General features: G+C 39.2%; 2 protein-coding genes across 12 annotated transcripts; one reads left to right on the top strand and one right to left on the bottom strand.

The window, feature by feature from the left end:
* The first annotated feature begins 3,601 nt into the window (after positions 1 to 3,601).
* On the top strand, positions 3,602 to 13,448 carry LOC131985469 (homocysteine-responsive endoplasmic reticulum-resident ubiquitin-like domain member 2 protein). The gene is made up of 9 exons (XM_059350597.1): positions 3,602 to 3,668; positions 4,865 to 5,216; positions 6,495 to 6,572; positions 7,503 to 7,616; positions 7,790 to 7,920; positions 8,854 to 8,967; positions 9,073 to 9,360; positions 9,554 to 9,668; positions 12,420 to 13,448. The coding sequence occupies exons 2-9, from the start codon at positions 5,070 to 5,072 to the stop codon at positions 12,585 to 12,587; spliced, it is 1,155 nt and encodes a 384-aa protein (XP_059206580.1). The 5' UTR covers positions 3,602 to 3,668; positions 4,865 to 5,069; the 3' UTR covers positions 12,588 to 13,448.
* Positions 13,449 to 17,662: 4,214 nt separating this feature from the next.
* Positions 17,663 to 66,566, bottom strand: LOC131985505 (sodium bicarbonate cotransporter 3-like). Of its 11 annotated transcripts, none has more exons than XM_059350647.1 (26): positions 66,432 to 66,566; positions 48,285 to 48,366; positions 46,311 to 46,460; positions 44,372 to 44,510; positions 43,879 to 44,039; positions 43,041 to 43,229; positions 41,631 to 41,996; positions 36,577 to 36,692; positions 35,702 to 35,859; positions 34,843 to 34,930; positions 34,521 to 34,667; positions 34,070 to 34,176; positions 31,733 to 31,907; positions 30,568 to 30,701; positions 29,518 to 29,763; positions 28,686 to 28,791; positions 28,251 to 28,412; positions 27,657 to 27,770; positions 26,825 to 26,986; positions 26,001 to 26,252; positions 25,012 to 25,080; positions 24,562 to 24,735; positions 24,148 to 24,285; positions 23,422 to 23,546; positions 21,682 to 21,798; positions 17,663 to 20,000 (listed from the first exon to the last, which is right to left on the bottom strand). In XM_059350647.1, the coding sequence occupies exons 1-26, from the start codon at positions 66,471 to 66,473 to the stop codon at positions 19,919 to 19,921; spliced, it is 3,801 nt and encodes a 1,266-aa protein (XP_059206630.1). In that variant the 5' UTR covers positions 66,474 to 66,566; the 3' UTR covers positions 17,663 to 19,918. The 11 variants fall into 11 exon arrangements, with proteins under 11 accessions (XP_059206630.1, XP_059206632.1, XP_059206633.1 ...); XM_059350649.1 differs by having other exon boundaries at positions 23,422 to 23,522; XM_059350650.1 differs by having other exon boundaries at positions 36,613 to 36,692.
* Between the last annotated feature and the right edge of the window lie 5,523 nt (positions 66,567 to 72,089).

Genomic DNA, 72,089 nt, shown 5'->3' with positions numbered 1-72,089 from the left:
TCCTCGTATGAAGCATCTGCCACATTATTGATAACACAGTTTATCAGTTGTGATATTAATCCCAACCACAATTCAAGTGTATTTTAAAGCTCATTAACTGTTTATACACATGTACACATATATCCCAGATTTCAGGCTCCACTCACTAGTTTAATTCTGCATCTTTTAACCAGCCTTCATCAGTTCATAGGGTTTGCTCAGTTGACAGTTAAGAGTGAAAAAGAAATATCTGAGAATATTGGGTCATAATGGTTGCTGTGAATCATTTAAATAAAAAAAAAGAAATAATCATATTGCATGAAATATAAGGACATATTATATTATTTCAACTTATTTTTTAATCATTAATTAATTAAATGTTTATACGACCGTTACAGATTCTCCACAGTAAGAGTTGTAAATAAATATATTTTTAAAAAAGCAGTTGGAAAAAAATAGTGGAATGACCTTACACTTGTATTTAAATATCTTTTTTTTATTGTTATTATTTACTCCCTATGAATCCTAAATGTAGGGATCAGTTGAAAAGTTATCATTCATTTGTTCAGAGTAAATAACTACACACTTTTCATAATATCAATTTTAAATCAGGTGCAACCATCATCAAGGAGTCACTTTTTCTGCATGTTAAACAACAGTTACATGAGGAACAATCACTGAAACTCATTGATCTGCAATCTCTTTACTCATGTACTTTGCATGAACCATCTCCTGCCCAGTGTATCACATAATGCTTGTTACGTTATTATTATTATTATTATTATTATTAGATGGAGAATTACATCTAAATGTAGGTTAATTCTGACCTATTTTCAACCCTTTCCACTTCTAACATCTCACAAACGCTGGCAGCATGTTGGAAGTGTCCCATATTACAATATCGCCCACTGCTTAACTGAAGCAAAGTGTGAAAAACAGTCCTTTGTGAAGCAGTGTAGTGGACAGATACACACAAAGAGGGAAACTGGACTTGGCTGTCATGAAAAAAAGACATGCATTACACTGCTATACTACACATCACTCTGTCAACATGTTGCATACTCATGTAAAAGTGAAACAATCATGGTGGACGGCACAAGGAAAGTGCTTCACCGTCCTGATGAGGGATTTTTTTAATGTAATAAGTCATCACATGGTTTTGTAACTCATGAAGAAGCATGTTATTCATTGTGGATTTGAAAAACAAATTAAGAGTTATTAAGTTAAGCTAATTAAGAGTAATTAAGTAATTAAGAAAATATTTAAGAGAATGCACTTCCAAAAAAGACAGTTATTTAAAAGAAGAGCATAAAAGAAACAAGACATTACCCCAAATAGAGAAAGCCTTTAATTCATCTGCTTCTATTCAGGGTCATGTGAGGTCACAATCAATCACAGCACCCACTGGGTGAGGGACAGCTTGCTGTGGATTTTCCAATTCACCTCACATGCCTGTGTTTGGACTCTTAGTGGAAACTGGAACACCTGGAGGAAATCTGGGTCAGGAAGTGGTCTATTGAGGTCAAATCATATGAAACGGAGGTCCAATCCAGCGAGGCAGGAATCACATAGTGGATTTAGTGGTACAATTATCTGCTGTTTGGTGCAGTTATGAATGAATTCCAAACAATTACATTCTTGTGTTTGTGTCTTACATCGCAGCCTATCTGTGTTTGAAGGGGACACAACCCTGGATGACAGGATAAGTAATGTCATGTTCTTGTCTACTCAGGAAATAGTAACCTGGAAGTTTTGTTCTGAACAAGAGCCTGCAAGGTCTCTGGAGTTTTATGAATGGAGTGGAAGTAGGTTAACCCATTTTCAGAGCAGATTGCACACATTTATTTTCAGTTTTCTTTTCATTTAAGGTCATACCAGGCCAACTGATGTAATGATTTTTTAAAAATTCAGAACTTCATGTTCTCCCAGGGCTCAATCATTGTAATTTGCCACAGCATGACGTAATTATGAGAATTAGATCAGAATCTGAGATATTATCATGCATATTTAAAAAAAAAAAAAAAAAATCCTCCCTTTACAATAAATAGTGTTATAAGATTGAAGATTATAAATTTAGATCCAATTTTTTAAAATTTTTTTGCATTACCATGTCAATTATTTTCACTACATACCACCAATGAACTGTATCATCTTTGTTTTATATGTGTGGGGAAAAAAATAGTATTTATTTTATGAATAGAAAGTAATTTATTGTAATAATTGATCTGTGAGTTTTTTCACTGCTGCAGTATTGACCTTGATTCTTACATTGATGAGTAATACTTATCATTTTTTATAGGCAAATACATAAACTACAGATATATCTGCTGAATACCAAAGGTTTTGTGTTTTTATAAACTGATGGGTGTTACTCTGGGCCTCCACAAGATGGCAGTCAAATTCAGTCCTTTCAACTGCATTTGTCCTTAGCTCATCTTATGATTTATCATTATAGCACATCCCAACACTAATCAAGTTCTCATTTGGTCAGTGATTCGATCTTAATATAGGCCAGTTGATTAATATGCTTGTATTTTATTGTTTGCAATCTTTGTCCTGATTAAAGGTAATAATAATGAGAATGGATTTAGGAAAAGTTTCTATTAATTTAATTTATTCATTTTTATTCAATCAATTTAATCATGGCCATAGACTGTAAATAGTGGTGGGATGTTTCCATGTACATTCACACAAGCACTGCAGTACAAAATTGTACTGCAGTGCTTGTTTTATTTGATACTTTTTTGACAATTTAATTTCTTTAAAAAAAAAGAAAACTAAAAATGTCGTTTCAATTTCAACTATCAGAGAAAAAGCAGGATCGAGAACAATGTGAAAATGTGAATAACCTGTTGATCTTAAGGAATCAAGACTCCAAAGTCGGCAAAGCCTTCAGTTTTGAAAATTGAATCAGACTGTGACCTTAAAATAGAAAGTCTAATTGAATTGCGGATTTAGAAGAACATGACACCCCGAATATATAAAAAGATATCTTAATGGATTTCATCATCATGCCTCTGTTGTAACTCACAAGTCTATATATATATATATATATATATATATATATATGTATAAACAAGATCATGTGATTTTACTCTTTACTCTTTAAGATAATGGCCTATGTCAAGTGTGTGACATAAGCAGATTTATTATGCCTAAGTCAAAATAAAATGTGACATAGGCAATTTTATGAACATGCCTTTGTGACTTAAGCAAGATATGGTAACACTTTATTTTGAACCATATCTTGCTTTAGTCACAAAGGCATGTTCAAAAAATTGCATTTATTTCTCTTAAGTTACATAATTTACACACAGTGTTATTACTATGCCAATAGCCATCCTTTGTTACATCTTTTTTGAGTGAAATGATCAATACATTTCATACTATGATACACTTTTGATTAAGTTTTTTGTATTTCTTGCAAAACTCGAAAAAATTAGTTATGAGAGAGACGATTATTTTAACAGGGTGACGATATAAAATATATTTTATGGTTACTGTCCACACTGGATTTTATCATGTCTGTGTTGTAACTCACATGTCTACCAGCGGGTGGCGGTAATGTACCATAAACATTGAATGTCAACAACATTATGAAAACCAACGAAGAAGACACACACCCAGGTTCAGTCAGGGTTGGAGTTACAAGTAGGCTGTGTATATTTCGGTCACTGGGAGTAAACAAGGTAGGCAAACAAGACGTGTTACTTCTCTGTCTGAGACGAACACCTTCATAAAACTGTATCGTTTTGATTTGGCTAGCTAAGTTTGCTAGTTAACAACTTTTTCCGGTTTTGTTGATTGACATTAGTAGCAGAAAACCCACTGAGGCTAACGTTAGCTTAGCCAGTTAAAAACCCCTAACCAGCGCTAACGGTAGCCTATGACAAACATTATTTTCTATTATTCTTCTCAAACAAGGCGTTACACATCTATAAAACCGTACGAGCTTGTTATAACAGTGTAACGCTAGTTGTCATTAAGCGTTTTTGTTTTAAAATGTGTCTAGGAGTAACTGTATGTATCTCATAACGTTCACATGTAACGGTTAATCTTTTGTAAGATATTATTGTAACGGATAAGTGTTGACAGTTTTCTGTTTTACTGTAGCGCAATTTACTGTGATATCGACACACTGTTAAAATAATCGCCTAAGTCATTTTTTGTCAAAATTGTTTTTTTTTGCCTAAATCATCTCCTCATGACGCCGGCCACCTATGGTAAAATCGCCTACATCCTCAGTTGATCTGATCATGTGATTTTACCCCTTTAAGATCATCACTTCTTTGACAATTTGCCACATTCATAGGCATCAGATAAGAACCCAGCAAAGAAGAGCTAGAGGGAGATTGTTTAGTTATCAGTTTAGTTTATCAGTGTTTTATTGTTGACACTAATATTGGTAACACTTTACTCTAAGGTGTCTACATAAGAGTGACATGAGCGTGTCATAAACATGACATGCGATGTGTCATGAACAATAATGACACTTTGAAGTAACATTAATGCTCATGATACTTGTCATGTCATGTTTCTGACAGGCTTGTGTGACTCTTATGTAGACACCTTCAAAATAAAGTGTTACCATATCTTGCTTAAGTCACAAAGGCATGTGCAAAAAATTGCCTAAGTCATTTATTTCTCTTAAGTTACATAATTTACACACAGTGTTATCACTATGCCAATAGCCATCCTTTGTTACATCCTTTTTGAGTGAAATGATCAATAAATGTCATATGTTACACTTTTGGTAAAGTTTTTTGTGTTTCCTGCAAAACTTGAAAAAAAATGAGTTTAGGCGATTATTTTTACAGGGTGATGATATGCCCAACAAATATGTTATGGGATCATGCTCACTTCTTGTTTTCCTTTCTCTCCCCAGGTTCCAGCTGTGTGCCGTCTGTACTAAATCACAGGAAACACCTAGCAGCTGCAGATTAGGAACACCAGACAATAACATTAAAGCTTCACTCCGATGTCAGGAAGAAACTCTAACAAACAATTAGGGGGACTGTAGCCAGTACCCCCTGACGAGGCAGTGCATATCTTTGTTTTTGATTTCTACTGGAGACAAATGGTTTTGAGACATGGATCAAGGTGTTGTGGACAGTCCTGTTATCCTGGTTATCAGGGCACCAAACCAGAAGTACGATGACCAGACCATAAACTGCTGCCAGAACTGGACTGTGGAGAAACTCAAAGCACATCTGTCAGATGTATACCCAAGCAAACCAGTGAGTATTTTGCTCCAGGCTACTAAAAGCCATTGAGATGAGGTTATGAGCGATATATTACTGCCACTCTTCATACTTTTTTGCTTCTCTGGTCAATCCTACTTTCCTCTGTCATCCAAGTCAGCTGATTCTATTTGTTGAATAACAAGAAAGAGTTATATAATGTAGATTTTTTTGGGCCTGTTTTTAGGCATTTTGACAGCATAGTGTAGCAAGAAACGTGACGTGAGAGAGAAGCCGGTGACATAAATATGAAAAAATAAAGATGTTCCAATCTCGATTACAACCGTTTAACATCATTACCTGGTATGGTAGACCCCCTGTCTAGTGATGGCATGCATGGTATAAGTAGAATTTAAACCCAAGAAGTGATTTGGGTAAAGTAACAGACATTGTTACCTTTTATTGAATTTTATATTTCATTTCTGTTCAAAAACAGTGTAGAAGAAATGGATTTGGCTGATATTGTAGAATTTAACTGTATTTAACTCCAGAATTTGCACAGCCAACATTTTCAGATTGCTGTTTGAATTCTTCTTCACTTCCTCTTTTATTCGAATGACCGTTGAATTATAATTAAACTGTCACAGACCCTTAGCCTTGATCTATCCTCTGAATTGAAGGATGTTATGTTTCCAGAGTCACAGTAGCTCAAAGAGCCTGAATCTGTTGATTTGACGTCACAATGAAAGGAAAGCATTTAGATTCCTGCTGTATTGTGCTTCTAATCTGACTTTGCTCCCTCTCCTTTCTGATGCAATCATTGTAAACACACAGGAAAAAACTGCTCCACAGCTTTACAAGGGCGCAATCTTTGTAAGGGCTGCACTTTTGTTAGTGTAATTTAGCGGGCATTAACTGTGGCAGATTTACCAATGAGGTATCTTGAACCCAGACCAAATGGTTTTCCAAATCGGCCAAGATTTGAAATTGGCTATTTAAATTCCTGAATGGTTGCACAGTGAATGTAGGCTTTATTAGGACACACTCTGACCTTGTTGCGCTGCCAGGTTAATCCACTGTTTAAACTACTTATTCTCGATTGAGGTTACTATAATCTCATCCTCATTACTCAGTCACTCAAAAGCCCTGCCTTTTGATGTTGTGGTCTACATTTTTGAGTTTGCCATTTCCCTGTTTCTTGTTGAAATATTGCCAATATTTACTAGAAATGTTTTAGAAATTGAACAAAATTAAATGAATTTATTCTGTTTGTACATTTTTGGTAATATGTATTATCTCCTATGACCCCATATCCTTGTAATTTTGGATTTCCAGAGCTCCAAGGACCAGAGGCTGGTATATTCTGGGAAGTTGCTTTTGGATCACTTTACCTTAAAAGATGTGCTCAGAAGGGTAGGTTCTCTCTCTGGTGGATTTCGAATTCATTAGAGTGATTAGTAGTTTAATAATTTTATTGTCAACAAGAATATCCCATAGTTTCTTTAAAATTCAATGCAAAACTGCAACACAGACTGTGAGCCCGGTTTATCCCCCAACATCACTGGCTGACCTCAGGAATGCTCTTGGCTGAATGGCTCTGCAGCATTGTTGTGACAAGCATTCCCAGAAGGGTGGAGTCTGTCATATAGGGATGTACTTTATCATATTAGTACATATTAGTACAATATTCCCACATGTTGATGTAATGATATCATACAATTGAAAAACAAATTGCTACACCTCCACCGGTTTAAAGTCAGTTATTGTCCTGAGTTTATGTAAGGGTGAAATGGAGGAAGATCCTGGAGTGGGTCTATTCAGAGGTTCAGTTTCAGGAGAGCAGATGTGGAACAGACAATATTATCCGCAAAATATGCCACAAAACTGGTTTTCGCAGTACATGTATACTAGGCATTATGGTACGGACATGTAAGAACTCACTTCAAAATAAAAGCAACTGTGCTATAAGTGCAGCTGTCTATAATAATATTATTATTATTATTATTATTATTATGGTCTTTGTATTTAACGGAAGTTATTATCAAGTATGATGAGCAATATTCACTATTAAAGTCCTGTATTGTGTCAGGTTTTCCTGTAATTTGGTATATTTAAAAAAATCATATGCATATTTTATTAGACTCATCAATAGAGCATTGACCAGTAGGACAGTTATAATACCATTATAAATGTTATTTTTAACTTGAGTCCCTAAAGATTTTATATATCTGTTCTGAATTCCTTAAATGATGCATTGTACATCCATAAAGTTCAGAAGTTGATCTTGTTCTCCTTTGAACATGCAGTATTAGGTTTAATAATGAGCTGTATTTGCTTCTACAGCAGGATGAGTACCATATGCTCCATCTGGTGTGCGCATCAAGAACCCCTCCCAGCTCCCCGAAGCTGCCCCGCAGCCGCAGTAACAAGCCTCAGGAGGACTCGGCCGGTCCCACAGTGGGTTGGCCATGCACCTTTTACACCTTTCCATTCATTTCATCATCAGTTAATTTTCTTTCATCATCCAGCTCACTGCTGTAATCTACATCTCCCAGTAGACTGAAATTAATGTCACTTGCTTTTTTCTTTCAAGATGAACTGTTGACCTGGAACTTCTTTTTTTATCACAGCCACTTCAAAACTCCACTAGTCCTTCCACTGGTCAACAGACGGCATCATCAACAGGAGAGAGCAGTAATGGGCTCAGACAGCGAGCTGGACCCTTCCCCTACCACCAGATGTATCCACAATTTATGCACAGGTAAGCTTTAGGACTGATGAAACTTTAATAACTGCTGTCGTGCAGAGTTGGAGGCTATTTTAGTTAGGCTATTTAAGCTGACTCACTGCAGCAACTAAAGATTTTTTGAAGAGGAAGAAAAAATAAACCTGTAAGGGGATAATAGTAATAGTACCACAGGAGTAAGAACGAGAAGTCAAGAAGCAATCACTTTTACCGGTTTGTAAAGCTAACAATTCTGTATCCCATGTTTGAAAATGGCTACTGAGCTGCGATCAGCTTTAAATCATAAGTTTGCCATTGACTGTTTAAAAGAAGTGGGTGTAGCCACAGTGAGATCAGTCATTGCTTCAGGACTACTGTTTTCAAGCCTTGGCATTTTGGCTGTTCACTGTGATACTTATTGTGATGCTGTATCTTTTAGTACAACTGGACACTGAACAAAATAATTTTAGGTAACCAAAATGTTACATGTAACCTTTATGAACTGAAAACACTGCGAAATGTTCAGAGCTCTAAGACAAAAACAGAGATAACACTCTAAACAAGTTCACGGTTATTTAAATGTATACAGGTTGCCAATCACCAAATAGCCACGCCCTAAATGCCTAATTTCCTAAACTTGTTAGGAAAATGTTTACTGAGGTAATAAATCAAGTGAGAAGTAGGGGCATTTTCTCTTAGATTTCTATACAATGAGTCTTTTTTCTCCACTCCAGTGGACACTGCTGGCCATGAGAAAAAAAAATGCAGCTTTAAGACACCTCTGCATTAGCTTCACTTTTCAGATACAGAGGTTGGTGCGGTGCAAAATTAGAGTTTCTGTATGTCTCAGCTTCTTTGACACTTGTGGTTCATGTTAAGTAACTTTTTGGCCTGTTTCTCGGTTATTAAATTATCTTGGCTGTGTGTTGCAGTTAAAGTGTTTTTGTAACGTATTGTCTCCATTTCCAGCTGGAACCAGTACCCCCCACAGTCAACTCCTCCCACAAACATGCCTGCCTATTACAACCCCATGACACTAATGTGGTGGCAGCAGTTGTACGCCCGGCAGTACTACATGCATTAGTAAGTCCCGCCATGTTTTTGAATGTTTACAGAGCCTCTATCCAAACACAAATAAAGGTGTTAACATAAACCGACTGTGCTCTGATCCTCTCTGTGCCTCTGCAGTCAGTTACTGGCTGCCTCCTCTCAGAACCTCAGGCCAGACCAGCCCTCCATTCACTTGAACCAGCCCGACCCACTGAGCCAGCGACCTCAGGCGGATCGCCGTGGTAACCCAGAAGTCCAGATGAATGCCCAGGGAGGGGAGATCCTGAACGAGGAGGATCTGAACCGGGATTGGCTGGACTGGGTGTACACATTTTCCCGGGCTGCGATCCTTCTCAGTATAGTCTATTTCTACTCGTCCTTCAGCCGGTTCGTCATGGTGATGATGGCCATGCTGGTGCTGTACCTGTGAGTGCTCTTTAATTCTGCTGCTGTGTACAGATTTTTTAAAAATTATTATCATAAATCATTCTCTCCTTCTCCCATAATGATGGAGATTCTTGTCTGACTGTGACTATACAAAAACATTCTGTAAAACAAGTAAAGTAAATTGGTATTTTTTGCAGAAAATAATAGAAATCATGCATCACCCACCCTACAGGCATCAGGCCGGCTGGTTTCCCTTCAACCTGGAGAATGAACTCCAGCTTCCTGGAGACAGAGCCAACCAGGACGATATGGAGGCAGAGCTACAAAACCACGACTTACAGGAAATGGTAAGTGTCTCTTATCCGTCTCAGCTCTATAAAGAAATATTACCCAGGGCTGATGGGGTTTTTCTGCTGTAACGAAGATTGTATCTGCAGTGCAAGTCGTTCTAAAGTAGCGGTTTCCAGATATTTACAGGATTTTAACAGAATCTAATTCCAAACACAATAAAACGAGAAAAATCCTCCTCATATTTGTTCCAGAAGCAAATGAGATGCATTGTATAGCTGAGTAAAAGTGACAAGTAGGGCTAAAATATCATCCACTATTAAGCTACGAGCTTCTCAAGGCCAAGATTGTACCATTGTTAATTTAATAGCTAAGTGTTATAGAATTTTTAAGACATTTTAAAGATTGCATCATAGGCAATGAGAGGCTGCTTTTTAATTTTTTTTTAATTTAATAGCCTCAAAGATTAATTGATTCTCTGAAAAGTCACACGAATCAATTGCTATATGCAGCTGAAGCTATATTTTAGGTAGAGATGGAAGAATATTGTACTCGAGTAAAAAAACTAAAATGTCAGTTAAAATATACTCGTAATAAACTTAACTGCCATACAATTTTAAAATGGAAATAAAAAAAATTTTTACAACAAAAATAAATTGCATTAGATGTCAACATTCACACTAGTGGAACAACACAAACCAACATGACCACTTATGTGTATGACCACAGTTTTTATAACTGCTTCACATCTGTGTGGCATGGAGTCAACCAACTTGTGGCACCTTTCAGCTGTTATTCCACTCCAAGATTCTTGAACAACATCCCACAATTAATTTACATTTCTTGGTTTTGCTTCAGAAACAGCATTTTTGATGTCAGCCCACAAGTTCTCAATTGGATTAAGGTCCGGGGATTGGGCTGGCCACTCCATAACATCAATGTTGTTGGTTTGGAACAAAGATTTTGCTGGTTTACTGGTGTGTTTTTGCGGTCATTGTCTTGTTGAAACACCTATTTCAAGGGCATGTCCTCTTCAGCATAAGGCAACATGACCTCTTCAAGCAGGCCCAACAGCATAGTAGGAGAAACATGCCCATATCATGATGCTTGCACCACCATGCTTCAGTGCCTTCACTGTACTGTGGCTTGAATTCAGAGTTTGGGGGTCGTCTCACAAACTGGACCCAAAAAGAACAACTTTACTCTCATCAGTCCACAAAATGTTCCTCCATTTCTCTTTAGGCCAGTTGATGTGTCAAAACTGATTAAATGTCACACTGCTATATTTTTGAACACACCCCTTTCAACTAATTGCCCAATTGCACAGCCTTAAAGGAACACTCCACCGTTTTTTCATATTAAAACATGTTATTCGGGTAAGTAAGACGAGTTGATACAGACCTCTTGCGTCTCAATGCGTGCACTCAATCGCCCTGGTGCGCGGAGCTACTTGGCTAGCACTTAGCTTAGCCCCGTTCATTCATTAGGATCCACACAGATGGACAGTTAGAAGCGACCAAACTCCTCCACGTTTTCCCTATTTAAATACAGCTACACGAGTAGTTAAACGACCAAGTATGGCGACACAAAATAAAACGTGGCGCTTTTCGAAGCGGATAAAAAGGATAACTATAATGTATGGCGGAATAGCACTTGGGAGCACTTCGACTCGGCGCAGTAATATCATCACTCCTGACGGAAGTGAGAGGGAGCTGAAGTGATGATATTACTGCGCCGAGTCGAAGTTATCCTTTTTATCCGCTCGGAAAGCGCCACGTTTTATTTTGTGTCGCCATACTTGGTCGTTTAACTACTCGTGTAGCTGTATTTAAATAGGGAAAACGTGGAGGAGTTTGGTCGCTGCTGAATGCTGGGTCTTGTTGGTTTTCTGAGAATCTACTGCACCTACTGGTACCTTGTTTGCCATGTAGCAATAAAAAATATACTAAAAACCTGGATTAATCTGGTTGGTCACATTGGACTGCTATTATGTTGAACGCTACTGTAAAACATTCAGGTCAGTAGCTCTCCAGGAGCAAGGTTGGACAGATGTACATGATAAAAAAGTAAAATTTCTATTTAAAAAAAAAGGACACGAAACAGACTTTTGTTACAGCAACAACACATGTAATTTTTTACTTTCATCCCTGATTTTTTGTTCCATGGTAAATGGACAGTGACTCTTTTGCAATAGCTTATTTTCACATTCATCCTTCGTTCATTATCCTTAACCGAATATCCGCACTCGGGTTGCGGGGGGCTGGATCTGATCCCAGCTTTATTTTCACGTGATAAGGCTATATTAGGGGCTTCACGGTGGTGTAGTGGTTAGCACTTTTGCCTCACAGCGCTAACCACTCAGTCGCCGGTTCGGCTCTTCTGTGTGGAGTTTGCATGTTCTCCCTGTGTCAGCGTGGGTTCTCTCCAGATACTGCGGCTTCCTCCCACAGTCCAAAAACATGCACTTAGGTTTAATCAGTGACTCTAAATTGTCCATAGGTGTGAATGAGAACATGACTGTCTGTCTCTATGTGTCAGCCCTGTGATAGTCTGGTGACCTGTCCAGGGTCTACCCCGCCTATCGGCCAATGTCAGCTGGGATCGGCTCCAGCCCCCTGCGACCCGAGTGCAGATAATCGATTAGGAGAATGAATGAATGAATGAATGAATGAAGAGTAACTTTGCTTTAGGGATTTTTTGTTAAAGATTACATAGTGAATATCACATTTCCTCGTCAAATATGTACAATCTGGTGCGCTGCATGTGTTGGAGTGTTTCTCTCTCATAATTTTTTACTTCATCCTGTGTAGGAAGGAGTGCTGGATGACGGCTCTGACGATGATGGGGACAGTGGGGAGGAAGGAGTAGAGGATCCAAACAGCGGTCCCAACGCAGGCTTCCTGTCCTCCACGTGGTCGTTCATCATCACCTTCTTCATGTCACTGATCCCAGAGGGACCGCCAAACGCTGCTAACTGAACCACGAGCCGCCACAGCTCTCCACAAGGGCACATGCTTTTCTTTAAGAGGAGGAATCATACCTGCGTAGGGAAACTGTTTCTGTTGCAGTACAGTGTTCTAGTTTCCCGGTAGTGTACTTTACTACATATCTAAGACTTTGAGCCAAGACACAAATGACTGATTTAACCTGAAAAGGGTCACTTTTTTTTTCCATTGTCTGCAAAAAGACAAACGTTTTAAGCTGTCAGATGACATGAACATTAGTTTAACCTCTATATACAAGGATTGCTAGTGATGCCTTGTAAACATAGTCAAAATAATAATAGTGTCTGCCAATGCATTGTTTCTGCAATTAATTATATAGGGATCTGCAGGCACGTTTATAAAGAAAAATAATTACAGCACTTGTTGTGTTTAATAACCTGAATCTCTTTTTGTTTGCCAGAAACGGCAATATTTGTTGAAATAGTTTTGTTTGAATTGTAATGATTTTGTAATGGTGGTTGTATCTAAAAAAAAAAGCTATTTTATTTTGAAAGAGTGGTTTTGGCCTGAGAGTTGATAAAATGTGTATGAACACATTGTGTACTGTGTTGAAGTGTATCTCAAGAGTGATGATGGCTGCAAAAGTGTGATTTTTACTAAAAAAAGAACCAATATGACAGACTGAAAGAACTGAGTGAGATAGAAGAAGAAATTTTCCATTACGAGTGGAATATATAACCGAACGATCAAACAAGACACTACTGTTAAACAAAGCACTGCCACAGTTAAGAGTCGATGTAGGACAAAACTTACACCTCTCGAGTGTGTGAAAATGGCTGCTGCTGTTACCTTAACATGTTGTGTACCAGTAATAAAATGTTTATTAAACCTTCATTCATGATGTTGTAGTCATGTGCATTTAGGTGATAATACTGTGTTATTTTCTGCAGATCACTTAAGCCACTGGTTCCCTACCCCTGCACCCCAACCAGTTCTATTCACATTTTCAATACTTTTTCATTGTCTATGCAACATTTTACTATATTGTTGCAGCCTTTCTTATATCCCACTGACAGAAGCTAGACTTTTGGCTATTTCTACCATTCACCAGCTCTATACTAATTCGTTTATAGCTACTTCTTAAGCATTTGCACATTATTTTTAGCCAACAGCTTTCGAGCTTTCTCTACTCACTTGCTGTCTATTTTTCATGCAGTATCAAATTCACCAAGCAAGCACGAGGCTGAAGCCAGTGCTGCATCTAGATTAGAGCACATGCTGCTTAAAATAATAAGCAATCAAGCACATCAAACACATTAGCTAGGTATAATTATAACAGCCATAATCAACAGTGCTTAAGTAAAATAAACATTTAAGGACTTTTAGAGGTGGAAGCAGTGATTCTGATCCAATACATTTTGTAAAATTCAGCAAATATCTCCTTTTGGTCTGCCAGTCATCAGCCCTGGCACTTGCTTGTATAAGACAGCATTGTCAGCTCAGTGGTGTTGGTGGGTCAAAGGTCTGGACCCAGGCAACCCTTGCTCTGTAAATGGGAAGAAAACAAAGTGGCTCAGATCAATCACACAACACTATTCCAGCCAAACAGCAATAGAGCAGGGGAAACCATGAATGTATGAAGGGAGAGTAGCTGAAAAGAGAGTAAAGGCTAATACATACTCCGCAAGGACAGAGAATTTGTTCTCCCAGGGCTGCAAGAACAGGATGATGTCATTTTGTTCTTGCAGCCCTGGAGAGAGAACACATTTCTCTGTTTTTGACACATTATGTGGGCAGAACTTAGTTCTTGTGTGGTGTCCAAGAACTATTGTTTGATTGGTCGGAAATTTGTATCAGAAGGAGATGTGCGCTGCAGTGGGAGGGTCCTATGAGGGCTTCCCAGGAGTTCTGCACAGGAGTTTCTCGTGAAGTATGAATGTCCTGGTTAGAAAGAACTTTTTTCTTGTTCTTGCCACCTTGAGAACAAGAACAAATGTCTCTGTTCTCTGTGAAAAGAAGAGCACTGACAGCAAGGGGTGTTCGTTCATCAATCTTTTTCCAGAATCCCTGACTTCACCTTTAACATATACATTCATGGAAAAAATTATAACACTTCCCTTTTTCTTCAATTTCGTGTTCATTTTAATGCATGGTAAAACTAAAGGTACATATGTTTGGACAAATATAATGATAACAACTAGGACTGCAAGCAGTACTGAACGGGCCCTCGCAGTACACGCATGTCAGGGCATGCTGCCGTCGGGGTGTGTGTTACAGGGGCCAGTCTATACCACCCCTATGAATTTCATTGCCTTAAGTGTTATAGTGTGGCCACGGTACCAAATATGAAATTAGACTGCCACCACAGTGCCACCTAGGGGCCGATCAATAAAACCTTAAAGGGTTATCCTCAGGAGGGCATTGACAATAATTGTACCAAGTTTTGTATAATAATGCACAAACTATCCCTTTAATCCTCATACAGTGTCTGAAGGAGGACTCTTAACTGATATGTATAAGTTAGAAGAGGCAGGTAGCAATGGTGGAAAGTAACTATGTGCATTTACTCAAGTACTGGACTTAAAGTCCAATTTTGAGGTACTTTTATGTACATTTTATGTAACTTTATACTTCTACTCCAATAAATTTTGAGGCATATATTGTACTTTTTACTTCTCTACATTTAGTTGACAGCTTCAGTTACTTTTCAGGTCAAGATTTAAAATGAAAAACATGATACATTTAAAATGATTACCCATTTTTATAAATTAAACCACTTAAAAGTTTATTAGGTAGTTTAAATGAGCGGAGTGGAGTCATTTCACAGTGTGGTATTAGTACTTTTACTGAAGTAAAGGATGTGAATTTTTCCACCACTGTCCTTTTTACTTCTTTACTTTGTTTTAAAACTTTTTTTTTAACACATTTTTAAAAAACTTTTTTTTAACTTTAAAAAAAAAAAAATTTTAAACTTTTTTTTTAACTTTTCTTTTTTTCTTTTAATTATTTTATTATTTATTTATTTATTTTTTCTGCTCTTCTGCGCATGCGCGGCCCTTCTGGGCTTTCTGCGCAGAAGCGCACCGATGCCGCGCCTGCGCAGAAGAAAATAATTAAAAGAAAAAATGAAAAGTTTAAAAAAAGTTTAAAAAAAAAGATTAACAAAAAAAGTTTTAAGACAAAGTAAAGAAGTAAAAAGGACAGTGGTGGAAAAAGTATTCACATCCTTTACTTCAGTAAAAGTACTAATACCACACTGTGAAATGACTCCACTCCACTCATTTTAACTACCTAATAAACTTTTAAGTGGTTTAATTTATAAAAATGAGTAATCATTTTAAATGTATCATGTTTTTCATTTTAAATATTGACCTGAAAAGTAACTGAAGCTGTCAACTAAATGTAGAGGAGTTAAAAGTACAATATATGCCTCAAAATGTAGTGGAGTAGAAGTATAAAGTTACATAAAATGTACATAAAAGTACCTCAGAATTGGACTTTAAGTCCAGTACTTGAGTAAATGCACATAGTTACTTTCCACCATTGCTACCTGCCTCTTCTAACTTATACATATCACATTTCTTTATAATGTTTTGGTTTTTATCAAGAACATTTTTTTCCTTGACTGTTTATCAATAAAGATAAATGTTCTATATATTTGACCTTAAAGTGGAATCATTTTCATGCAGGAATTCTTAAAGAAATGACAATATTGCCTATTCTTCTTCTACATGAACAGTTTTAAACCAATGCATCCCTTGTACCTACACTGATACATTTGCATTCACACTAATTCTATGCAGTGATTTAACGTCTGTAACACGTTATGTTTAAGACCCTGCACCTCCACACAGGTGTTATCGTTTGATTAGACTCTGCTCAGCTGCAGGTTTCCCGCCCCAACGGGTTCCCCACTAATCTAAAAGAACAGTGAGGGGAATGTCAATTAAACACAACATACACACAGAGACCTGAGAGGAGGTCTAATTAATCAAATAAGTGAAAACACCTGTCTGTGTCAATGACTGTCACCATGGTTACACAGAGACTTAAAGTGCCAGCAGAACTGAGCCTTGCCGAGACAGATCTCTGTTGCCACCTCCTGGCCTATGAAAATATTACAGTCAAGAACCTCTCAATGATATTTACACACATACTTGATATTGTGATATTTTCCCCATGAGGAACCAATCTGTATATTTTGACCATATTTCAATCACCTCTAGATTGTGTAGGACCAATACCAATATTAATATTAAGGGATTTAAGTGATCCAAAGATGAAATAAGTAGTTTGTATTTTCCATAAACACACAATAACCAAACATCATAAACATTTTTTGTCAAGGATCCTTCAAGTTGGGTATTTTGATTATATTGGGTGGACAGTGGTGGAGGAAGTTTACACATCTTTGATCTAAGGAAAATTAATTAATCAATTAAAATCCTTGAAAATATTACTTACTACAGTCATGGGAGAAATGATTAGACCAGGGTGGTCTCATCATTTTTTCCATGTATAATTCAATTTCTTGTTCATTTTAATGCCTGGTACAACTAAAGCCATTTCCATGGTTTCCTTGAAAACAACTAAAATCAGTATCAAGCAAACCATGGAAAATGGCTACATATCAGCTCTTAAATTCAACTCTTATGAACTATTTTTGTTATTAAATTTGCCCAAACAAATGTAACTTTAGTTTTACCAGGCATTAAAATGAGCAAGAATATGAAGAAAACAAGGGTGGTCTAATCATTTTTTTCATGACTGTATAATTAGTAATTATAATCAGCAAAATAAACTTAGGTAAATGTTAAATAATACAATGAAAATACAGAATTATTAAATATTTAGATAAGGTGGAGGCTCATTTAACTTTCTGTAACAGGACTGCATCTGAAGAATATTATATATATTAATATCACTAAATTCTGAACATCTCCTAATATGCCTGTTGTTGGGTGTTATTTATTCTTTTATCCCCTTTCCTGTCATTGTTGTACCTGTAAGGCCACTATTGTTTTCTTCTTGCACTTCAAAATAATAATAAAAAAGAGATCAAAACTAGCAAATACTCAAGCATTATCTTCAATAAAGACAGAAGAAAATCACCATGTATTCACTTTTATTGCTTTGCACCAATCGGTCATGACAGAAAAGCCATCATTCAAGCGAACAACAGGATGCTTTGTGCTTCACTGATGTTATGTGTCTGTACATCAGATCAAATGCATTTTTTACTAAGTGATGACGGAGTTTAAAACCTCCACAGTTTGGTTGTTGATGTAGTTGATCGACCTCTTCAATATATCTTGAAACTGATGTCATGTGAAAATCAATTATTTCATCAAAATAAAACAAAATAATGAAATTATAAGTACTTGGTTTAGTGGATGTTCACTGATCGACTCACATTATTTTAATATCAAATGGTCCATGAGTGTAAGGAAATAACTGCTTGATTTGTAATTAAAGATTTTTTTAGAAAATAAATGTTTGGCAAAATGTCACCAAGTTCATTTTTGATGTTGACGGTACAATAAATTTGACATTCACTGATCATTTAAAAATAAAAAAAACAAGACAGTACCTTAATATCGATAACAGAGCTTTTAAATGTGAGCAAATACTAGAGCTGTGACAGTAGAACACACACACAGAAACAGTATCAAGAGTAACATTTGTAAATGGAAGATAAATTGAGTTACATCGTTTGAGACGTTCACACAGACGTGGGATAACACTACGACAGACAGAAGCCTCTGCAAATGAGCCGTGTACGGGTTCACTCTGAAGTGATGATGGTCTGTCTTTGGCATTTTTGTGCCATCATGTGTGTACCTGTACATCTGTTCTGAACATTTAAATTATCAGTACAAGACTTGCACATAAAGAGCTTCGACAAGGCACGTAAGCTATTGTCCGCATAGTCACTGTAGCTACACACAGACACAGCCGATGAAACAGACACGAAAATCTTCTCACAAATTATTCTTCGCCTGAATATTCACTATTCATGAGTCCATACGTTGCACAGTATGGTATACTTATTGCTAAAACAGGACTGCACTTAGCAAAATAAGAACAACTTCATAGAATATAATAGTATTTTTTACATTTACCGTAGAAATATTTTGCATAAAATGATTTGCAACGCTAAACAAATTATCTTTACACCACACACACGCACACACACTATTACCAACAATAATACAGACAGTATAAAAACCGGTGCATCTAACTGGGTCACGAATATCCTCTTTTTTAGTTCTCAACTTACTATATTTTATGATTTACAGCATTTATTAAAATAGTTGTGATACCAGCGATGAAAGGAATACAGTGGACAGCTAATTATCACTGCCTCGTGACAAAAAAATATCAAGTGACCACAGTCAGAAATCATTCAAGATTCCTGAGTTGTTTAACTGACTTTGAACAACAGCTCTATAGATGCAGTGGGAGGAGGAGTAGCCTTTTTATTAACACACTATAATCCTTTTTTAGGTAAGAAACTATACTGGCAAAGTGCTTACTGTACAGTACAGACTTCATATGGCCTCTGAAGTAGGTTTGAACACAGTATACATACATACATAATGATATTTCTATAATATCACGTACAATATGAACAGTGAGGTTTACAGTGAAAACAACTGACCAGCTTATGAGCAGCAATATCAATACTGAGTGTTCCCCTGTGGACAGGAGAGATGATTCATGAGAAAAACGATGTATGCAGTAGTAGTGTGGTGGAGTAGCATCTGAATGTACCTCTGTTTTGGTTTGGTGCCGTACAAATTATGAAATATAATCCTCTGGCACTGACTGTACCTGAATGGCTTTAATCAAATGAGTTTTGAAGCTGGTGTAGTTAGTTTAAGGGTCTTAATCCGTCCTTAAATACATTGAAACAAACTCACGGTGTATGAGCTGCACACAGCCCATCAGCTAAAATAACAATAAAATTAATATTAAAATATACAGTGGGTTAAAAGTAAGATTTAATTAACACAGTCCAAGATCCTCACCAGTGAGGCGCCTTCCTTTTCCTTTGGCATCTGTGGTTTTTAATGAGTGACAGATTGCTAGATTGGGAAGAAACAGTGAGCGTCGGTGGGCAGTAACGGCAGAATTCCTTCATACCTCGGAGCTCTACGGTGCATCGTGGCAGCCATTTGTATGCGCTGCATGCTTCAAGAAGTGAGTGGAGTTGGACTCACGGCCCTGGGAGAGCTCGTCTGCTGCCCTGAAGAAGGGAACTCCTCAGGCGGGTGGTGCTGTCCCCTGTGGTGGTGCTCGTCGGCCGGGGTAAAGTGTTGTGTGGGAGAAGGTATCAAAAAGGGGAGGAGGGCCTCAGTTTATCACAGGAAGGTCTCGGCAGTGGAACCCCCTCCTGGAGTGTCGGGGCTGACGTCGACTCTAACGCAGGCCACCTTCTCCTGGCTGACATGAAGAACACAGAGACAAGATGAGCGCTGGTGCTAATTTATGCTCTTGCTGAGGGTGGAGAGCAAATGTGAGATTTTGTCAGGTAGAGGAGAGCTCAATTATGAATACTCTTAACAAGATTTCCCCAGATAGAGAACACCCTCATGATGACACGGCTCATGTGAAGAGTCTTAAAATATGCAGCTCTTAGGTGAGACAAGTTAAATTTGTCAACTTGTGTTAGGCTTTTTATGGATTTCCTTCAAGTATAAAAGTATCCCTGTAAACATGCTGAAATTAACAGCTTAAGGAGTTAAAGGAGACAAGAACGAACCTTTTCTTCTTTGCTTGTACAGATTTAACCTGTGATAACCAAACACTCGACTGTTTCATCCTGCTTTAAAGGGATAGTTTGGATTTTTTTGAAGTGAGCTATGAGGTTTTTATCCCTAGTCAGTGTATGATCTACATTAGATGGTCGGCACAACCCCAGCTTATTATAGCCACCTAAAAAAAAAAAGGTTTCTCAGTTCAAGTGTATGTTAAATTTACAATAATTTCATCTCTTTACTTTGCTGTTAGACATAATATTTTGATGGGGAACTGAAGCCTCTATAACATTTATTTATAAATGTTATTGACTTTGGTGAATCCAAACTAGCCTTTAAAATACCAAAGTCAGACAATAACAGACAAACTAACCAATCAAGGCAGCAGTAGACCAGCAACTCCGGTGTTCTAATCTGTTAAATTAATGCTTTTGTTAAAGGAGTCTGGTAGCTTTGAATACAGACTAGATCAGGGGTCCTTTACTAACAAAAGAGCCAGAAAAACAGAAAAAATGTCAGAATGAAGCCACAAACCTTATTTTGGGCCTTACAATGAAGATAAAACAGCGTACCAAGTCTAAATTAGCCTAACAATATTAATAATAGGTCCTAATGAGCAATTATTAATATGATTTTGTCAGAATGCAGGGAGGACCCGAGTGCAAATGAGAGGCAAAGAAAAATCTCAGGAGATTTAGAATCGAAAAGGGAAACACAAAACAAGACATGAAGTTGGCAAAATTTAGAGGTTAAGGATCCAGATTGTAGACTTACATATGATGCACATTTTAATTGTTGAAAAAAAACTTTAATTCTGTATATAAGCGGCACATTTTTACAATTGTAGAATACAAATTGCTTTGGGCCTACACCAATGATGAATGAAAATTAAAATGTAAGGAATTAATTCATTCGTTTGTTTCATTTCATATAATTTCTTTGTTACAGCCACTGGGAGCCACTGCAGACGGCCTGAAGAGCTCCAGAGCCGCAGGTTGCCTTCCCCTGGACTAGATGGATATAACTTCCTCTCAAAAACGGGCTGAGTGACAGCAAGGTAAAGCGATGAGAATAATTGAAATATAGCCTACCCTGATACTGATAGTGGAGTACATTGCTTAGCTTCTGTACCTTAGCTTCATACAAACCCATTCCAACAAATAAGAACTGTCACTTTAAATATCAAACTTATCTCCTACCCTCAAGGCATCAATAGGCTCCAGTTTATTTCATTACAGTATGAAATCCAGTAGTCCCCAACAGAGAACTTTACCTTTTTGTCACCATTAATGATAATATCGTAGTAAAATAATTCAGATGGGAGGGCGGGGGGGCTCTGGAAAAACTCCAGCAGATGGCATAGCTACCTTTCACTACGCTTCAGAGGTTGGACACAAGACTCTGCACTCGAGTTCACTGCTTTCCACGTTGCGGTTTTGTCCATTTCATCAGAGATATTTACAACCAAGGGGTCAGTATCATCACTACATGCAAAAATGCAAACGCACACACACACACACGCACACACACACACACACAGACGCACACAAAAACAGAAAGAGAAGACAGGCATGTAGACATGAAATCAACAGGAGAAGTTCAGTGCAGGACAGTTAAAACAAGCAGACACGAACATGCAGATAAATCAGAGATCAAAACAAATTAACAGCACAGAATGGCTGACAGGACAGATCACACACAGTGTTCTACAGTAACGTGGATTAAGAAATGAGGGTCTTTTGCATCAGAGGCAAAAGACATTCATCATGAGTTGATTGTGTGCGCCATTATAGTTAGTTTGACAGGATGAGATTATTTCAACAAGACAAACATTTGTTCACAGACCTTTTTAACCCTCAAAATGAAAAACACAACAACACACAAAGCAGTGTGTTTTAAAGCCAGCGTTTCAGTTTTTCTTTTTTAACCCTCTGAACCCAAAGTAGCTTCAAGGTGCTTTTTTGCTCCTAACATTTTTACATTTTTCACTGCAATATATAGTAAGCCATGCACTTCTATGGAAACAGCACAGTCATGGCTTTAAGTAGATAAAACTCCTGTCTTTTGTGCAGTATAACACAGCTATAATGCCATTATTTCATTAAAAAGGGAAAAAAAATCTGCATATGCAACATTTTTCCAAGTGTTACCAAAATTGGAAAACAATAGAGGCTCCACAGGCTATGCATATTGAACTATTTACATTTTTACAACCTTTCTTGTCCTCTCCTCTCTGTTCTGTGTAAGCATCTTGCAGTTCAGTCCATGTTTCACTGAATTTTTGTTACATAACTGTCATTTATGGCTTCCAAGTTGTGCTTTTTATACACGATCTGAGTAGTTTAAATTATTTATTTTGGCTAATTTTTTAAATAACATGTAGAATAAAGTGATTTAAATGAAATACTGCTATATACTCACACATGATTCATTCAAGGACCATCCAAAATGCGAAAATCTTAAAATAATTTCTATTTTTACAGTTTCTGGCTCTGATAAAAGTCGTTATGGTGGGTTGTGGGGTTCAGAGGGTTTTTAAATAGCCGAGGACTGACAGTTCTGGCCATGCGCTAACTGTCTGAGTATCAGTGTAAGTGTTAGAACGCAGCCATGTGGGTCAGATGTTTTCCATCAGACACACAACCCTGCTACCTCGTCTTCCATTGGGAGGCTCTGGGTCACTAGTCCTATTCTGTATGATCTGTTCAAGATGGACATAATAACAAACAGCTGACTACCAGTGTCAGACCATTACAAGTTCTATATGACAACATGTTGCATCAGAAAATGTCTTTACAGCTACAACTACATCTACAGTTTCTGGATTACAGTAATAAAGGAGTTTGTTTGGAAGAAAGAAAATCTTTTGGTAACTAGTTACATTAAGTGTAGGCCATAATGATTTTAAGATAAAACTATTTTGCTGCCCCATAAAAGTCAGACCACAAAAAAATAAAATCATAAAAATTGAGATCTTTAGTGCGATACAGAACCATAAAATGAAAAATAGAATACACTTGATGCCTCACTAACCATTCGAAATAAAACGCTGGTGTTTCATCCCAGAAGTGGGCAGCAGAGTGTGCTTCATGGGGCGCTCCACTTACCTCCCTGAGAGGGTTTTCACTGGGATGCTGAGCCGGTTCGCGGCATCAAAGCTGACCTTCAGACCCATCTCCTCTTCTTCCTGCAGTCTGGACTCTTCTTCCTGAATGAAAACAGCATCGGAAGCCTAAATCACAAAACAGCCACGAATGTAGTGAGGTAGGTCATTCAGAGCCCAACTGGCAAAAACATATTATATCATATATATTGTGTGGTATATATATATATATATATATATATATATATATATATATATATATATATAAACATATACATATAAGTGTCTCAACACTTGTATTGTAGCATTACCACAGACATGAAATCAGAGTGACTGTACTGAGTTCTGTTCATCATGTTTATTAGACCAAGATTGAGATTTACAGGATTTGTGAAGCTCTAGCATCTGTGCTTACTGAAGAATAAATGGAGGATTTTGATGCCTTTTTGTAATATTATGACTTGAAATGAACATGTTTGTTTTTGTCAATTCAGTGTGTGACTGCAACTACAAAATGTACTGCAGACAGCACAAACCAATTTAGATTTTCTCTAATGTGTAAGGCCAATGCATTATAAAAAAAAAAACACTTAATGCGAACAGGCTGCTACAGTCAGCTGGTTTGAATAGAAAAACTATTACATTTTCTCATTGTTTTGCTTTAATTACAGTTTGACTTTGTTTAAAAAAAGAAAACAGAACAAGAACAAAAACATGAAATTAGTTTCACCAGTTTTTCTCGTGCTTTCTTTTTCTTGTCGTCCTCCTTCTTTTTCTTGCTTTCTGGCATCAAATCATCGAGCCAGCTCAGCTCTCTCTTAGTAAAGAAAAAGTCGAGAAGCTTTCGGATAAAGACCAGCGCCAGAACCTGGAGACGCATCGAGAAGGAATCTATTATTATAGATTTAACATCTCCAAATGAAACATAATAAAACGTATTAAAAATGCATCTATTACACTGGGAAAATATTGATTATCTTATTTCATTTGATGCCACAATGAACATCAATTATGTATCATGGTGATATTAGACACTTTATTTAATCTTTTTTTAGTATTACAGCTGAACACACACTCTACCATGTTGTGACAGTTCATAGTTAGGACATAATGTATGACAGTCTTTGAGCTCTCAGGTCTTTACCATCATGGGAAACACAACAGCTGCAGCAGAGGCCTTGATGACCCAGAGCAGCACTAAACAGGTGAGCTGCACCAGGGTGAAGATATGGACCTTCCACAGCGGCACATATCGCAGGTAGATCAGATCAGGCTGGTGCTTGGCAGGCATGCCGAACAGCTTGATTCTGTCGAAGAACTAAAGAGAAGACGAGAAAACGCTCAGTGATGGAGATAAGATATGCTAATGAAAAAGACGGGAAAGACGAGGGTGTGAGGAGGGGAAGTGGAAAATTCAATATATTATTCAGGAGAGGGAACACGTTTAACAAAAGCTTTTAAGGATTCTGAATTACGATCAAAGGTTTGGAAGAACGAGGGGAAAACTTATCTTCGCTAACAGCTCATGACTGCTGTTCTGTTCAGAATATAAAAGGGCATATTATCTTCAAAGACCAGCAGAGTAGAGTCTTACTTGAATGCCTTTGAGGGAAGAGACACCCATGTAGAGAAAGACTCCATACAGGACTGGCATAGGAATAAACTGGAAAGAGCAGAAGCATAACCTGGTAAATTATTTAAATTACAGTTCAGGAAAGGGATGGCTTACATGGCATTAGCTGGACAAATTAACAGGACAGAATAGTGAAAATGTGCAAGATACTTAACAGATCTTCAGAAATTCTCATTTATGGTGATTTAATCCCTTTGGCTTTTCAATATTTTTTTATTATTTTGGCTGTGTTAATGCATATGACATAAAATGCAAGGATGTTCATGCATTATAATACATCAGGCTTCTAATCATCTGAAGCCCTGGCTTAAAAATTTAGTTTTTACTATTTTTTTAAAACCAGATTTAACCATTTTCTCTCACACTAAGGGGTAAATATATGCTATGTTTATGGTTTCCAATAGAGTTATTGCTGCTGTATTATGGATCACTGCAGTGTTTGCTGCAATTCAATCAAAAAAACAACAACAACAGTGACATTATGTCAACAAATTGGCATTTAAAGGGTTAAAATTCAGAAAATGAATTGACTATTTTGTAGTCAAGATCAAGACTGATTTAAGTCAGTAAAAGGTTGAAAATAATATCGAAATAGTATTAGAACATAGTATTTTATATCAGTTATAGTACAGGTACACTTTTCATCTAAAGTAACAAGTAACAAGAGTTTTTCTTTTTTTTAATCTGACACTGCACAAAAATAGTGCATAAAAATCAATGTGCCATGTTAATATCCTAAAAATGAATGAACATAAGGTAGTGGGGATCAGGACTGATATTGGTTAAAATATTTAACTCAGTGAAAGTGTAAAACAATATTGATATATCATTTTTGGCAGTTTTTTAACCCACACATTTTTATCCTGCAGGGACCTCAGAGCAACGTTTACAAAGGGTAGTAAAAGAGGTCAAATGTGAAGCCAGAATTATTGCAGTGTCCCGAATCTCACCTTGAGCACTGATGTCATAAAAACAGAACAACCCATGAGTACAAAGATCATGAATCCAGTGACCCGCTGCTCCCGGATGCCCAGAAACTTGGGCTGCTCTCCTGGAGCAGAGCAGCCAGACTCCACCTTCAGGCTGTTAACGTGGGAGATGGAGAGGACGGTTGCAGCTACGAACCACGGCAGGCCCATAATGGAGCAAACACCCAGCATAATGGCCACCACCAGCAGATCCAGGTGATAGCCACAGCCTTTCTGTAGGACACACAGGGAGACAAGAGACAGTAAGTCAATTTGAGAGGCTTTGAGGGTGTTTTTCCCTGTGGAGCAAATTTATTCCTCAAATAAAAATAAAATTGCTGAAAACAAGACTCAGGAGCATAATCTCTGGAAAATAAAACATACCCAACCATCATTTTCAAGGTGGATTTAACCATTTTTAAAATAGTAGCAATGTGGAACCCGGAGGCATAAAAAAACCTAAGAAAAAATCTGAAAGAGATTATAGTTGAAGCATTTCTGTGAGATGAACACAGCAAAAGGACAGACCGTGAATGAATGTGTTCGCTGCAACCATAATTATAGATGACAAAAAAGGGAGACGGAGAGAGAGAGGAGCAGTGACAGATGAATGAGTGCTCGGATTAAAGAGAGCAAAGTGGAGGTGGCAGAAATGACGACAATGTTAAAAGGAACATCTTAATGAATTTGATCGTACACTGCTGCATATTAAAGAAGGAACAGATACCACAGACGGAAATAGAAAAGACTATTTCTGATACTTCCAATTTGTGTGTAAAAGTAAACCTCCACAGGGCTGCTCTGACCTTGAGCTTGTGCTCCTTGCGGTTGATGATGACCGCTGTGATCTGTTGGTCCATAAAGATGAGGATGGTGCAGAGCAGAGCAGGAAGTGCTGCCACAAGCAGCGTCCACCAGGGATTTTCTCCTAACGGGTCCATGAGCCAGCCTCTGTTCTTTGAAGTTGGCTGCAGGGAAAAGTCCGTTATGGGCTACATTTAGTATACCAGGCATTCAATTATATATTGAAAATATCCAATGATGTGAACATTAGTTTTTAAAAGTACTACACTCAAACGTTGGCTTACATTAGGCGCGTTTCCATTAGGAACTTTTCCCTTTAGTGAGCCGCTATGGGTGTGGCTTGGGAGACCAAGAGCCGCCCAACTTTACCAGTTAGTGGCTCAGAAAGTACCTGCCTCTGGTAGGTACTTTTCTGAGCTACTACTGACTAGTCGAAGCTGATTGGATACGGTTGAGGCGGCAATTTCTCGCATGCGTGATTCATTTGCAGACTCGTGCAAAATGGACGCTGAGGGGTTAACAGCTCCAAGAAAAGTCGCTAGATTTGTTGCGAGTCACTTTTTTGAAAAAGAGTTACTAGAGGGGTCTGAATAGTTGCTAAATATAGCGAAAAAGTTGCTAAGTTGGCAAAACTGCTTGCCGTGTCGGTTTGTTCTCACATTCGAACTCCATTGGTTAGTCGCTACAAAAGTACCTGTATGAGGACAGAGGCCGAGGGGAACTAACTAGTGGGCGTTGCCAAAACACTGAGCCGCTTTCCAGAAAGTACTCAGTGGAAACACGCTATGATATGATAACCTTACATTAGATGTAATTGTGTGTGAGATCACCTACCTCAAAGCGGTCAGGGACATTAAGTTTAGGGGAGGGGATCCCCATTAGATAGTCCACCAGCACCATGACCATGATGGTTATAAACACAGCAAAGTCGCTGATAGTGGATCGCACCTACATAACACACAAGCAAAACAGTTGTATTTACTCATGTAGGAAATGGAGGTGAGCATGCATACTATTTTCTATTGTCATAATATACACACACAGCCTTTTACTTCAGGTCACTGTCAAGATCTAACAAAGTATTAATGACATTTATGTCAACAGTAAAAGCGCAACAATTCAAACAATAACAGCACCTGCCCACACAGAACACCAAGTGATAACAGACTTGCTGGTACTGTGTGGGAGGATGCAGGCTGCCAAGAAGATCTTTTCTTGCTGTACATGAGGCAGCTCCTGCATACTGGTGACGGACACAATGTAAACATTTGCATAGCACGAAAAGCTTTAGGCTTTATCTACACAAGTGCATGCAGAGATGTAGAAAGAACAGCGTGTACAGGCTTTACTTTGTCATTCCAAGCCACACATACACAGTATACAGTAGTATAATGAGCGTGCACATAGGAAATCTAACAAACATCTCACCCTGGTGGGAAAATATCGCTCTGTCTTGAACTGCTTCAGGAAGGAGGACAGGAAGAAGGTGGTGAAGAAGAGGATGACAGACCAGAAGAGAACATCTGGGATGTAGGGACCATGATGACCGCAGGCAGGGCCCACAAACTCCCCATGGAGTGTCTTACACATCTAAAGAAGAGGGAGTATTAGGTTAGTATTTTGACACACTTTTTAAAAAAATCGTTTCAGCACTGACGGTAGTATGGTAGCACTTATTTTGGCAGGCTAGTCACAGTTTTAGCAGTGGTTCAGTTGTGTTAACATGTCTGACTAAATTAGTGTGCATGTGAGAATGTATGCACAAAGCAGGATATTGGCTGGTTTGCTCAACACATCCTAAACATGTGAGTGTGGGTGTGATTCCTGCATTTCCCACTGGAGGTCACTATGTGCTGGTCTCACCGTAACATTGAGGCTGCTCCATGGGATGGAGTCTGGGCTGTAGCCTGACCGGTTCCACTTCTGCATGAGGTCATCTGTGGCATTGACTGGCTCAGAGCACTGACACCTGGGGACAAGAGAAGAAATGCTCAGCAAAGTATGCATGTTTATCCTAAAGGTGAATAAGAGTTCAGTTCATTATAAAGTTAATTAAAAAGACAGTCGAGACAGCAAATATGCTAGCATCAGTTGTTTTTAAATTTGTTATTTTGCCAGGGGATACTTTCATTGGAGCTCAGGGGCAAGACCTACTGGATGTACTGTTCTAATGGATACTTTATTATGTGCATAATACACTACTTTATTTAACTCTTTAACACTTAACATTAGGCTTGTCACGATAACCACACTTGTTGCATAGTTGTGATAAACAATATTATTGTCATTTTACGACAACACAATGCGCCGATATGATTAAATAAATAGTTCACCCTTTTTAAAGAGCAATTAAGTTTTAATTCAAGAGATCTGCTTAATCAGGTCGGCTGAGTCAGTGATCTCTTTTAAATCTCTTCTTAAAACATACCTTTATCGGATAGCCTTTCCTGATTTTACCTGGACTTTACCTTCCCTTGAACCCTTGTTCTTTTAATTGCACAGAACAATGTCATTTTCTAACATTATTTTTATCTGTTGTTTCATGTCTGTTTTTAAACTTGTCTTTATAAAGCACTTTGTAAAATGTATTTTGAAAAGTGCTCTATAAATAAAGATGCTTATATTACATTATTATTATTATTATTATTATTAATAAAATAATATGAGTGAATGTGAATGAAATCTCAGTACTCACGAATACATGGTAAGGTTGTCCAAGTCGTTGTGCATGTTGACCGGGTAGTGTTCTCCCAGGTGAAAGAGCTTCTCTAGAGCCTCGTAGATGAAGATGATGCAGATGAGCGCAGCAAAAGCCTCCTCTGTGAATCGGGTGATGTAGCAGACCAGGGAGCTAGCGTCTGTGGCCACGAGGACAAGACACAGGAAGGCTGTCCACAGGCCAATGCTGGTCCGCAGCGACAGGTAGGACAGGCCGTAGTCTCTGAGAAAGATGGAAAAAGGAGACATGGAGGAGATTGATACACGTATACACATGCAAATTAGGGCAAAAGGGGGTTAAATGCACAAAATGCAGTATAAACTGAGAATCATTCCGCAACCCGTTCTGCTGTACGGTTACTGGTTGTGGTTGTTGATATTACAATGTATTTATTTCTTTTACTGTATTTTAATATATATTTTAGTACTATGGACAGGCTGCCCTTCTGGGACTAATAAAGTATTCTGAATCCAAATCAATTAGACAAATGGAATCCAAAAGAAACTACTATAGACTGCATACTAAGGCCATTTAGGTGGTTAGATGTCACCATTAGAGTCACATTTTTTGTCAGCTTCAAAACAAAATGTTTCCATATTGATGCAGTTTTATTTATATTTAAGTTGAACTCTATCATGTCTTGTCCCCGAATATCTGCTGAAATCTGATCGGCTTGTTGACGCCCGCCTCGGCTTGGCACGGCCTGTCAGACACTAGCAACTCTGTTAGTCTATTTATAAACATAATGCAACACAAACAACATGATATTATGTTATTGATGTTGTCATATGGGTATTATTAACAACGCAATACAAGTTGGCTGTGACACTGTGGGCACAGGTGCAGGTTAATTTGCCAGAACGTGCCATAATCACAAATGCAGGTTCAGCTGGTTTGCATGAATTCAAATGGGTTTAATCTCTTTGACCAGACAAGACAGGCAAATTGAACCAACTCTATTAGTTAGTCTTGTCAGTAGTATTTTGACTCAGCATCATGTCATAGTAAAAGCATCGTTCAACCTACTTGCAGAACTTGAAGAGGATCTTCTCAAACACTAAAACAGGGCCCGTGCTGCCAAGAATAGTGAGTGGCTGGCCTGCGAAGAGGGAGTATGCCACTCCGGTCAGTGAGGCCCCAAACAGAGACTCTATGGCACTCTGTAGACACACAGGAGAGGGAGGGAGTGAGGGAGTGAGAAAGGGAGAATATGGGAGGTGAGACCACACAAAGGAGGATAGAGAGGGAAAGACTGAAGGAGAAAATAGAGAGGCGAAGAAGAGACCCCGGACCAGAACACAGAGAGTTTTGATTAATCAGAAATTCTGGGAGGCGTCTGAGAGGCTAGACAAACTGTCCGAATGTTTCCACCCTGCTGACTTGTCCAAAGTCATATCTGTGAGAATCCCTCTCCTGCTGAGTTTACTCAGACGCATCACACACACCAGCACACAGACTGTGCCTATGCCAACAGTCCCTGCCCTAGTAAGGACATCTGCGTAAAAAGGAGAGGCAGACAGAGAGAGAGCGAGAGAGAGAGAGCGAGAGAGAGCGAGAGAGTGTGAGAGAGAGAGAGAGCGATAAAAAGAGAGACACTATATAGTTTGCAGTGATAACAGATGAGTGCATGGGAGACTGAGTAATCATCATATCCTATGTTGGACAGTGAAAAAAGACCTCACAGTGACAGATAGTTGTTAGCAGTGTGGTGAAGGATGTGAAAGATTATGGTGACACACTGAATTACCTGCTTAAAAAAAGATTAAATAGGGAAGTCAGAAAAAGTGTTGTTAAGCAGTAGTAACTCTGACTGGGATGGGCTGTTTGTAGAGCATCACATCACATCATTTAAGCCCCACATGTACTGCATGCATGTACATAAACATGGGTGTTACATGTTAAATGGCATGGTGTAGGGAAGAATTTGTTTTGCACACAGTGGTTGAAGGAAACATCTTTATAGTATTGATTTCTTTGTTTTAATTTGAGGATTTGTGGGATATAAAGATTTAATCAATTTTTAGTGCCAACTGCCAGACTGACAAAATCAAACTATATACTCATATATGATCACCAACTTGTACTAGATTTTGTAACTATCATTATGCACAACACAGCACTTGTTGGGAATCTGGGATTATGGGTTTGATTTCAAAGTACTGTCTTTTAACTGAAAAGCTTTCGGACTTACGATGTTGCCTTTCGTTGCCTCCCCAAGCAGACCTCCAAATGTGATGACGGGGGACATGCAGGCGCAGTAGAGGAACAGGACAGAGGCTAGACATTGCAGACTGAAGGAGTCTCTGATGTCGCTCCAGTAGAACGGTAACTTCCGCTTGATGTCCCAGATCAGACCTCCAAATATCCTGGAAGAGGGGGGGGAGGTAGGTTTTATTGTTTGAATTTTCAAGTAGGAGCCTACGTTTATATTACATAATAACATTAATAATTAAAAACAAGCCTGTCTGTTAAAGCTGGTGTAGGCAGTTTTCTGGAAAAGGAAAAAAAAGGCAAACCTTTTAAAATAAAGCCCCATCTCTCAGCTCTCCTCTTTCGTAAGCCCCTCCTACCAAACAAGCTAAGGCATATGCACAAGCTTCATACAGTAACCTGTATGAGCACTCGTCATTCATTTCAGTCCTGATCCTGATGCCATTAAATAGCAATTGTAGAAGAAAAACCATTCCAAATAAAGCCCAAAGTTAAAAAAAAAACCTTCCTCTTGTTCTTTTTAACGTTGGAATAATTTAAATGCTTATCTAGACATAATTATTATTCATTAGGGTTTGAGGGCATTTTTACACAGTTAATTGGTGAGGAGTATTTGCTCGAACACCAGTTGATCTGGAGAAGGTATTAACACTGGAGCAAGGTCATGAGCTTGTGGGTATGCAGCTTTATAATATTCGACCCCTTAACCTAGACGCCACTGTGATCCTGTTGCCTTCTCCTCTTTGTGTCTGCTTCTCTTTACTTTGCCTGTGAGGAATTCTATTTCTCACCTTGTATGTCCTATTCTCTTTCCTCTGACGTGTGTTCAATTGCTTCGCTGTGAGGTCTTCTTTCATTTTCTGTTTCCCCCACACCTCTGGAATAACCTCTACTGCCTGCCTCCTCATCCCCTGCTGCCTGTTCTATACAGCCGCTGTTTCTGATAGCTTTCTGTACATTAGTCTTTTACACTCCCCTTAAACTCCTCAGCTCCCTCATTGCAGGAGCCTTTTATAGTAGCGGTGAAAAGCAGAGTGAATCTGTAAATAATACAGTGCCTCGCAACTGGTGTGTATGTGTGCGTGTGTCTGTCTGCAGTTTCAAATAAACACATTCTCCCTCTCGCTGTGTGGCCCAGGCTCCGGAGACCCAGCATGACTTATCCATAAATGTCAACATCTGAGTTCACAGAGGACAGTATATATGTACCTGCTAAAACACAGTTCAGTTTATCTTCAAAAATAAGTGAGGGACCTTATAGGAAAATTCACAAAGCTTTTATTAAACACTTGCTTATACTAATGTGGACTACTGTATCAGGAAAATACACAAGTCTCTGCAACTAAAGAGGACAAAATGCAGTCCTTAATCTCTTAAATTTGTTTTCTCCTGCAGCTCTTGTTAAAAAGGAGCAATTGTCTCAACGCAATCAAAATGATACATTAAACATACCTGCTTGTGCTAACCAAGTAGTGAATTCAACTAGGATGCACTTTAATCAGCAAATGTTTCTTTAACAACATATTTGCTAACACAAGTGACATTAATAAAGACTATTGGAGTTAGTAGCAATATCCATCTTAAAAGGATAATATGCCATTTTCCACATTAAAATGGCTAAAAACAATTATAACTGTGGTATATTTTGTTTAACTTTATACTTATATTATCCCAAATGTTCAAACCAAAACTCAAACCCAGAGAAATCTGTAATTTTATTCAAGGAAACACTGCATTTAATTTGGTCATCTGTAAAAGGCGTCATTAAACCTTTTAATGCTAGTTGCTCCAAAAGTATTTTTTATGCTGCACAGCACAGAGACCAAGTTGTACTTAAATAGCCATCCAAATAAGTACAATTTATTAGACATTGAGTGTCTGGCAAGCTAATGCAGCTAACAGTAACATTTTAACGTTTAAAACCCTCATGGAGTTCTTTTTAGTCTGATTGTTTGACACATAACAGTGCTGGGCTACCCCATGAATTCATTTGCAGCAATATGTTAGCTATGGTAGCTGTATTATGTATTATATGGCAGTTGACTTATTTCTTTCTAAAAAAAAAGACTTCAAGGAATGTCAGCTTGCTAATTTACTGTTCAATGACATAACTTCACTAAATGTAACGTGAATACAGCTTTAAAACATCAACTCATTCTGAAAGCAACATCTCCCATGATCCCACACTACTTTTCAACATAATCAATGTCTGTCTTTTGTTATTATTCAGTGTGAGAGAACTTCTAGTGGCAGACAACAACATCCATATTGTGCGTCAAAATTCAATAGTGTGCAAAGAAAAAGGTGTTTAACTCACATCCCGGTCCTCTGCAGCTCAGGCCCTGCGTGGTGGTCCTCGTCCTTTTCCAGCTCTCCAGCTGGTGACGCAGTGCCGTTGGGTTGGGACGGTCTCTTCCTTTTCATCTTTAGGCCAAAGCACATTTAAAATATGATATAGTTGCATGCATTTAAAGTCCCTTGCTGTCATGATGCTTTAGATCCATAAGGGGGCACTGTTAGTGTGATTATAGTGGCATAAAGTAAAGTCTGACATACAGTAATACACATAGAGAAATCAATACAGTTTTTGAGAACCACTTTAATGCAGGATGTGAGGGCTGTAATTGTGTGCCATGTTAATGTGCAGTTAGTCATTTCTGCACCTCCCAGTACCTCCCACAGAAATGTATGTATGTTTGTTGTACATGGCATTTGATTTTCATGTGGTGAAGCACAGCCCTGTGGATCTTTGACAGAGAGTCACTAACCTGTGAAGGGACATTCTTTGGGGGCTCAATCCGGATTGTGGGGTCCCATTCTCCAGGAGGCAAGACAGTCACTTGATCTAGGAACTCATCTATCCCAGACAGAAGATCTGTTCGGTCTTTGGCCTTGTATGCCACATCATGGAAAATCTACAAAATTAATATTATCAGGAGTTATTATAATGTCTCTACAAAAAAAAAAAAAAACAGCCCAACATGCATCTTTAATCCCCCCAAACACCAAATTGAACCTGATAATTCTTGACACAAATTTAGTAAATGTCAAAGTGAATAGTTACAAAAAGGATCTCTTTCTTTCTCTCACCTCATCTGTCATTAGTGTGGCCATGGATCTGCCAATTTCATGGTACTGAGGCCCTTTGCCATGAGGACCCAAAAGCAGGAAAAGAAACCTTTGAACAAGTCAAGCATGAGAAAGAACTGTGAATAACACAGATCTGAATAGTAATCACAACGGTACATATTTACTTAAAATGTTCCCTGTGGAGTTTTCTTGTCAAGAGTTTCAATCAACATTCATTGTTTCACTAAAAAGCATTAGTGTTGCACTGTCGTGAAGAGAGTCAGGCAAAGTAAGATGCTGGATGCTTGTTTTTACTTGCATGACAAAAAATAAATAAAATAAAATATCTTACATCTTGCATTGTGGGTATCCTTGAGCATAATAAACACGTAGAATGAATTTTCTTCCTTAATAAACTTTATATACTCTGATCCCTGCATTGTTTACAACCCTGTTTGCTAGGTAAAAGTCTTTGCTGACACATTCCTATGTTTTTGGGATGTTTCCATCATTTTTCATTCAGGAAGTCAAATGAAATGTCTACAGTAATGTGTATGGCTGTGGCCGAATCAAGTATTTTCTGCTCCAAAAAACTGTATTTATTAGTATAAAAGAAAACCATTGTTGCCTCTCTATTTTCCAAAGCCAGTGCTGTTACTCTAGAGATTACAGATGTGGAAAACAACGCTGTGGACACAGACTTAAGGCGCCACAAATAAATCCCCTGATGTATAAGTCCCATGTAAATAGGGTTTTAAAACAAATGACTCACAAGCTATTGTACTTAAAGCAAACTGGCAGAGTTGGAGACTTTTATCAAATAACTTATTTTTGGTATTGACGTGGTTATCATGATGTCACTCAATCCAAATGATTGTACCTCGTGGGCACAGGCACCTCTGTGAGGCCTGTGATAAGGACCGCAGGGGACAGTCGTACAAAAGCAATTATGGGCTTCTCCAGGAAGTCCACCTCTCCCACCAGCACGTTGGAAGCTTCGGCACCCGGAGGAATCTTTTTCATGAAATTCATGTCCACCTGAAGCCAGTGGAACAAATTAAATTAAGAAGAAAAAAAAAATCTGATAAACAAACAAATGCTTATAATAAACAGAGATAAATAACGAGGGACTAGTTTACAAGGACACACATGCAAACAGAGATGAAGAAGTGGGAATGTAAGGGATGGCAGCAGGTCGTTTGGATAATAATCGAATGAAAGATAAGGAAAGTTAGTAGCTACGTAAACGACTACATAGTACTGAGCAAAGATTGTCCGTCGTTGTGAAGCATTTCTTATGCTCCAGAATAAATATTCTTATGCTCAATGCTGAATACAGATCTGAGCATGGCAACAATTTTCTTTATCCTTGTGTAGAAAAGACTGTGCCTTCATCCCTCTTTTGTATTGTATGACTCATATAAACACTGCACCTTAGTTTTTGGCAGTCATAATGGATGGTTTTATAATGTTAGCTACTTTCGGCGGCCTGCCATTTTTTTAATGGATGAGGAACAAAATGGTAGAATGAATGGGGGCCAATGCGAGGGAGGAATCTTCAAAACTAAACACAGTTATATAACTACATTAGACTTTGTTGCTCAAATCTTAGTTCATTGCAGGTGGAGCAGTGAGTGAAGATGCAGTTTTCAACACAGACCACTGAAATGTCTGTGGAAGTCCAGACACTGATGAACTCATGGGCCCTTCCACCATGATGGACTGTTTCTGTGCTCAGTACTGTGGTTAGGTTACCTTGCTGAAGTCGACACTGCTGCTTTCTCTACTGACCCCTACTTTGGACGGTCTTCTCTCCACTGCCTTGTTGCCGTCCAGGTTGTTTGGGACAGAGTTCGGAGACACCAGCGATCCTGCGAGGGACAGCGTGAGAGGAAGGGCAAGAAAGACAAGGTGGTGATGGACAATGAGTCAGTATTTGAAAGCAAAGACCGGTCAAATATAGCAGCGTGGTTCACCATGAAACACCATTTCTGATTTTATTATTAAATGTAATTTTTCTTCCATTTTCCTCTATACTCAGATTTCAATTTTAAAACCTGGGGAAATAAATGTTCCAAGGTAATTTCATCTGGGATAGAGAGCCACTTTGTGACATGGGCTTATCATACAAGAGGCAATTTCACAGGTGTTATACTCATTTCTGATCAGAGGTGAGCTCTTGGCAAACAAACCTTATACAATATCCTGAAGTCACACTGCTGCCTACACTGATGTGTCATGCAGTGCTACAAGTTAAACAAAACAGTGCTGGTTTGTATGATATTTACTTGCATAAATGATATGCAGTCACTAATCCTTTGTTATACAAGTGTCCTGTCTTTAGGTGTGTTCAGACCAAACATGATGTGAATAGTATGTGAGATGTAATAATATACAAAGGCAATGCAAAGACAAAAGAGAACTATTCGTGATTGGCACTAAATAGATGCAAGTACCTGTCTCTGCAAGCCAATAGATGCAAATATGCTTTCCTGTGACTCAAAATGTTTCAAACCTATCAGTGTATGGTGTGCATTTGGAATCTTTCAACAAGAACTTAGAATTAATGTGATATGAAAGCCTATCAGCTTTGAGATTCTTCTGACATCACCAAGAATCAGAAATGGAGGACGAATTTATTGTTAGCATCTGTGGGCACTCGGAGCATTAAAACCCAACATATGGACAAAAGTGAGCAAAGCCATAGGATTATATGGTAAGTTCTAAAAATATGTATTTGTTAATTGATTCCAGCTACTGATTGTACTTTACTATGAACCAAAAAAGCAAAAATGATCTTTGTATGTGGTCTGAAAACACCTTTAGAGGCCACTAAAGTCACCAGTTAATTCTCAACTTCATAGGTTAGTGTAGTGTAAGTACAATCATCAATGACTAACTGAAATAGACAGGCGATCAACTTGATAATACAAAAAGTAGTTAAAATGTTAACAAATTGAAACAGTAGTATTTGGATTTACTGTTTAAAAATTCACATTTTGGGGTGCAAGTGAGAGGATTTACTAGCTGTAATGATTTGGTACTGTGCTGTAACTCTGTGATGTCTCTCCACAGGGAAGACGATACATTTCACAAAGCACTGTTCCTATTTGCTCCCCGTCTGTTGAGCTCATTACTCTGGTGCTTAAGTCAGTCCTGCTTAGCTTGAATTCATGTCAGCTTTAAGCTAAAGTTGAGGGAATGTGTCTGACACGCCTGACAGTTCACCTTCCTCAGACTTCAGCACCTTCAAGTGTTGAAGCTCTGGTATTTTTGTGCATAATTCGCTGCACACTTCAACATTGCTTATGTGATTTGAGCCATACCAGATACAGGAAACGCTAGCACTTGAGGTGACATGAGTGGGAGATGAAATGAGGGAGTCATGTCTTTGAATCAGAGGATACCAATGGCATACTATCCTCTGAAATTCAGTAGTAACACTTCTTTTACCAGGTTTTCCTTCTTTTCTCATTTTCCACGTCTACATCAACACACCAGGAGGTAATCAAGCCAACGTCAGACAAAACACATTAAGAATGGCTTAAGCAACATGCCACATTCTCATCTACAATAATCCCAAAACAAAATTAAAATGTGTCATTTCTAACAGCATGTGGTTGGGCCAGTCATCCATACCCTTGAACTGTACCCTGGAGTAACCCCAGTGGATGCTGGGTAGCTGTGACTGCTGAACAGGAGCATGATTGCTCACATACCCGACAAAGCCTCTTGGAATAAGGGAGGGATTAGCTTAGGTTGCAGTCGCCAACACACTTCATTCAGAAAGGCTAAGCCCTGGAATGCTCCCCCATACTGGCCATTTAAACAGTGGCGTCATAGCGCTACCACATTCATATGCAAAAAGCAACATAAACAACTGAAATTAAACAGATTTTCTGGCTCTTATGTGAAGCTGGTAGTTGAGATTTATCTGATTAAGGTGATAAAATCATATTGTTGAGCTTGGCTTGCTGCTGGTAAGATATAATTCTTCCCACAATGTATTATATTGAACAAATACTCAAAGACTTACAAGCAGTTTTAAACATCCAGGTATTATAGTTATGAGTTTAGATGCTGCCTTTTTATATTGTGTTAAAATGGCTTTGTGTTTTATAAAATGGACAAATTCTTAAGACTGAAAAGCTCTAAAATAGGTCCACAAATAACGTGACACGAGAGTACCAGTAATTTGCTGCATGCCCTGTACAGGTATATCCGCACAGACTAATGAATGGGTTCATGGCATGTACTATAAATGTTCTATAAATAGCCTGGGCACAACTTAATACCATTACTGTACAGTTGTAGCCAATGCTCTAGAGTATCTGTGGCCCTACTTTTTGCTGTGTGTCTTGCACTGTTGGCATTAGTTTGACCACTGTTGGCGGCTTTTTGGCCGATTGAGCATGCTGAATTGGCAGAGTATATAGTTGGGAGAAATCACTGACTGGCTGTTCATATTAAGCAAATTACTGCACGAAAAGAGAACTAAAGTGAGGAAAAAAGCAAAAAAAACTAAAGTCAGGAAGGCACACACAGAAGGCTCTCCTCATTTTTTATCATCTCATCTGATTATTCAAATACACAAATATTTTCACAACTACATGGCCATCTGGAAGGGAGAAAGTGAAGACTGAGTGAGAGTGGTGTGAAAGTGGTGGGTAAGGGTGTATATCCGCAGTTCTAGGTCTTTTAGTTTCCCTTTTTGAATGATGAATACTGACTACAACCACCTGCTTGTATGGAGCGTTATTTCCTCTCCTGCAGGCGCAGAATGTACATGCTGGACGGCCGTTGGCTTTAGTCTTTATGGTGAGTTCAAGTGCTACTTTTTGGCACAGTTACAGGTAACGTGCAGCAATGCAACAGATGGCCTTTGTCGCAACTTGTCGCTTATTGACCCGTTAACCAAGCTATAACTGGCATTCAGAAAAACTACTCTAAATGACACATTAAGGGCATTTTTTGTCTAACACTGTTCAATACCCATACAGTTTTACTATTTTAAGTCAACGCTGTACAATAGAGCAGTTTTTACAGAATACAGTTATTAAACTGTGACGATGACAGCTTGAAACCCCCCTTTGAATAATAACCCACACGCTGATGTCAAGACGCTTGCCTCTTGGGAAATACTGTGTATTTTCCTAGAACGGGGTACAATTACAGAAGCTCTTCGGCTATAATAAGACCATCCCAACCTTTAAGATTCAGCTTACACAAAGCGGTCGCTGGTTCTAATGACCCATACTTTGAAGTGGAGTCATTCCCAGTGTGCATAGACACCACAGACGCACACACTGAAACACAAACAGTCTAATAATAAACTGACAAGGAAGAACAAAAAGTCACCGTAAGAAATGATAGTACATCGAGTACCAATACACCCACCCTGGTTCCTGGGTTATATTTAGCCAAGCTGCTGGCACCCCTTACCCTCACCCTCACTACTCTTAATCGGGTAAAAGAATGTTTATACTTAGGAATTGATGAGGAGGAAGAGCATCGATGCCAAGAGATGCAATGGGAAAAGCACAAGTTGGATGACATGTATATCTGTGTGTGCTCAAAATGGAGCAGTCACCTGGAGATAAAACGAGTGTCTGCGTCATACAGCAACAAAAACTCAACAGCTAGGGATGTCCTGAGCCTATCTATGAGGATTCTGAGACTAAGGAATTGTTTTAAACTGATTGTAATACTGATTATAAAACCCAATCCATGTTAAATCCTTTATTATGATAAATTGTGGATCCTCTGATGCAGCAGGAGGCTATTCCAAATGCAATTTTGTGAGCGAGTGAACAGCAGAGTGGTGCGCCAGTAGTTCCAATTAATGATATCCAAAACTAAGAGGGTGTGTGCAAATATAACCAGAGCAAGTTTGGGTTTAAAAACAAGGCAGTATTTTGCAGGTGCAATATGCTGCAACTGTAAAATGTCACCCTGTTGTTTTCAATGTGCATTTGAATATTTTGATTGTAGTCATAAATATAGAGATACTCTTATGATCTCTTATGCTTTTGTCAAAACATATTTATAATAACATTGCCCTTTTTAAAATCATACAAACCATTAAAGGATTTTTTTAAAGGAAGAATTATCACATTCTGTTGTATTTACATATTAGAATTGGGCTCGTATAATAGTATTAGTGGATTTTTAATAATTTTTAAATGACTGATCAGGGACAAAAAGTTTTTGTTTTTTTTAAATGATCTGGACATCCCTTCTTCAGGTCTTACATAAAACACCTTGACTGAGAAGAAAGAGAAGGGGGAAGGTAGCTAATGTGGTAATAAAATATCACAGGACACATGATGCAGTATGGAAGAAAGACGGACCAAAACATTTTGGAAGACAGCCATGCAACAACAACAACGAAGGAGGTGTGAATAGGGACAGGGCCAAGCAAGGCATTAATGCTGAGGAATATCTTGAAAATGTGTGGAAATTCATGAAAATGTGGAAGGAGACAGATAGAAGTTTGAATGGCAACAAGAAGTGTAGAGAGCTGAGAGAGCAGCGAGAACAAGAGATATTAGTGGAAAAGAATGGGTCAGTGGGAAAGATAGAAACAGAGAAGGGAGAGGAGAATGAATCATGAGGTGGAAGAGGGAGTGGTGTCAAAAACTTTGTGGATAAATACTGTGAGAAGAGCGCCTTAGCAAGTGAGCCTTGCTGTGGGTTATTGATGAGATGGCCGCAGGGTTGGAAGTTAACAGGGAGCAGAGCTTTCATGCTAGTGCTAGTGTTCTCTGTTCAAGCCGTGACTCACACTGGCAGGCTACACAGATATTTGCCTTCTAAGGGCAGCAGCTCGAAGCCCTGGGATGCCGAGGATGCTCGCCGGCTGAGCTGAGGTGATGCTGCCTCTTCTTCTGCCGAGTTTGTTGGGTCGTCGTCCTCGGGGGGCGATACAACCACTTCAGGGATGCCTTGAGGGCCAAGGCCCGCGCCATGGGTGCGTGGCGGGCTCGGAGAGGAGCGCCGGAAGACATTGGGGGTACTTTGAAGGGTGGTGAGGAGCGGGGAGTTGGAGGAGGAAGAGGGTAAGAGATGGTTGAGCAGGACGGAGACTCTGGACTCTCGTCTCTGGGAGAGGTTGGAGACAGAAGAGGCTGCCCCTGGCTTGTGGAGAGAGAGACGTGAAGAGGACAGGCCCTCTCCTAACAGAGGAGACAATGGCAAAAAGGGGGAAAGGAGAGGGGAGAGAGAAAAGGAGGGAAAGGAGAAGGAGGAAAAGGAATAAGGGATGGAGCAGAGAGGAAAAACACATGAAGTAGGAGTACATCACGGAGGTGGTATCTGGAGGAGACACAGCCAGGAAGGGTGGGCAGCAAGAGCGTGGCAGAGGTGTAGTTAGAGAGAATCGTGCTTGCATAAACATGAGCAAAAAGCATGGTTGTGTGCAGAAGATGCTAAGAATGATTCAGTGATGCGTGTAGGAGGGTCTGCAAGGGCCAAACAACTTGTCACATTCAACTCCAAACAAACCAATCGTACAAGATGTCGGTAGGAAAGGCAAAACTGAGTTCAGAGAGGCTTGCATGCAAGAGAGGGTGAGTTAGCACGATGTCAGTGCACTGGAAGCAAACATGTGCTCTAAAACAACAGACTACTCATAAATCCTGCACAGTTCACACTCATTTAGCACAAGACGCACATCTTTCACACTCCAACTATTACCAACACCGACCATCAATGAGACATATATAATTTTGACCTTTCACATTTGCGTTGCATGTTTAATTATATGGAAAAGCAAGCCCAACAAGAACCACAGGCACGTAAGTGGAGAATGTGATATTTCTTTCATTCTTAAAACCTCAGATCTTGTAATGCACAGTAATGCACACCATACATTAACACCACTGCGGCCATGCCCAGTCAAAAAAAACAAAGAATGCTGACTCCAGTTGCAGGTAAAGCAAGATCTCCTGAGTGTTAACCTATGGAGTAAAAACAGTCATTAATTCAAAACCCCAAGCCAGACCAGCCATACAGGTTAGCACAGTCAGTCGCACCCAGATTTCTCTTTCACCGAGGTCGCTGACTGCTTTAATATAGATCATTCTCCAGATTTTACTCACTTTTACCATCCACCTTCTACGATGGCATTGAGGGATTTGAACAGTGGATTTTTAGGAACAGTTCCCCAGTGATGGAAAATATGGAGGAAAAAGAAATTCGAGTGCACAGTAGGATCTCACCGTTTCTTTCAAGCAAGAGTGGGTCAGAATGTTTCTTGCCTATGTCAGCAATGGAGCGCACCAAAGGGATGCGATTGCTGAGTTTTCTCTCATTCTGGTGGTGGTGTTTCTTCAGCATGGCTTCCCGCACCTTCTCGCGTAAATCGTCCTTCAGCTGGCCCGACGCCACCATGCTGTCTATTAGCATGTCTGAGTCACACAAAGACAGGGATGTAAACACACAGTAAGAAACACTTACTAATTATGTAAAGATCATTAAATATGATATTGCCAGAGTAATGGAAAGATATTTGCTTTATTTACCTCAAACTTTACACCACAATGTTCAAAAGAAATACAATAAGGAAAGATACTGGAGAGATGTTTTCCAAACATTGTCACTTATTCAACCTTAAGTCAGATTGAGGTATTTGCCCATCTTTCCATTGTTCTGCTTCTCTGTCCGTTTCTGTCAGCTACAGAGTCTGTATCAGCCAATGTCTTAATTTGGCTTCTTCTACTTATCCACCTCTATTTATTTATCTATTTAGCCTGTTTGTTTGTTTACTTATTTATTTTATTTTTTATTATTTGCTTATCTTTCAACGCAATACTTGACTTCCAGCAGTTCCTTATAACACTCCAGGAATAGTAGTCCTGAGGAATCATGATTTAGAGGTGTGGCTAGTGTGAGGGGAGGGATGTTTAGGTTCATGTTGAATCACTATGAAAAAAGTACATTGTTTGAAGATGTATGTATATGTGATGGGATAAAAATTGTAAAATTCAATAAAAATATCTGAGAGAAATACAATGAAAAGATATGAAAATGTATCTTAAAGAGTACTGAAAAAAGTACCTGCAATTTCTTCGATACTGTTGGCCCTCATATCCAGCATGACTGTGCCGTTGAGTATGCAGCTTCTCAGTTCAAATAAGCTGTGTAGTGACAACGTAGCCACATAGGGCTTACTCCACCTCTCCCCTCCGTCTTCCACATCCTCTTCAAACTTCAGCCATCTGTAGGTAAACACCAAGAGCACAAACACACACAGAAGCAAATTTACTTGAATATATAAATTATAATTAACAAAACATAAATATGAGTTGCACTGGAGTTCAAGTTTCATCAGTGAGGAAAAAAAAATCTTCATTGAAGCAAAGTTGTGACTAATAGCCACAATACCAGATAAGGATTTCAAATTAACCCTGATGATTTTATAAAAAAAAACTATGCCACAAGGGCATTAAAAAATCCTTAAAACTCATATTTGTACGAAAAGCCAACAGATCTATGGGGTTCTGTATTGCTTTCACTTTGTGGTTGTCATCACGCTTTTTTTTCTTCTGACCTGGCGGTCTCCTTCCACTCAGTGGCGCTGCCATCTCTGAAGGAGAGTTCGTCCAGCTCAGTGAAGAGGTCATGGGGGACGTGCTCGAGGTCATCATCCTCTGTACCCAAGATGAACTGGACCCGCTGGGATGGTGTGTCTGCAAGGCCAAAGGTCATATTTACAATAATAACAGTGAAATTCTCCAGGCATTATGGGCTATTAAAAATAAGCACAGGGAGTTTTTGCACTCTAGAAGCTCTGTGTGGCAGGTTGTTAAGAGTGTGTTCCTGTTTTGTAGATCCATGTGCACACGGTGACGTGATACACAGTCCTGCCAACAGTTTCACACTTTTCCACTGACCTACAGATGGCTGCAATGTACCAAGCAATGCAGCAATTGTGCCAGCAGGGGTAGGGAAGAAAAAGACTGTAAGCTAATAAACATGGATGTAAACAATGCATGTTCCAAAATGCTCTGCTTTGAAAATGTTTTATGAAGAAATAAATGCATTTTGATTGTTAGACTTCAAGGATACACACAAAGTATGCCAGTATGTAAACATAATGTTTGTCTGTTTACATAAAAACTCCACAGGGCACCTTTAAATGGATGACTTAAACTCAAAAACATTTTCATGTGTGGTTTGGCCGGTACCACTGCACTAATGCCATCAGAAGCTGAGGAGAATTCTTTTTGGGGTTCTTAAAGCCCAGTACGTCACCGTAACTGCTTTTCATTACACCACATGAGAAGGAATACGTCTTCAGGCTTGATGCTGAGAAAGTGTGTGGGGGAGCGTAATGAAAACCTGAATGCTTTCCAGCAATTTTCTTTTCATGTCTGATCGAATTAGAGGGCAGATATCAGGACATCTGGAACCAGAGAGAAAACGGAAATAGATATGGCAGATTACATGACTAAAACGCCACAGGGAAGAAGAATGGGAATGACTGGAAGCAAAAGAGGGAGAATTATTTTCTGTTCAAACATGGATTCATAATGTGTGTGGGTCTGGTGTATATTATGCACATTTGAGTAGTCTACTGCTTATTATTGCCACACACTTATACCTGATCATAAAGATCGTCTACCCACTGACAGGTTTCTTTTCTCGCTCAATAACTTATGTAACAACCCTGTTCGGAATATACAACTTATAAAGTGTAATCGGGTGTGCCCTCTCTCGCTGCTTAATACCATAACAGGACAAAAATGGGCTTTGTTCAGTTTTCAGTGTTTGGCTTTGAATGCATTGTTTGGGTGGTTGAGTTGATGCTGCATCTTTTCACACATAGCTTAAAATGTCATAGCCTTCAATCAGTGTCAGAGGCTAGTTCCCAGTGGCCTTTAATGCCTTTTAGAGCTTAATGTTTTATTCAGAACTGTTTGAAAGACAGAGAGTAACAGAAGGTTTCAGTAAAGTGGTGTTGTTACCTGGGAATCTCTGCATTTTTCCCCCCAAACCACGGCCTTTACATCACACATGTTCCTGTTAACATTCTTCAGCTCCGTCAACCAAGGTTGAAAGTGAAAAATTAGCTTTTTATGTGTGTTTTAACTGAAGATGTTCTGTAGCATTTGTATTGCATTCAAAGTCCATGACCAACAGAGACCAACACACCACTCAACCAGCTTTATAACTATTTGCAAAGAATTTCTGTATCACTTTAACGTACTGTGAAATAAATGCACCAGAAAAGAAATTGAAAAGGTACACCAATTCTGAGCAAGGTCCATTGTGGATTGAAAAGGTTTCTGGTTATTGTCTGGGGCGAGCCCTGTGGATGTATGAAAAAACAGTTGAAGGCTATGAAAGTAGCATTAACTGCAAGATAGAGCACTGTGTGAAATAAATTCAGTGGAGAGAGGGCTTTAGAGAGATAAATAGAAAAAAAAGTGGTTTGGTGTTTGGTACTAAATGGGGGCATTAAGAAATTAAGGATGAGTGTTTCCAACCGTAAGTGGGGGATTCCCTGCCATCTTCCTTCCCCTCCTCAGAGTCTCTCTCTTTCTTCTTTCGGTGGTGTTTGTGTCCTCGGTGGCGATGCCTCCGTTTGCTCTCCCTCCCGAGAGGAACATGGACGCCTACGTACACTGCTCTGTGGCCTGGGGACAAGAAAAGTGCAATACCAATTCAGACACATTTACCGTACACAATTTACAATTTAACAATTTAAAACAGCATAGAAGATAGATGGAATTCCTAATTTCAGTTACATCTTTGGTATTATGATACAAAATATCTACTAATTAGGCTTTAAAGATATGTTATTTGAAATAAACTACAACCATGTTATTTTTACAGTATGTCTGCTTAAGATAAAGAAATAAAAGTTCAACATATTTACAACAGGTTCCATCTATAATACTGTAAAATCTGATGTGCAGTTTCTACCGTAAAACATGTTGTACTCGAAGACTGCTGTTTATTTCTTACCCATCACACACAGCAGATTTCTACCTCTGTTAGCAAGTAAAGCTCATAAACTGACAAGGCAAGTGCCATGTCAGATTTTTCCCACAAGGACAACAATAATCTAAATGGAATTCCAAATGCAATAGATTGAATTATATTTCAATATCCAAGCCTACAAGAACGGTATCTGGTAAGAGACAGAAAAACGAACATTTGAAACAGAGGACGGAGAACTTTCCATTTCATTCATGTGCTCGAGAAAATCTACTTGAAGGAAACCAGAGTACAACATTTGACTTTTTCACCCCTCTCTCAAATGTTTTATCTACTTCCTTTCTTTATTGTTACTGCCACACAGGAACTGTGTTCTGAAATGCAGACGCCCTATTTTTGCCCTACATTCTCTGCCAATACTCATTTTTCACAGATGAGTCATCCTTCTTTGATTTGAGAGGGAACCCAGGAGGAATGGAAAAAGATGCAGCACATTTAGAGGGAGGCAAAAGTGACACACATGAGCTTAACAGATTGTGGTAAACAGGGATGGAGAAAGAAGGAAAGGAAGAAGAAAAAAGCCACAGGAGAGGAAAGAGGATGAAGTGGAAAAAAAACAGCTTAGCTGGACAGAAAGCATAGGGCTCCAGGGGTGTCACCAAAGGAAAGAATAGGATAAATGGAGATATTATTGAATAGAGGATGGAGGATATGAAGTTCAATGGACCCACATAAAGAGAGAGCAGTGAGTTGGAGGGAGAGGACAGAGAGGCATGTAGAAAAAGCCTGAAGGAGATATTGTGGTGGTAACAACATTTGTGCTGCTTTCTCTACATGTGAACAGCATCGACACTTCATTAGATGCCATTTTCCACTGCATGGTGCGGCTCAACCCAGATCACTCTTTCAGATTTTTTATTTGCCAAAAGTGGAGTTAAAACACTGAAAACACTAATTGGTCAGATGTCACCAGTGTAGCATGTGACAAACCCATGATTTTTAAATAACCAAGCTACCATCAATAAACGGCCGCAACTTTTTTTATTCACTCGACCCAGATTTTCCAAAATTGGCAGTCTGCAAAACTGCTCTACTACACCAGACACACAGCGGTCACCACGCCAAATAATCAGATATTCCTCCGTTTGGCTGCTGATAAAAGGATTCAGCAAGTGTAACATTGAAGAAGATGTCAGGGCAATTTCATGCAATAGCGATATGCCGATCAGCTGAGAATGATGTGGCTACTGTCCACAGTGGGAAACGAAAAACAGAGAGACCTGCTTCCAAAACTGAGTTTAGTAGAGTTGAGCAGAGCTGTACCATGCAGTGAAAACATGACTAAAGGCTCCATCCACTATTTGATCTTAGCAACAAAATCCCACCATAATAAATAATAGAAATATAATAAACAACATAATCTTACCAACAAGCAGCTTGGGAACCTACCCTTTACACCGATTTGAAAACAGCACACCATCTCAAGAAAAATATTTCAGTCTGGGTGGATTTAAACTTACTTTCCAAATCTTCTCTTTCATAGTTTGTGTGAGTGGTGAAGCTGGACTTTCCATGGTCAACTAGTGCCTCCTCATCTAGACCCTGAGAATGAGAGAGAGAGGGAAGAAAATAAGACATGAGTTTCTTGTAAATATATGTATTTTTATTTCTAATTAAAAGGAAAAACAATGCAATGAGACAGCTCATTGGAATGGACAATAAAAGTTACTCCCCCTGAAGTGTTGGTCCTATTTACTCCAATTAGGCACAACAGGCATTCAATAACATGTCTCACTGTACTGCGCACAATGTTTGAAACAATGAAACTGAAAATATATTCATATTCATCTTTAGTTTACCCTTTATGAAACACAATAGACTGTCATCACAAAAGAATATCAAAGTTGGTAAGTTTGCTGTGTGGGATGATGAACAGGAACGGCAGATACAGGATCCGTTGGTGTAGAAGAAGAATGTGGGCAGCTCACAGGCCAGTGAAAAGGTCTCTGACTTATGAGACTAAAGTTTCTCCAATAGTGTTGGCACGACACCAAGTAGCGAGGCGAAGACTGACTTGGCTGTAACAGGACTAGTGGTAACATAGCATGGAGATCCTTACTAGGCTAAGACGATGTCTACCAACATGGAGAAAAATGATATCCAGTGTAACAATTGGAAGATGGAAGAAGATACTGTTAACGCAAAGTCATCCAAACTGATCAAATCATATGGGCACAAAACCTGCTATACAGAATTGTTACTATTTAATAATGAATGCCACCGCAAACCTGCACACGAGTGTGGAAAGCAGGGATTCATAGATCACAATGTTGGGCTCAGTGGTCGATGACTGTGAGCCGTCATGGTGGACAAAGGCATTGTCCATCAGCCCACCCCCTATAACCTCTACATTTCCGAGTTTATGTGTTGGAATAAAGCAAGGACTTTCAGATGGCCAACACCAAGGACCATTTCCTTACCACATGGCAGTCAAACGAAACAGCTCAGACCATAATCTGGAACAAAAATAATTAAGTGTACTTAATGATTAGTAGACTGTAACTCATCTCGTTTGAAATGTAGTACAGAACAATATTACATACTCTGAGATTAGTTTGGCAGATGTGAAAACAGCAAAGTAAGCAGATTAACCTCTGATGGCGTTCTTTAACAACTTTAATGACTAATGAATAATAGACTGCAGTAAAGCCTCATTGAAACTTTATGAGGGTTTGTATGTGTGATGTTTTCCGCAAACTAATTAGTCTGTATTGGAAAAATCATTCAATGTTATGCTCCATGCCATAAAGAGGTTGAGTTTCATAGCAACGTCAAGATGCTGGCTACACTCATTAAAAAAAGAGGTTATGACCTCAGTGGCAAAAATGAGCCTGATATCAGTGTCATGAAAACATCAAGAGATGGAAAAATCCAATTAGAGGAGACATAAAGCTGTCAGGATGCATAGCAGCAAAGGTGCGTATTATTAAAAGTTATTTATTGAATTATAGCGTCGTAAAACAATAATGAAACCACATACAATTGCTATACTTCTGAGGACACTTCTCCACGGGTGGTGCAGCCTTGACCATCAGCAGAACATGCATAACCTCAACATTTAAGCTAAAATCAGCCAAATCCTAATACTAACCTTTAAATTAAACCCAACTTTGGTTAGACTAAAACTCAAAACTGGTTCTCACAAAGGCAGATGTTTCAGACAACAGCTACACACGCACACAGACAAAAATCATAAACCTCCTCAACCCAAACCCGGTTTTGCCCAATTACCAACCTTGTTATTAGTGGTCCACTGACTCTATACCCTTAAGAGCCAAAACATTTAGGCACCCACAGAGACACTGTCTCCAATTACTGCTGCATGTGTGGCCAAAACGGAACTAAATGTGCTGGGAGAAGTCACTGTGACTCCAACACCAGAACGCAGCAACTGATACCGATGTCACCCCGGGCCACAACCACAAAATAATGAGTAAACCAGAATCCCATGGCTAATTACATTTCACACCTGTAATAACATTAATACTTCCAGCTGCTCTCTAAGACCACTTGAGGCCACACAGAGAGAATCAATAGTAGTCAGGCCAGCTCCGCTCTGTGATCAGTGTGTCTTTCAACTTGGCATGATGTTTTGTGACCAGGAAGGAAAAGCTTTTTTTAGACAGGCATTCATATAGGGTCTATAAAAACCACAGGAAGGCAGTGAGCTAATGGTGGCTGACAGCCAGGCTGAAACCATTGCCCTGAATCAGGGGTTATAATACATGTTATGGCTGATAGTCGGGATCTCATCTCTTTAGGCTGCAGAATACTGTTCATGAAACTGAGAATGAAATTCTACGCATGTTCAACTGAGCGCAAAGTGATCAAAGATAAACACCAGATGTGCATAATAATTATATAATAATTAAATAATAAAAAAATAATAAATAATAATTAAATATCTTACATTCAATCCTTTACATAGGCCATATAAAATGATCAAACACCACCCCTCAACAACAACAAATGTACTGTTCTACTGGGTCTTGTTCAAGCCCTTTGATGCAACACAATCCCCAATTGGATGATCCTTTCAATCCCTACAACCAATCACTGAGAGGCATTGCTGCCAAGCAGGGAAGTGTGGAAACAATAGGTGGCAATGACAGCTACGTGCTGAAAAGATACGCGATACGTCAATGATATCAGGGCCTCGTGTTTCTTAGCCCCAACATGTCAGTCACTTCCACATACCACACTAAAGTTTTGTTCTGATAGAAAGCACATATTCTATGTCAGTCTCCCCGTTTCATTACTGCCTTACTACTATGAGCATTGTCTTCAATGACATTCACATTTCCACACATATATTACCATAATCATTCTCCTGTTAGAACCCCACGTACAATGAATGATGCCATCTGCGATTGTGTCTGTGTGTGCACTTGTAAGCCTGTGTGTGAGTGCATGCATGTGTGTGTGTGTATTTCTCAGTTGCATGTGGATTTGCATGATAATGAGCCGTGATGCTCTCTGACAGTGCTTTGATGAGGAGCGGTAATAATTCAGCTGCAGGGACAAGAGCAGCACGAAATTAATCTCTCTCAAGTAACTGGAGTTCTTCACCCCACAACTCAGCAAGGGTGAGTAAAAGGGTTCCTCGTGGTCATTTGTGATAGAGGGGCACTGGGTGTTTAGCCAGGACAGAAAGCTAACATTTTGGTCCATCAGTCACAGTAGGAATTTAGAGATTACCTAAGTACAAACATCTGTACTTTATTTCTTGATTACATTGTGGTGTAATTACTTTTTATTTAAGATAATTTATTAACTTACTGTTCAAAGTTCTGTTTAAAACAAAGAGTATTGTAATGTGTAAATTTGAATAGAACAAGAACCTCTGAATTAAAAAAAAAAAAAAAATCAATTAATGGAGCAAGTTTCTGGTTACTTTCCACAGTTCTAATTTCCTATTTCCTGGAACCACATGAATCAAGGTTTACAAGAAAAGCACACAACGCTGGTGGGAAACTATTCTTACTTCATGAGTATAGTCTTATTCTTAAGCTTCTTAAAATACCACTTCCACAAATCTGTTTTCATTTTACTGTATAAACACCAGTTTATGTACTGTTATCATGTATTCTATGCATGTTGTCAAGGTGCCTGTTTAGTAAAGTAAATGCACGTGTTAAAGTCTGCTGTGCCCTTGAACCCCCCCATGAACACATGATGCAACCTGTCACATAGCTTTGTCTAAAATAAACCCCTAGTCTATCACCCACAGTCCCCAGGCCAAGGGAGGCAATTGGCCATTATGCCCACGAAGCACAGCTGTGGTTGGGCTACAGAAGCAGTGCCAGTGGGGAGGACTTGGAGGGCAGAGGGACAGCCAGCTGAGAAAGAAAAGCGACCATAAAGTGACATCAATAGATGATGTTGACAGAAGGCAGATGCGTCTCTGGACACATACACAGTAAAGAAAACCAGACAATATGTAGCTCTGTGTTCTTTCCTGTGTAGATCCAGAGACATCATTGGTTTCTAGCAATTGCCATTATTATTTTATATTATTTTCTTTTTCTAAAAAATGCATTGACTGATTGTGTAGTGTAACACACAAACTAAAGTGAAATTAAGACCTACATCTGAACTTGTATTCTCCGTTGAACTGATTGTGCAATGGGCGGGTCCCTGAAGCATCTTCCTCGGAAAGATTAATCACTAAGTAGATGCACAGAGGAAATCAGCCGGGCAGAGAGGAGTCACAGGCGGATGTCATGTGGAGTCGGGTGTGGGGATAATGTGGCCAGCTAGCATCACAGCCAAGCAAACTGAGGGATGTTTTCAAGCAGCCTGGTCTGTGATATCCCCATAATTCAGCTATCCATGTGGTGGTTTGTAATCCGCATGTCGTCCAGCTTGTTGACGAGAGAGTGGGCGGTGGCTGGAAAGGCGCTGTTATGTTACTGCAGGTTTTTCAGTGGCTGCAGTCTCTTAAACATGGAATCTCATGTTGTGTGTGGGTCTTAATTTAATTTTAGTTGTAAACTAAATTTGCTGACTGCTGTACAGACAACAGTGTATCTGCATCTACTTCTCTGTACTCTTTGAGGGCAGAATGGGGGCTTTAGTGACTCACTATCTGCTCATGAGGCACAAGTCATGATATAACAAAACAGGACGGGCATGGGCTAGCTGGTTAGCATGCTAGTTTCATTATATATCTATGCAACAGTAAGACGTCTTTAACATAATGTCAACACGTTCAAATTGCACCTTAAAATATGCCACAAAGCCAGTCCCAAACTTATGAGTGATAAATAATTTGACCTTCAGAATTGCCTAAGTAGAAGTGCATCAATGAAACCGTAATTAGACTGCACGTTATAGACAAGATATAGATCAAGATACAAAAATAGATGAAAATTGTGTAACTCATACCATGCAACCATTGCATAAGCTTTATCCAGAAACTCTATAGGCATGAAAAGTGTTTCCTGGCCTGCCAGTGTCCACTGAGACTTGTGTGCTGCCACACGTCAGAAACATTACTCATGGGATGCGCCACATTCTGCTCCACCTACAACTGACAAAACAGATGTCTGGCACAGCGGGAAATTCTGATTAGAAGCCCCTTGATGTCACCACGGGAACATAACGTCACCTCTAGTTTGAGCTCTGATGAACTGAAAGCATGCATGGAGTCTGGTGTGGGATAAGCCCTGCCTTTGCTCAATACACTTTAGAGGGGACAAGCTGGACGATTAGAGAGTGGGTTCCAAATAACAATCAAAGAGTGGTAGGCAGCACCAGCAGGCAACCTGCCAAGAGCCAACACAATCAAACCATAAAAAATGTCACTCTTCATCATTTCTCATGTTTCTGTTCTCAAATCCTGCCCCCTCATCCTCTATTCTTTCTCACATGGGTGCCTTGTGGGAATGCTATGCCCAGACAATAATATTAAAATGTGTGAAAATATGTGGGGGATAGAAAATCACTAATATCAAACACTTTTTGAATTATTCTCAACCATCACTATAAGTAATTACTGCAATTACACTCACTAATGTGCTCCCAACCAGATCAGTCAGTAAACAGCAATATGAAGTCCAGTAAAATTTTGAAAGGATTTATGACAGTGAGTGGGCCAAAATGACCCCAGTTGCACTTAGTTTTATAGTTGTACTCCACAAAATATATTTTGGGCATGAAATACTGACCGCCACTTGAAATGTTGCTTTTAAAAGTTTGTTGATGGCTTTTTTGACAGAGAGCAGATATGAGGGCTTTGTCACCAAAACATACATTGACAAACTGCAAAAATGAATTGTGAAGACTAGACAATAACAGTGCTGGTTTTATTCGTTCAATTGTCTTGTTTTGAAGCAGACAAACACTGAATCCAATGAGTGATGGCAGCCTATAAAAACATAGTTTGATCTGCTGCTGTTTCAAAACAGGCATATCAAAATTCCATGCAGCTGGGTAACAATGGTGAAAAAGTGTTTCTATGACTGCTCATCAGAGTGAAGGACTTTTTAAAAAAATGTAAGACATACCAATGGTCCACTATCTTTGGTGGTTTCCATGTTGTATGCATAAATGACTGGCAAAATCATTACCTTGTATATGAGGCTTTTCTCTGGCTTTTACAGCAGCTTAGGTGATAAAATCAGCAATGTGTTGGGTATTATGTAGAGGTGGGGATTTATGATTTACATGACCCTTTAAGAGTAAACATAAGGATTATTATGTTTCCAACCAATAGCAAAGAAAATACTGCATTTGAACTCAACATTGAACTTAATACACAGATTACCCAAGGGCAACATGAAGATTGTGGATAATCCATGTTAAATTGGCACTTTCAAGTTCAAAATAGTGTTAGGAAATACTGTAGTGTATACATACAGGGAGGGTGTTCATCAAGATATGAACATCATGTTGAACTCTATGGCAACCCTAGAGTTTGTTGTGATTATGTTATGTTTTACAATACCTTATATTATAATAACAGCAACAGATATATGAATGGAAACCTATCCAGCACTCTCACATATGGCTGGGCGATATGGACCAAAAGTCATATCCCGATATATTTAGGCTCAATATCGATATATGATGTATATCCCGATATTTTTAATGCAAAGTGAGAGCCAAATATGACATGTCACAAGTAGTTTTATTGAAACCGTTTACTTAAGTGAACATAAATACTGTATAATAACAGGAGTACCTTTTTTTTCCAAATCAAAGCTCCATAAAGTGCACATTTAAATAAAAAAATTATCTTAAATAAAATAGCCTATGAAATAAAAAAAGCCAATCTTTTTCTGAAATAAATAAATTTATATGAGAAAGAATAAAAAACATTACAAAATAACTAAATATGACAAATTCAAGTAAGTGCAGCATTTATATATAAAGCAGCTTGCCTGGATCAAGGATCACAATGCAAATTTGAACTATATCGATATATATAAAATGGTCTAATCCCATTTAAAAATATATCGATATATCTTTTATATCGATATATCGCCCAGCCCTACTCTAACACACATTTAACACCTAACCTGGTTGAAACACTGGCCAAAATGCACATTTTTTTATTATTCTATTTATTTTGTGTTTTCAATTTTATGGTATATGCCGTTTTTCAATTTTATAGCTTGTTGTGACCTGTCGCTTCTTGAGAAATTGTGTGTTCAGTGTTTGCACAATAAATACAGAAGTGTTTGAGAGGTTTATTTTTTATAATGAAAATAGTTTGTGAATGTTACTACAATCCCCCAGCAAGTAGTAGTAAGTAAGAAAGAAACATATTTGTTTGTTTTCTGCTATACCAAACTTGCACTGAACCCTGACTCTATAGCCGGGGTTTGAACCGAACCCTGACTTCTATGTACAGTTACACCCCTACTCACTTCTGTTAGTGTGGGAGAGATTTAACCACACAGCAGCCAAACACCTCATCAGCCAACCAGACAGTGAATGAAGCAAGCAGCCACCCAACTAGCCAACAGGCCTGGTTCCCTCTAATCTCAATTCCTTGCCAGCCTTGCTTTACTGGGACCTGATCCAATCGATAGAGACTGACGTAAGAGAGGTGTTACATAGTGAGAGACCTGTCCCTTGAGATTACTGAATATCTCTCTGTCTCACACTGCCAAAATGCACAATTGCATACTACGGATGAGAATATTGACATGTATTTATGCCAATTAATGTTAAATTATGTAACCAATTAAATTATGTCTGAAAACAGAAAGATAATAGAAACAGACATTTGAGAGAATATAGATAGTGGCTGATCAAACAGACATTACAAATATCTTTTCAGGAAGGCATAAACATCCATGGTGCTTAGCAGGTGCTGGGTACCAAACATAAACAGAGAGAATAATTATATAATTTATCAGGCAGCTATATTTTGCTGAGTAGCAATTCAATTATTTAAGTCACTGGAGCCTTGCCACGTCAGAACGGGACAAAACTAAGAAGGCAGTCAGAAGCGTGTGCCCTGTATCTAAAGTCTCCTGAATGAAGATGCAGTTTAATTTCATTGTTTAAACAGCTAGGTTGGAATCTTATTGGGCGGAAACAAACAGACACTCATCATAGTCTCCATTGGATGCAATCAGTTCTCCCAAACAAGCAGACAAACATTCACACAAACACAAAGATGGAAATCATCCCCTCATTCTGCCTCACAAATATTTTCCTCCTGATTTCTACAGTCCCTGCTTGCGCATTGCTCCCATTCTGGGCATAGTCATTTCTGCACTTTTTAATTTTGAATGAAAACAAGCATTTAATTTCATTTCACTTCAGCCAATAACCGTCATCTCTATTAACAGCGAGCACCTTGTTTGCATTCGGCCACCTTGGTAGACCCATTTTTCTCCCTCCTCTCCCAAACACTCATCTCTCTCCTCTCTTCCTTCCTGTTCTCCTTGTCCCGCTCCTTCAAGCAGCCATAACTGTCTGTGTTGATTGTGTCTCTTTCCTGCTCCTTGAGGCGATTAAAGAGTAAAAAGGAAACGGTTCCATTTCAAGAGACATGACCGATGAAGCAACAACCTCACAGTACTGACCACCTGCCCCATTCATCAATACAGAACATCCCAATCTACCGTAGAGAAACAAGAGGACAAACCAATATTAAACACACCAATGATGCTATACGGAGAGCCACTGGATCCTGTTCAAGTGTGGAACATGACAGGCACACATAAAACCACACACACACCAGACGTACCGTAAGTACATGCTCCCCTTCACTCTGTTCGTCCATTTAGACTAAAACATCCGCAAAGCAAAGGCAGCAGGGACGTCAAGCCAGCTCCTTCTTTCTGTCGGCTATCTCTGTTGTAGAAGGTGTGTGAGCTAAGCACTATCACAGGCACTGTCGCACTAGTCTGTTCCCTCTTCCTCCGCTCATCTCTTTATACAGAGAGAGGCGAGAGAGGGAGCGAGCTGCTCCTAAACACACAGTGCTCTGCTCTACCCTGTCAGCCCGCTCTTTGCTCAGCAGCCAATCCCACCATGCCACCATGAATATTTTATTCGCCCAGCCAAGAGCTTAAAAACGCATGCATACACACTGCCACACTGAGGACACACACACACATTTGGAGGACATTCAAATGCTCACCCGCTGAGGTATTCAGGTCACAAATGAAAACCCACCCCCAACACAGATAAATAGAAACAAGCACACGTGTGAGCTCGGCATTCCGCAGAGGGTGCAATGAATTGAAAAAGGACAGATAGCCGTGTATTCATTGAGATTCCAAAAGCCTCCTTGCCTTTGACTTTGACATTCACAATCTTTATCAGGGCCTGAAGGTTGAATGTCTTTCAACAACCTGTGATTTTACAAAGAACTTTTGGCTCATTTGTGTTCTTGCCACAATAAGAACTGTTACATGAGTAGAGCAAAAAGAACATGAGCAGTATATATTTATAAATTGAAGGAAACACTGTGGACCTCTGTCCAGTACAGAGATGCCCTTTTGATGCAGCATCCAAAACGGTGCCAGTCACTTCCAAGTAGACTGACCATAAAGGCAAAGGTGGAACCAAACCTAAAATAAAGGCTCCCCATGGTAATCAGGGATATAAAAGGTGCATCCAATTAAATAGAAAGAGTGCCATCTAAAGGCCGAATCTTTGCTGAGCTGAAGCATCAGCACCTTTGACTTAACAACCTGAGGTCTAAACTAAAGCAAAGCTGTAGCATGGTGCAGCAGAACAACTCATTTCAAGATAAATGTTTTTGCAATTTGACTTTTAAAGGACTAGTATGCAGGATTTAGGGATATATTGCTAGAAATTGAATACATTATTCATAATTATGTTTAATCTTGTGAAACTCACAATTATTTAATTTTATTTAGCTTAGAATTAGCCTTTCATATCTACTTTTCCATGTTAATGTTTAAGCACGCTTGGAAAGGGAGGAGTGATGTATTCAGTTGGTTGCAATCTCCAACCTTCATGATAGCTGCCACTAAATAAGGTCTTACATGAATAAATTAAGTAATAAGCAGGATTTCTTGCCAGTCACTGAAGAAGCTGTTATTATCGCTGCATGACACAACAAGATAAAGAGTTGAAAGCAAAAAAATTCTGTTAATGTTCCAATGAAAAGCAGTGAAAATTAAACCGACTGCATGATTTTGTGTTCGCATACACACACAGTTCTTAATAAGCAAACCTGAAAAAAAGAAACACACACTGACACGGAGACAAAAGAGACATTGAACGGCAAGCCTGTGACCTCCCAACAGCCACAGGCAGCTGCAACAGGAAATAAAACCCAAGGTATTGAGGTATGGTTAAGCTTGCTAGTATTTATGTTAACATTATCAGTTAGCTCCCTTAAGACTTCTTTGGGACATAAGGCTGCAATAAAAATAAGATCCATTTCAATTCTGTCCTTGGCAACATGCTGGGTCTCTCCCTGTGACAGGTGCTTCTTGCCCATCAGCTCCTCCAACTTTGACACATCAGCTAGCGGCCCTTTCTAACTTTTTTGGGCCCAATGCAGAATCTTGTTTTGAATTTGGGATGGCTTAGATTGTATTTTGCAAAGGTTTGTGAAGATTGGTGAATGATTTAGCACAAACTCACTGATCCTGGCTCAATTTGGCCGCTACTCAGTTTAACCCATTTACGCCGGGAAAGCATTACCGCATTTCTACCATTAAAACCGGGAGCGCTGTTGCGTCACTCTACCATTAAGGCCGGGACAGCGGATATGTCATTTTGTAGTATTTGTATTTTTTTCCACCTATTTTCGGTCTCTTGGCCAATGAAATGCATCAGAATCATGATCAGAATACATGTGGGAGTGTCACAATGCAACATTGGACTTTTCCAGAACTTTGAAATCATGAGGGAAGACAACTATAGCGGAGGAGCTCAGAAGTAAGTGACGGAAGCGATCTGATGAAAACAGCGCCGATGATTTAATTGCTGATCCGGACTTTGAACCCTCGGAACCAATCGACCGGCATTTATGGATGAGGAATATGTTTTTAGACGACATATTTTCACCGAAGAACAGACAGATTTGTGGCCATCTGGAGATAATAATAATTATTAATAATATATTAATATTAACAATAATAATAATTGATTGTGGTGATGATATAAGAACTCATGACTGTTTATGTCTTATAGGGATGGAACGGTTCATGAAAACCGTCAGAATTGTTTGGTTCGACTCTCTCGGTTCAATTTGCGTGTGTTGCGTTCGGTTCATGCACTGCTCATTTTTCTCATGAGGGGCGAAGCGTGTACACTCCAGAGCAAAAGGTGGCGCTACTGCGCCTAAAGCAAACCACCAGTAGTAGTAAACAAGAAGAAGAAGAAGCGAAGCTGTGAACCGGGTGTAGCAGATAGAAAGAGTAGTGGGTCAGTTGTGGAGAAATGTGTGGGTATGGTGAGTGGGAAAGAGCCAGAGTTAGAAGATGCGCCAGCAGAACTCTATAGGTCTGCTGTATGGGACCACTTTGCATTTAGAGTGACCTACGATGGCGGCGGTAAGAAAGTTGACAAAAGTGCGACAGTGTGCAAGCATTGTGCAACACGTGGTGTTTACGCTAACAGCAACACTATTCCGTTCTATGATTAAAGCACTGGAGCCACGATATAAAATCCCCTCCCGCAAACACTTCAGCAACACGGTAATTACCGCACTTTATGAAGAGACCCGACAAGGAATTGTTAAAGAGTTGTCTGACACAGCCTCTGTTGCGCTAACTACTGATGGATGGACCTCTAGGGCTACTGAAAGTTTCCTGACTGTGACTGCCCATTACATTACCTCAGAATGGCAGATGAAAAGCTCCGTTTTACAGACACGCCCCCTTTATGAGAGCCATACTAGCGAGCATCTCTCTGAAGCACTGACAGAATGGAAGTTGCAGTGCAGTATGTGTTCGTTTGGTTTAAGTTACATTTTATATTGTATCTGTCTCCTCAAATCCTGGTGAACTTTTACCACTGCACCATTGAGAGCATCCTTACCAGCTGCATCACAGTCTGGTATGGTAACTGCTCCGTCGCAGACCGGAAGGCGCTGCAGAGGGTGGTAAAAACTGCCCAGCGCATCACCGGTTCACCACTCCCCACCATCGAAGCTGTCCACACCAAGCGGTGTCTGCGGAGGGCACGCAGCATTGCCAAGGACAGCTCCCACCCTGGACACAAACTGTTTACCCTCCTCCCCTCCAGGAGGCGCTACAGCTCCCTGCGCTCCAGAACCAGCAGGTTCAGGAACAGTTTTTTCCCCTCAGCTGTCACCCTCTTGAACACTACACAGAGGTGACCCACCTACTGTCCTGTATCTGCCCACATTAATGAATATTTTTTGACTATTTATGACCATGACCTTATTTATTACCATCCATTCATCTACCTGCACTGCTGCTTACTGTACATATCTCTACTGTATATATTTCTATAACTGTATATATCCTATAGCATATTCAATACATACCTGCACTATATTTATACTCTGTGTTCATATGTAAATACCCTGCACTTTACTACTCTGCACTTCTGGTTAGATGCTAAACTACATTTCGTTGTCCTAGTACTTGTACTCTGTTCAATGACAATAAAGTTGAATCTAATCTAATCTAATCTAATATTGGTGATTATTGACTGGATGATTTATTTTGTTTTCCATGAAGTACTGATAATCAGGGAATTGATACATGTCAACATTATTTTTGAGTTAATTTCAAACAAAGGGACCTCAGTCAAGTGTTGATAGAGCCTATGCTTCTTTGTTAAAGATAACTGTGTTTGCCAAGTAAATGAAGCACATGTTGGAACTAGCAATGTCTCCTCTCTCACAATGATGTATCAAATGTTAGACTGCTTCATTCTTTCAGTTTTAACCTGACTATACAAGACACAATTGATTTTCTTAACAATCAACGTATACCGAACCGAACCGAAAACCGTTACCATAAAACCGTGAACTGAACCGAACCGTAGATTTTGTTAACCGTTCCACCCCTAATGTCTTATATTACTTTATGCGTCGTTGAGTACCCTGAAAAGTGCAATATATAAAATGTATTATTTTTATTTATTATTATTATTATTATTATGATAATATATTTTTTTTTATTACAGTAGGCTAATGAGAACTATGTCTTGTTCTTCCAGTGGTCATATCATGTTTGCATCTTGCTAATGGGCATGTATTAGTATTATGCATAGGATTTTTTATTCAGTCAAATGTAACATTTGCTGAGTTTGTTGATTTTTTAAAAAACTTTATTGAAGGTTTGGACAAATAAACTCAACTTCGTATGAAAGCCACAGGTATAAGCTCTCAAATACTTTTTGAATTTCATTTTTATCTGCTACAAAGGCTGAAAAATCTATTATTTAGTAGGTGTTGAATTTCCAGAAAAACTTCAGGTTTTAGGGGGTCATTTGAAAATCGCCCATAGGTTTTCCAGGCATTTTTTCCCAGGAGCTTTAGGCCTTAATGGGTTAATAAAAGCAACGGCGCATAACTCACCATGGAGATATGTTTTTATTGTATTTTACAGTACAGTAAAATAACAGTTATTTATAAATAACAATAATGGATAACAGCGGACTGTCAGCCCCTGTTAACACAATAAACAAATGTGTGACTTTCTGAATGGCATAGCTGCGTATACTTTGTACATACATCTCAAATGGTAGAGTGGTCATCCACTGAACGGAAGGTTGGTGGTTTGATCCCTGACCATGGCAGCCTACATGTTGAAGTATCCTTGGGCAAGATACTGAACCCCAAATGGCCCACCGATGCAGCGTTCATCAGTGTGTGAATTAATTCTTAATGGTGGCAGGTGGCACCGTTGTAGGATAACCTCTGCCACCAGTATGAATGTGTGTGTAAACGGGTGAATGAGTGCAGTCTGTAGTGTAAAGCGATTTGGATAAAAGCGCTTTAAGTGCAGTCCATTTACCGTTTACATAGTACATCATCATCTGACGCATATATATGAATTAACAACTTTAGTCGACTGAGACGGCATCAATTAACTTAACTGGCAATTTATCAAGATGATGTTTATTATCTTTTAGCTAAATATTCTTGTTTGTGCATATGTTTTGCATGACTTTGAACACAAGTTTTGTAAGTTATGTGATAACAAATATTCAGTGTAAACTGAAAACATATATTTAAATTCTTATCGCGCCGCCAGCGTCACTGTTTCTTTGCTCACCGCTTTTAAATCTCCCGGTAGACCGGTGTACGCAAGGCTTTATAGGTAGTTGGGGCGCACAGAGGACACACACATGCATCCTTGGAATTTGGGCAAAAGAAGGACTCTGTCCTTTGGAGTATCCTGGACATTGGGACAGTCCTTCGGTGGATGACAATGACGTAGTATCCTTCAAATTCAGCTGTTTCAGGATCCCTCCTTGACATTGGGATACAGCCACAGGCTCCAAGTGTAAAAGATGGCGGCTCCTCAAATATAAAGGCTTCAATTTTATACAGTGGGAGGAAGTGGAGTCATATTGTCCAACTCTATAGTCACTCAGTGATCCATACATACAGCCAGCCTTTAATTTACACATCACGTAAGGTAAGACAGAAAGATTCTTCTGGCACAGAGCTGCTATGCACCTCCCAGTATTTACACACAAGAAAGAGGCTTAGAGGATAAAGATTAACTATTCAAAGTCTCAGATCCATTATCCATCCCAGGTTTTAACCCCACCCAACAGAAAACCAAGCTACCATCAAGAATCAGAGTGCAACCATCAAGACCACACTGAGCAGCATAATGTAGTTGACGACTTTCCTGTAATTTGATAAGCTTTCAAATAATCTTTGTAGAAATAGAACAAAGGCACACTACCATGTAGATTTAGTACAATCCCCCTTTTCTCATCTTTTACATTCTTAATATTACTTTTAGAGCATTGCTCTGTGTAGTAGAGGCTAGGTAGCCACACACACACCCCCCCCCCCCAGTTGCAGAAATGTTGGTGGCTAAAGGAAATTAATTATAGCCTTCCCTACCGCTACAGCTTCAGTCTAATCTACAGAGCAGCTTGAAAATGTAAGCACATTGAACTGTGTCACGATGAGGCACAGAGAAGTTAGAAAAACTTGCTATTTTTGCATTCCTGGAGACAGGCAAAATAATCTCAAAATTAAATACAGAGTTTTCTTGAGTAAGTAAGAAACAAACTACAATGGCACACATAGGCTAGCTGTGTTTTCCAACGTATGTAGTGGACCTCATCAATCATTGCCTCCAAAAAGCACTAAAAAACTTGTGGCTTGTGGTGCTGTTAAATCACGTCCTCCGCTCTGAAAGTACATTTCATTCTTGTCGAAAGTAGATTGGGAGCACCATAAACAAACAGGCTCACTGTTGTGTAAACCAATTAGCCTATAGCTGGGTATGGTTGGAATTATTTATCGTACTACCTTAATAGTACAGCTGAACAGAACACAGCACTATCAGACTGGCAAAGAGTCAAATTCTGTGTAATTACTCATTTAAAGCACCGTCATTAGTGAGTATGCTTTATACAACACTCACTAACCCTTGCAGTAAGGGCAGAACCGATAATAGTCCAGGTCGTAGAGCCTAACCTGGTTGCAGTAAAACCCTTTTTCACTAAAGGAACATCCAGAACACTGATCCTTTTTTCTCCTCAGACGGTAGCAAACACCTTAAGTAAAAATTCACTGAAAGCTCAAAACAGCAGAGCCAAATTAGTATACTCAGAATTAACCCAGAGTTCAGGGTGTCAGCGACAGAAAGTGTGTATGTATTATGCAAAGTATGACGCATGGTCTAAATGCAAAGTAAATTTCTTTAAGGAAATCCTGGTGGCCCAAAGTAAAGAATAGCAATTATAATTCTTCTGTTTTCTTCAGCGTCTTTAGCTCCTCAGCCCTTCCACCACGAACCCATCTTCCCAGTATAAGCTTTAAAACAGACTGTACATTAGAGCAACGTGCCACTAATCGGCCTAATCTATGACCGCTAAGCACTCATACTTGCAGCAAAGGTTAAACATGCGCAACACAGGTGAAGGGAGTGAATCTCTAACCCTGAAGCTAATACAGGTTACTTAAACACAAAGCCAAATTAGTCTTCTATAAATGCCACAGACACAGCGTGAGATGGTATTCATGGGGATAAAGGCAGCAGAAGAGGAACCGTTGGATGACATAACATGGCATGACTTCATGTTGGGATGATGCTAAAACACTGGTTTAAATTAAAAGAAGCTGGGACCATAGTAAACAATAATAACAATTTAGTGGCAGTTTAGATTTGATCCTCAGCATTCAAATCCATTTCTTATGCCAATTTATTTTTGAAAGTGAAACATTGTCAACAACCAGTACGCCTAAACGATAACAAGAGTTTCTTGTTGAAACCAGATTCATGTTTTAAACATGCACACGCTAGCTGAATGTCTGACTCAAAGCTTAACAATGCCATTTTCTTTGGGATGTGCATTTTGATGGAGGGGCAGTTTACTAAGCCCAGAGACATTTAGGCAACACGCAGCTGTATGTGTGCCTTGAGGGTCCTGTGGCACAGTGAGTGCATTGACTTCCATGCCTGGGGAAGAAAACTCTTTCCATTGGGCAGCCAAGGATCAAGTTTCCTCAGACTCACGCACATACATGCACGTGCATAGTAGTGGACAACCCTACACCAGCATTGATGTCAGGCGGCAACATTTTAAACTTAGCTCTGAAACCAATTTCTTTTTTGGGCTTGTTAACCTAGCTGAGTGTTTGATGCTCATCATCCCATCTGTGACTGTAAAGTTAGACCCAACAGACAGGATATGGGTTTCCACTCTCACCCACAACTTGGTTAAAATATTACGCTGAAGAGAATTTGGTAGAAACCCAAAGGCAAGAAAAAAATGGGGCACTGTGTCAGAATCCACAGTGTATGTTTACAAAAAAACAAACGTCTATTCGTGAACATGAAATATTTTATCTTTGTAGAGTTTTCAACTGATATTGTGATTGTAGATGTAACCTGCTGTAACTCACATGTCTGAAATTGTGCAAAAACAATTTCTCTTACACTTTCATGTCTATTTTTCCTCTCCAGTGACACAAGCTTTCACTGTAAAATTAGACGCGTTTCCTGACTTGGAAATGTCACACAAGAAGGCTGATCTATTTCGGGCGCATTTGATATGCAAATTAGCCCTTTATTTCTGCAAATGTGCCGGCAGATCTTATCAAACTGACTAACTGGGACACATATTATGAAGTAACGGACTGCTGGACCTGTTGAACGTGAGAGGGGATTGCTACAAAGCTGGTTCAAAGCAATGTAACGTAACTGATTACCGGCATTATAAACTATAGTCAGACCTACTCAAGCAACACCGACAGTGAAAACTATTACTGTTTTTAATTTACATGCAAATAGACTGTTTTGTAGTTTTATTACGTATTGTTTTTTTCTGTTGTTTCTGTGTGTATAAATGGTAATAAATAAATAAAATAAAATAAAGTGGTACATTTCCATAGACACGCGATCTTTTGTTTGTGGTTTCGGTTCCTGGCAGCTTTATACTTTGGTAATTAAAATAAAATGACAAATCTGACTGATAGCCAAGTTTGTGTCGAGAAAAAGGAGCCTTGCATGTGATGTAAGGACAGACTGAAAGATGCTAAACAGAGACAGAAATGAATGCACAGGAAGTTGCCAAATTTGAACCAAAATATCCTGGACATCAGAGGTTTAACTACGGTTAATAACGTTAATAGCGTCACAGAACAGGGTTGACTGTACTCGCGCCCGGAACGTTAGCAAACACTATTTGAAAACAAGTGAACACGAACTGAAATAAACATAACACCAGGGCAGGAAAGCACATGTATACACAACATATGTGTGAATGAACGGTTTCGCTGACTATAAGGAGAGACCTGAACACAACTTGTACCCATGCCACGTGTCAGAAGTAGAAAGCCGGCTAACAATAGCAGCCGCCGGATGGAGTCTCACTGAATCTGACTCCCGAGCATCACTTCTGCTGCTGCTTGGCAAACAAGGGGCAAACACGGACAAAGAGCCACACATATATAATGGAGGGCTAACGGTTAACTGTGCTGGGCGGGTACTTACTGTTCTCAAAAGGGGCCTCATTTGTTCCGAAGGTTCGTCCATTTCCCCTTTACCGGTCCTCTTCTCACCGTTAGCTGTTGTATGTTTTTTTTCTCAGTTGATGTAAAGAGGACTCCGGACCGGGTGACACTTCTGTGAACTGTGAAGACTGGCTGTGCTTTCCCTAACGACACAGCAAGGACACGCCTCTAAAATGATTGACAATGATTGATTGCCAATTAGCATTCAATTCCCGGCTTCCTCCGCCAATCAAATGTAAATACGTAACAAAGAAGGCGGGGGCTATTTTCCATGTTGCCTCAAAGTCCCAAGCGGGTTTTTTTTTCTTTTTTGTTATGATTTTTTAACCACGCTAAACCTGCAGAGACGGATTGTGATTGAATTGTAAATTGTATAGGCGATAGTTATTAAACACATTCAACTTTATTTAGTGGCCTAGATTCCTACTTTATTATTATTATTATTATTATTATTATTATTATTATTAACTGGATACTAATTATGCATGTTGCTGTAATAACGATTACAGGGGGCAACCACAATCACATACAGGATAAATGTTTGATTTATTATACCACATATTTTTTGTTGTAACTTTAAAGCAACTTAAAAGCAAAGTATGGGATGTAAATGTAAAACAAGGTAGCCACCACCATAATTCAAATCAATAGACAGGAATCTGCTGCTCCCATCTGACAAAAAGGGATAAGAACACAGCCCAAATGTAAGCTATTTTAAAGATGTTAGATATTTATTTACACATGCAGTATAAACACAGGGAAATAATACCTTTATTTTCATTTGTGAGGAAAACACAAATTTAATATGCAAAAATATTGTTTAAAAAATGTCTGTAAAATGTATTTATTAGTCTTCAATAATCAAGAGAATGTTGTTTGAAGATGTTTATTATGATGATGTCATTATTCTAAAAAAATGTTGACAGGAGAGATAATGGCAATAATGGCTAAGCATTCACAAACTTTACTTTTTTAAATCAATATTAACATACTTAAATGTATGGGTTTAATGTCGATGCTAGCTCATTGTGACAAATCATAAAGGCCTGAGATCGGGGCCTATGCCTGCACATCCCCAGATATTGACATTAACATTGGTATAGGCTATTTCAGATGTGAAATTGAAAGAAAAAAAAGTCTTAAAGTCAATTTGAAGCTGGAGGTCAACAGTTATTGCCTTCCTTTTTTATTTGTGGGGATTATGTTGCTTCAGAAGACTAATTATGAGTAGGTTATAAAAAAGAATTTGCACAAACTAAAATTAAATCTTTCTTATCATCCATCACCCTCTTGACAGTCTTATCATCCATCTTCCATAAAACCATCTTGCTTGTCATGTATTATAATTTAATACTGTGTAATAACTAATTTTCACCAGCAGATGGCAGTGCTGTATTAACAATTTCTCTCATGTAGGACAGCACTTGGATGCTAGATATGCATAGAGGTAATACTTTAATTTCTCTTACTTTTCCGTCATCTAAACTACATAATTGGCCAAGTGAAATCGCATAAAAATACTTGATCAATCAGAAACAACGGTTTAGATGTAAAATTTGGTAGGTCAAGTTTGACTGGATACATGATTAACTGCTCTTGGTCTTACATTTAATGACCAACCCCAGGAAGCAACTTTAAGACAACCTTTCTTTCAGAGCTTTGGGGTTTAACACAGACTTCTTAAAAAAAAGGAAAGTTTTCTTCTGCCATAAATACAACGAACACCCTCAGTTATTTCCAAAGCACTTTGTGATCATATGGTAAACTGTATGGCAGTGGAGTACAGTCAGAATAGAAACCAGGCAGGTGCAAACAGCTAAAGTATTCTGTTCTTTCAGCAGAGTTCATGGGTGTTTTCCTTTAAATAGAGCCCATTCCTCACCCACCCATCAACCTCCGGCATAATCACGCGGCAGCTCAGAAATAGAACTGTGAGGTGGGAGATCAAACTATCACCTCTTAATTGTACCCTGAGTCTTAAAGATGCTGAGAGCCCATTAGCGCACAAAGAAGAGTGCTGTGTACTGCTCCTGAAACATGCATCCACATAATGCAGCTGGGAGATGAGTCAGAAGTTAGACAAGTGGAAGAAGCACCACACTGGTATACATCTGTGCTGGGACTCACGTAAAGAGATGCAAACGGCAAGGTGTGGTGGCAATGAGAAAGAAAGTTTTCTCCTTCAAAGCTTTAAAGAGAAAAAAAAGGAAGAGAGGAGTTAACCGGAAATAACTGTAGTGGAAGAATTACAACTCTAATGGCTGCAGAATCCGTGCAAAGGTTACACAGATATTTGTCATTTAGCTTTGAGCAGCAAGAGGTGACAGATTGGAAAGAGTAGCATGTTAGGAGCAAGCCACCAAATGAATATTGACTGTGTCGTGTTTTGTCCCAGAAGCTGTAGAAATTAAGAGTCCCTCTTTCCCAGAAGGTTTAGTGGATGATGTTTTTCCTCCAGTTGGGAGGCCTTCTGATGGTGCCAGGAGAGAAAGAGGAGATTGTGAAATTCCCAAATCTGTTGGAGCGCTCCATCAAAGTGCCAATGCATTGATTTTGACCACAGATCTTTTCCACGCGGCTGCTTCTGCACGCCCTACCCAAAACATTGCTCTCAAGACCAAGGGTCTTGTGGGAGTCTTTGTGCCCCTGAATCCTGTTCAACTCCTCAGGGACACTCAGAGGAGGAGGGGGAGTAGAGGCCAGTGACCAGCATGGTGTACCCAAATCGACTCAGGGATGGGTAGATGGCGGGAGGGGTAGATTGTGGAGATGGTAAATGGTGGCGGTGGTCAGAAGGGGAAGGTAGGAAAGGGGAAAAGAAAAGGGGAAGGGGCCTGTTGAGGTGCATCCCACTGCCCTCCAGAGGGAACACGGGGGTTTGAAATCAATGTGCTGTTAAGTGCAGCTTAGCCGCGGGATACTCTCTCCGACATTATCCATGCACCAGTGAGTCAGGGCCTTGCCTGCGCGCTGCACACGCCGTCTGAGGGCACCAACACAAGGCCCCTTTCCGCGCCTCCGGTTCCTCTCACCTCCGTGCTCTCTGCCAACACTCAACGCCCTTCTCCAAACAGTTGTGGCCCCGCTAACTTGAGACTCATCTCACACCAGGGTCTCACTCTAGCAGACCTGTGAGCATTACTGTAGTCGGCCCACCCCCCCCTATTTACTGCTGATTAACCAGGTCCAAAACTGGCAGTGAGACTAAATAAAGCATTGTGTTATGTACATAGACACCTGGGGTGAGCTAAAAGGAGAGCCTCTGTCAGCATCATTAGGACTGTCAAAGCCCATGACCTCTACTTAATAATACCAAGAACATATGCTTATAATACATAAACCAGAATAAGGCATGGCGTGCCAGAAGATATCTAAAGTATACATATTTTATGATATAGCAGACTTGGCTTCTGGCTTTGGTGTTGTCCTGTTTGTTCATGCAGTGTCCATTATTTCCTATAATTAAAAAGACTGGATCTGACTTATCTGGACTAATGACATTAACCTTTAAAAAAAGTCTGTGTAAACTAAAAGCGATTAACTAGATCATGAGTGACTACATCACAAAGCAACACAGTGGAGACTTAAACCGTCCCTGAGGAACAATTCTACAGTAATTCTAACTGGCTTGATAACCATTTAACAGAAGTGACATTCATCAACACATCAGAAGGGGAAATATAGTGTGAAGAGGAACATAATCGCCACCGTCTCACTCTTGCTTGTCTGTAGGTTACTTTTTTTTTTTAAAGGGGCGTCTTAAAAATCTTGACCCAGACACACGTGCCTGTGGCTGCATTTAGTCAGTGAGAGCAGTAATAGTGTGTGACTGAAGGTGAGGAAACTGCCTCAGGCCTTCATCTGTGTTTAGATGTCAGCCCTCCTTGGGTACAATGTCTCTGTAGCCTCCTTGGCCTTTCTTACATGAACTCTCAACATGGTCACCAATGGACGGCCTGAGGGAAGGGCACAGACATGCGAGCGTTCACACACATGAAACAAGAAGTTTTACAAATAAATTCTACAAACCGCTGGCTGGTCCTCATAGGCCTTGTATTACAGCAGTCAATTGCTGACATTGTAGCAAGAAATGTTAACAGCAGTAGTAAAGCACACTAGTCAATTCTTCAGGTCTTATCCCAGTGCGCAGAGCAAGTCAACAAGGTCTGGATTTGTGGTAGCATGCTGTAGAGGTGTCTATTGATTACTGTACTTCTTGCATGAACGGTTGAGAAAGACAATCTATCGACTTGTTGCTCCGTTTTTTTGGAGTCGTCAGGGGCTCCCATGAATCACTTGATATAAAGCTGTGGAATACCCATCAGATAAATAATAACAGGGTGTTTACACAGCTGTAGTGGAGGCCGAGGAGAATATTTGTAGTTTAGATATACGATAGATTTCCCTGTTACAGTGTTTGTAACTCATGCTCGTCGCTGTGTAGGAGATTTTTTTTTTTACAGTAGGAGGATGGCAGAGATCACATCTGCAGTTCCAAATATTAATGCTTTTGAAAAGGCTTATGGATAATGCACTGTTGGTGATGATGGTTGCACACAAAAACACTACAAAGAAACCAAAAAAACTACAAAGAGATAAACCAGCTGCAGAAAGACACATACTTATGACTACAAAGACACCAAAGCAACTACAAAGAGATGCAAGCCAGCTGCAAAGAGACTAGAAAAATAACCAAAAAAACTACATCGAGATGCAAAAAAGTTGCAAAGAGATATGGAAATAGACAAAAAGAGACAACAAAAAGACTCAAAATGACTACAGACACAAAAAAGACTACGAAGAGACAAAAACTACACAACACTACCATTACAAAGACATGCAAACAAGCTGCAGAGACACAGAGACTTGCACTGACCTCAAAGAGACACAAAAGGACTACAAGAGACTGAAAAAACGACAGAAAGATGCAAACAAGCTGCAGAGAAACAGAGAGTTGCAATTACCTCAATCAGACTCAAAAGGACTACAAGAGATGGAAAAAGAGATGCAAACTAGCTGTAGAGACACAAAGACACTTACAATGACTACAAAGAGACACAAAGCAACCACAGAGACTCAAAATAACTACGAAGAGACGCAAAATAACTACTTAGACACACGAAATGACTACAAAAAGAAGCTAAACTCCTACTGTTTAGAGTCTGTGTTTTGCAGTAGGAGAGGTGGAAGGGCCTTTTAGTCTCATAATCTGCACCGAAGTTAAACTGTAGTTTTGTCAAATGATTAATGTCAAAAATGTATTAAAACGAGCCATGCAAATTCTCAGGTCAATACAAAGCACCAAAGGAGCAATTTCTGGTACTCAGACAGAGATTTATGCCATTTCCACTATATTTAAACTGTAAGTCAGTTATTGGCTTTAGGGTGTGTAATATTCTCATTGTTTCCCCCCTCCTGTTCGTCCGTGTTCCGATTACTTTCACATCTTTGCAACTTTTTTTGTCCAGTCATAATCTTGATAGCTATTCTCCACCTCTCTAAACTTTAATGAGCAGAGGTCAAGACAACATGGAAAGGAGCAGAAAAACACCATCAGATGCTCTGAAATACAATTTGCTGACACGCACAAGTGCAAACATTTATATTCTCCAGGCTCGAACCCCCCCAAGAGCCTTTT

The sequence above is a fragment of the Centropristis striata genome, chromosome 14 (assembly GCF_030273125.1).
Source record: "Centropristis striata isolate RG_2023a ecotype Rhode Island chromosome 14, C.striata_1.0, whole genome shotgun sequence".
NCBI lineage: Eukaryota > Metazoa > Chordata > Actinopteri > Perciformes > Serranidae > Centropristis > Centropristis striata.
The sequence above is the reverse complement of the archived record's forward strand: the minus strand, read 5'-3'. Positions and strand labels throughout refer to the sequence as shown.

Bases quoted from the DNA above. Each gene is read 5' to 3' on its own strand.
- LOC131985469 (XM_059350597.1), top strand. From the start codon at position 5,070: ATGGATCAAGGTGTTGTGGACAGTCCTGTTATCCTGGTTATCAGGGCA. The intron at 7,921-8,853 runs GTAAGCTTTAGG...CTCCATTTCCAG, and splicing joins TATCCACAATTTATGCACAG to CTGGAACCAGTACCCCCCAC. The intron at 8,968-9,072 runs GTAAGTCCCGCC...GTGCCTCTGCAG, and splicing joins CGGCAGTACTACATGCATTA to TCAGTTACTGGCTGCCTCCT.
- LOC131985505 (XM_059350647.1), bottom strand. From the start codon at position 66,473: ATGGACGAACCTTCGGAACAAATGAGGCCCCTTTTGAGAACA. The intron at 28,792-29,517 runs GTGAGTACTGAG...TCTTGTCCCCAG, and splicing joins GACAACCTTACCATGTATTC to GTGTCAGTGCTCTGAGCCAG. The intron at 27,771-28,250 runs GTGAGATGTTTG...TGTGTTATGTAG, and splicing joins AGCGATATTTTCCCACCAGG to GTGCGATCCACTATCAGCGA.